Consider the following 72,089-nt stretch of genomic DNA (forward strand, 5'->3'; position numbering starts at 1 on the left):
AAGCTTTACGTTTATCGCTCGAAAAAATCTACAAAAAATCAAGGAAAATTAGGTGAAATTGAAAAAGACGTGGACTTTGAGGTGATGAAAATCAACCGCGTAAAAAGCGAGTTCGGTGTATATGAAGGTCATGTTATCCTTAAAACTGTTTTTATATCACAATAACCAAAAAACAAAGTAATTTGAGTGGTTTCAACAAATAAAATAGTTTATTCCGACTAGATTGGCAAAATACCCCTATGTGCGTCGTGTACGCGGCACACTATAAAACTTGCGACCTCTTTTCGGATCTCCATTGAATATTATCTACGTTTGACGCTTTCCCGACAAATAGCATATCTAGCAGACCGTAGTCTACTACTGTCGTTGCGTGTGCCGTGTTACCCGTTGCGGATTTCAACGCCATGTAGCTCAGCAAGTTTGGATCGTACTCAGACCTCATTCGTCGAACTGCATACTGGTTACGGTTGATCAAGCTTTTACGAGTTCCAAGAGAACAGCGATCTGAAAACTGTTTCTTGAAGTGTGCAGAAATGAAGGCAGCTGAACAGGCTCTAATCCGATGTGTCCAACGAGAAGTTTTTGCAGAAGAATTGAAGGCGCTTGAGAAAGGAGATTCCGTGTCGAGAAAGTCGCCGCTGAGATGGTTTCACCCCTATATCTGTAAAGAAGAAATGATTAGAGTTGGAGGAAGACTCAAATATTCCGAAGAACTGGAAGATACTAAACACCAGCCAGGCATCGATTAACCCGAATGATAATAGAGCAATCCCACAAAACTCTCTTGCACGTTGGCCCACAATTACTCTTGGGAGTAGTTCTGCAACGGGGGTACGGGTACGGGGGTAAATGCAGAGAAAGGATTGTCTTTATTATCCAATCCCTCTCTTCGAAACACTACAGCAAGTTGAATCTATTCGCTCAAGTTTTTGAACTTCGAGCAATTGTTATAAAGCTTGCTATAATCGAGCGTATGATCTTAACCTTCCTAACTAATACCAATCCTAAAAGCTGCAGCGCATTTTAATTATCACTGCAGGCTTCTTGAGAAAGGTTCGGTAAAACTCTTAGATTTCAAGAAGAGGTAACTAAAAGTTGAATAAGAAAGAACTTTGTATTCTTTCGAATGGATTTTAGAAACTCCGCATACTATTTAATTCTCTAATTGTCGCTGCAGAAATGAAACCAGTGAAAATGTCTCAGTAGGCGTGAAACAGACCTACTGAGAGAAAATATGTGTTAAATGTTCCTATGTGTAAACAAATGCTCCTATAAGTTAATTCGTTTCAATTTTTTTAACTAAATTGATAATTAACGACCAATAAGTTGTATTGGGATGTAAAACTGATTTTTTTTGAATCATCCTAGAAGTTATTCTAACAGAAAAGAGATGTTAGATTGTTGTGGTCAGATCGCCGTTTGAAAGCTCGTAGGAATTGTCAGGCCACTGAATTGAAATCTGGCGCAAAGAGTTTAACAAATTTATCCAATATTTAATTTATAATGTATTCTAGGTTCGAGGCAAATCAAAAAATCCTTCAACAATCAGGATCGTGCTTCACATTCTATTTACGGCGAGCGCAACACCTATGGTTTTCTGAACCTATCAAGAATTTTGGGAATCCTACGAGATTTCTATATTTTTGTAACAGGGCTGAGCGTCGATGAACATCATTTGAAATATTTAAGAAATCCATTGATATCTGGTAGACCAACAATATACATCAGTTGAATCGAGCGAAAATGGTAAACTTTCTGTGTTATGAGTGTTAAAATAGAAAAGTTTAAAAAAAAGTTAGCCCCCCCTAGAATTTTTCATTAGTTACGCCAACGATTTCATCCCGCCGAGTGCGCAACATTTTGGAGGCCGCAGTTAAATCAGCCAAAAATCATTTTCTGAGGGTGATAGGAGAAAACGTTGTCTCATCGGAAGATTATTGCACACTGCTAGCACAGGTCGAAGCCTGTCTAAATTCCCGTCCATTGGTTCCAATGTCCGACGATCCTGATGATTTACAGCCTTTAACTCCGGCACATTTCCTGGTGGGCTCGTCGTTACACTCCATTCCAGAAGTTAATCTGCAAAATATTCCGTCGAACCGTTTGAATCAATATCAGCTGATGCAACATTTCTGGAACCGATGGAAACGGTAATACTTGGTCCAGTTGCCATTAGGGGAACTGGGGGTAGGACGCCCACGTTAAGGAAAATGCCATTTTTATCAATGAAAACCACCATTTCAGCCAGTTTTCATCAGCGCATACTGAAGAACAGCATATTTGCGACTGACTACCGATAACAGATATCTAATTGTCCATTTTATTGCACAGAAATTTGATTTTTAAAAAGCACCCGAAAAAAAAATGATTTTGAAACCATGCGGGGTGAGATGTGCCAGTGGATGGGTTAAAACGCGCATGTGCTTATCGTACTGATTTTCATTTTAATTGCCTACATTAAGGCAATTAACCGAATGTTTCAGCTGTTTCGGTCATACGAAATGAGCATGGGCGTAATGCCCCACACCGACCTCAGAAGTTTGAAGGCCCATAAAATCGTTTTAAAACCATTTTTGACGACGATTTCGTGTGGAACATAAAGAACACGAGTAAGCAGCATGGCTCATGGCTCAATTATTAATTTATCAATGTATAACAGCGACAGAAAGACTAAATTCCACAGAGCTAGAATTGCATCAAAACACGCAAAAATCGTTTTTTCGAGTTTTTCATGTATAACTAGAGAAAAATCATGAAATATATGTATCCAATGGCAATATTTTTCATTGCTTTATCGTATAGACTATTGAAAATAATCAAAATGGGGATATTTAACCTTATTCAGGGGTGGCGCGTTTTAACCCCTATGGGCGTGCTACCCCCACTTCCCCTATCCATATAGCGACAAATATGCTTAGTTATAGTCATTGGCGTAACTAATGAAAAATTCTAGGGGGGGCTAACTTTTTTTTAAAACTTTTCTATTTTAACACTCATAAAACAGAAAGTTTACCATTTTCGCTCGATTCATCTGATGTATATTCTCAATCCAGTTGAAAACCGGAATTGGGTGCTAGCGAAGTTGGATTTTTCTCACAATCCGTACGTTAAACCAAACTTCGGAAGTGGTGCGCTGTTTTCATATCGCGAAGAGTTATTCAGCGCACCACTTCCGAAGTTAGGTTTAACGTAAGGATTGTGATAAAAATCCAACTTCGCTAGCCCCCAATACCGGGTTTCAACTGGATTGAGTATATTGTTGGTCTACCAGATATCAATGGACGACTTAAATATTTCAAATGATGTTCATCGAAGCTCAGCCCTGTTACAAAAATCTAGAAATCTCGTAGGATTTCCAAAATCCTTGATAGGTTCAGAAAATCATAGGTGTTGCGCTCGCCGTAAATAGAATGTGAAGCACGATCCTGATTTTTAAAGGATTTTTGATTTGCTTCGAACCTAGAATACATTATAAATTAAATATTAGTTAGTTAAACTCTTTTCGCCAGCTTTCAATTCAGTGGCCTGACGATTCCTACGAGCTTTCAAACAGCGATCTGACCACAACAAACTAACCTTTCTTTTCTGTTAGAATAACTTCAGGGATGATTTAAAAAAATCAGTTTTACATCAAAATACAACTTATTGGTCGTTAATTTTCAATTTAGTTAAAAAAAATTGCAACACATCTTTTCTCTCAGTAGGTCTGTTTCACGCCTACTGAGACATTTTCACTGGTTTCATTGCTGCAGTGACAATAGGAGTTTAGAGAATTAAATAGTAGGGCGGAGTTTCTAAAATCCATTCGAAAGAATACAAAGTTCTTTTTATTCAACTTTTAGTTACCTCTACTTGAAATCTAAGAGTTTTATCGAACCTTTCTCAATAAGCCTACAGTGATAATTAACATGCGCTGCAGTTTTAAGGATTGGTATTAGTTAGGAAGGTTAGGATCATACGCTCGATTTAGATAACAATTACTCACAAAACCCAGGAAAAACTTGAAAATCTCAAGGAATTGTCCATTAGCCATATACTAATAAGTAATATATTTTGACGTAGGACTTACGTCTTTCTTTACTATACTGGGTGTCATTTAGATTTTTGGAAATCGAGAGCGTTACGCTGGAAGGGAAGATTTTGAACGTTACTAGCGTCTTTATCTTTCAATGGATTTTTAAGATTTATATATCAATCGACTCGGACACTCTCCACCATTTTGCCTATTTCAATGAAACTCAAGATTATTACCGATAAACTATTGGTAATTTCAATTCTTCTCAAGTCCAGTAAAAATTTCATATGAAACCAATCCCGTGCATTCTTAACACGGACATCAGAATGCGGTATGTCACGAGCCTTCGGGTCTACCGGAAGATTTTGATTGTGTATAAAAGAAGCATGACCTGCCGTGTGCGAGTCATTACAATTGGAGACAGCAGCGCGTACTGACGTGCTTTTTGCTCGCGCATTTTTCGTTTCGTTCGTTCGTTCGCTGCGTTTACCTACACAGCGACAGCATGCAGTCACCAGCGGTAGAACTGCCGGTGGGTCTGCGATTATGCCTGAAGTGGGCGCATTTTTTTGTCATTCTGTGCTTGATGATGGTCGGATGCAGTGGTGACGGTTGCGATGGATGCAATCGCCCGCATCGCTCGGAGTTCACAGCTAGAGGCCGATGATGACTGAGACAGCGAGGGCAGCAGTGGTGGATGAAGAAAAATAAAATTAGAGAGATTTGGTCTGCTCATCTAGGTGATTGGTTTCATAATCCACATGATCCCGGGATGGGTACAAGTCATGTCATATGACTGACCATATGTTAAGTTGTGCTTGGTACTACAGGGTGTCTGCAAATTATCCGTACAAGACAGGCTTATACTTATTTTTTGGAACAACTTAGAAAACCATTGCATATTATTATTATTGGATTACATGATCCAAGCTGAATTTGATCACTTTAAAATGACACCTATATCCTTAGTTATACGCCTTTAAGCATGTCGGAAAAAAATCACGATGGCCGTTTGTATACAGATACTTTTCAGACATTTTTGACGATTGTGACATGACTGTTGTTTTCAAGATTGACCATACCGAATGATAAATTCAATTCAAATCCGGTGAGTAAGAAGGCAATTCCTTTTTGCCTTTCTCGTATACAAAGTATACGTAAAGGCTATATGTTCGCTCCAAAAACGAACTTTTTATAGGAGTCCCGGAGACCCATAGTGTTATATACCGATCGACTCAGCTCGACGAATTGAAGTGATGTCTGTATGTATGTGTGTGTGTATGTGTGTGTGTATGTGTGTGTATGTGTGTGCGCAAAATAATCTCACTCATTTTTCAGGCACTTATCCTTAACCGATTTGCTCGCAACGAGTTGAATTCGACGCGGAATCTTGTCCCATTGTTTCGTATTGAAATTTGGCCCAATCGGACTATGGTTTTCGGAATTATGGCCAACATATTTTTTTTTTATAAGAAAAATTCTCACTCACTTTTTAGGCACTTACTCGTAGCTGATTTACTCGCAACAAGTTTCATTCGACGCGGAATCTTGTCCCATTGTTTCGTATTGAAAATTGGCCCAATCGGACTATGGGCTTCGGAGTTATGGCCAAAATATATTTTTTTATGAGAAAAATTCTCACTCACTTTTTAGGCACTTACTCGTAGCTGATTTACTCGCAACAAGTTTCATTCGACGTAGAATCTTGCCCAATTGTTTCTTATTGAAAATTGGCCCAATCGAATGGGTTTCGAAGTTATGGCCAAAATTCATTTTTGCCTTTCTCGTATACAAAGTATACATAAAGGCTATATGTTCGCTCCAAAAACGAACTTTTTATAGGAGTTCCGGAGACCCATATACCGATCGACTCAGCTCGACGAATTGAAGTGATGTCTGTGTGTATGTGTGTGTATGTGTGTGTATGTGTGTGTATATGTGTGTGTATGTGTGTGCGCAAAATAATCTCACTTATTTTTCAGGCACTTATCCTTAACCGAATGGCTCGCAACAAGTTGCATTCGACGCGGAATCTTGGCCCATTGTTTCGTATTGAAAATTGGTTCAATCGGACTATGGGCTTCGAAATTATGGCCAAAATATATTTTTTTATAAGAAAAATTCTCACTGACTCTTTAGGCACTTACCCTTAGCTGATTTACTCGCAACAAGTTTCATTCGACGTAGAATCTTGTCCAATTGTTTCGTATTGAAAATTGGACAGGTCGGACTATGGGTTTTGAAGTTAAGGCCAAAATTCATTTTTACATGAGAAACACATACAAAATTCTCACTCATTTTTCAGACACTTATTTTTAACGGATTTGCTCGCAACATGCTGTATTCGACGCGAAATCTTGGCCCATTGTTTCGTATTCAAAACTGGCGGAATCGGACTATGGGATTCGGAGTTATGGCCAAAATACATTTTTTTTACAAATAAAAATCTCACTCATTTTTAAGCACTTACCCTTAGCTCGCAACAAGTTGCATTCGATGCAGAATCCGGTCCCATTGTTTCCTGTTGAAAATTGGCCGAATCGGACTATGGGCTCAGAAGTTATGGCCAAAATACTTTTATTCACCAAAAGTGCGTAGAAATGACTCACTCGAAAAAAAAACGAGAAAGGCACCATCACCTAGGTGGAATAATCTGGGTTTTTTTCAGAAAAACCGGCAAAAGCATTCACAAAGTCTAACTCTTTTTTTAGTACATGAAATGATTTCCATTATTCCCAGAATATACATCTGTTGCAGCCTGCTTAGTTGTTATGCCCAAAAGAAGGTTGTTATGGAAGAAAAAAAGTACCCAGCGTTGAGTTTTTTTAAACTTATTTTTAAGTTTTTTTTTTTTTTTTTTTTTTTTAACTAATTTTATTTGCTAATTATCTAATACATGCATTCATCACTTAGACTAGGTGTTCCGTGTTTTCTTAACACTATCATCCTTATTTGCTATGTTACGCTTTTAGTTATTATTAATACACCCAACCGGTGATTGTTAGATTTTCTAACAATTCTGTATAAGAACCTACCAAAAACTGTATAAAGACTGGGCATATGAGAAATTGTTAGATTCTTACACAGAAAATGTAAGCTCTCATACAAATATTGTTAGAAAAGCTAACAAAATTGTAAGATCTCATACAATATTTGTATAAGAATCTACCAATTTCGCATATGCCCAGTTCTTATACAGATTTTGGTAGGTTTTTATACATAATTGTTAGAAAATCTAACAATCGCCGGTTGGGTGTACATTTCAATTGCCTCTGGCAGTTAGAATTTTTTCCTCTGGTTGAATTGAACCATGTAGGAATTACAATGTTTTCAACTTAAACTAAACTTAACCTATTTAAAACTAAGAATTTTACAGGAGTTAATCGTTGCAATAGAAGATTGCAAACGATTTTTGTCTAAAATTGAAATTATTTTGTTGGACATTTGTTGCAATGTCTCAATATTAGAAATTCTATGAAGTTCATTGGTACTATACCACGGAGGCAACTTCAGAATCATTTTCAAAATTTTATTTTGAATCCTCTGGAGTGCCTTCTTTCTGGTATTGCAGCAACTAGCCCATATTGGCAATAACAGCATACAACATGGCAGGTCTAAAATTTGTTTGTAAATCAAAAGTTTGTTCTTAAGACAAAGTTTTGATTTTCTGTTTATAAGTGGATATAGGCACTTAATATATTTGTTACATTTGGCTTGAAGGCCTTCAATGTGATTTTTAAAAGTTAATTTTTGATCTAGCAGAAGTCCTAAATATTTAGCTTCGCTAGACCAATTAATTGGAACCCCATTCATATGACAATATGTCTGCTAGAAGGTTTCAAATAAGAAGCTCTCGGCTTATGTGGGAAAATTATAAGCTGAGTTTTGGAAGCATTCGGGGAAATTTTCCATTTTTGCAAGTAAGTGGAGAAAATATCCAAACTTTTTGTAATCTACTACAAATGACACGAAGGCTTCGCCCTTTGGCTGACACCCTGGTGGTAAATCAGGTAAGTCAGAAGCAAAAATGTTATACAATATGGGCCCCAGTATGCTGCCTTGGGGACACTAGCTCCTTACAGGTAATCTATCAGATTTAGTATTCTGATAGTTTACCTGCAGCGAGCGATCTGATAAATAATTTTGGATCAGTTTAATGATGTACAGAGGAAAATTAAAATTCATCAATTTTACAATCAAACCTTCATGCCAAACACTATCAAATGCTTTCTCTATATCAAGAAGAGCAACTCCAGTCGAATATCCTTCAGATTTGTTGAGCTGAATTAAGTTCGTAACTCTTAATAACTGATGAGTGGTTGAATGCCCATGGCGAAAACCAAATTGCTCATCAGCAAAAAATAGAATTGTCATTAATGTGAACCTCATTCTATTTAAAATAATCTTTTCAAACAGATTGCTTATTGCAGAAAGCAAACTGATTGGGCGATCACCAAAACCCTCAGCTGGGATTTTGTCCGGCTTCAAAATTGGAACAACTTTGGCGTTTTTCCATATATCTGCACCCAAGGCCAATTGAAAACATTTGTTAAATAAATTAACCAAAAAGGATAAAGAGCTCTCAGGAAGTTTTTTGATAAGTATGTAGAAAATACCATCATCACCCGGGGCTTTCATATTTTTAAATTTTCTAGTAATAGATCTCACTTCATCCAAATTAGTTCCCAACGAAGGGTCAAAAACATTTTCTTGGTTGAGAATGTCTTCGAAGCTTCGTGTAACCTGATCCTCAATTGGACTAGTGAGACCTAGACTAAAATTATGGGCACTCTCGAACGGGTTAGGGACAAAAGGTCGAAAGACAAAAGGTCGAAAGGACAAAACGTCGAAAGACAAAAGGTCGAAGGGACAAATGGTCGAAAAGGACAGAAGGTCGAAAGAGACAAAAGGTCGAAAGGACAAAACGTCGAATGGGACAAAAGGTCGAAAGGGACAAAACGTCGAATGGGACAAAAGGCCGAAAGAAATAAAAGATCAATAAGATCAAAAGGCACAAAAGGTCAAAATAGACAAGAAACTGAAACGGGGAGATTCAATCCCGCACCAGAGTTGCCTTACACAATTTGCAAAACTCTGCTTTTTTATTTTTTTTTAACAATTTTTAATAATTGAATAAAACTCATTCAATGAGTACAGATGGATGTTTGAGTTTTCAAAAAGTCACATCGTTCTCTCACAATGGCGCACGCCGCACATTAAATACACCGGCATGTATTAAGGTTCCTCCAAAGACATGCGATGAGACAATCTTGACGCGATTCTATTGCCTGGCGACTCCGATTCTGTCGCCGTTGGTATGGAAGCGTAAATGGTGCATAGCGAGCATCCACCCAACGATAGAATCGTGGCATCAAGCTATCGCTGTCCCGGCAATAAAATTGCTTAGGCCTGGGGGAGCCTTTACACACCGGTGTATTTTTAATGCGCGCACTTGCGTGGCTGCGGCGTGCACTATTTAGACAGATTGAAGTGACATTTAGAAAATCTAGATCTCCATCTATTATTTGCACTAATTCAATGATCTTATGTGTTGTTGTTAAAAATAGTGGAAAATAAAAAAGCAATTTTTTTGCCAACTGTATAGGACAATTCTGTCTCGTGCATTACAAGTTTTATTCCCCTGTCATAAGACGAGTTTAAACAATCCCATTGAATTCCACCACTTAATTGTATCCTGACAGATACGTATTTCGACCTCAACAGTAAGGCCGTCTTCAGTGTCTCGTACTTGACTCGTCGAGTCAAGTACGAGACACTGAAGACGGCCTTACTGTTGAGGTCGAAATACGTATCTGTCAGGATACAATTAAGTGGTGGAATTCAATGGGATTGTTTAAACTCGTCTTATGACAGGTGAAAACATTCCACTAAAAAGCTCAAAATAATTTTCTTATCAAGTTTTATTCATTTCTCAAATTAGCTATCTTTTTTATCTCTAACAGAACTATCTAGATATTCATAATATTGGTTTATAGTAATTACTCCTTCTTTGAAAATTGCTCATTCTTCAACTTTGATTGATGAGATGAGTGTGTTATTTCTGCTTGAAAATAAATGCATTTAACAAATTCCTTTAGAATACACCCAACTTGTTCTTTATCGACCTTTTGTCCCTTTAGACATTTTGTTCTTTTCGATCTTTTGTCCCTTTCGACCTTTTGTCCCTTTCGACCTTTTGTCCTTTCGACCTTCTGTCCCTTTCGACGTTTTGTCTTTTCGACCTTTTGTCCTTTCGACCTTTTGTCTTTCGACCTTTTGTCCTTTCGACCTTTTGTCTTTCGACCTTTTGTCATAGATTCCTCTCGAACTGCTGAGCAAGTTTTTGAGCCTTTTCGCCATTTGTTAATAAAATTTTATTTCCCTCTTTAAGCGCTGGAATTGGCTTTTGAGGTTTTTTAAGAATTTTCGTTAATTTCCAAAAGGGTTTCGAACTGGGATCCAACTTCGAGACATTATTCTCAAAGTTGGTATTTCTCAGAATAGCGAAACGTTTTTTAATAACTTATTTTTGAGTTATTTTTTCTCTTCTCTTTCATCCATTTTTTCTTCTGTTGTCATAAACAAAAGACCCAAACAATCCAACGACTCCAGTTCAATACGGGAAGCCAATTTTGAGTTTTATTACCTGAGGTCGAACTTGAGTGAATTGAACTTACATTTGGGTAAATAAATTTTCCGTTGGGTACTTTTTTAACATAGGAGAAAAGGCAAACTACTTCGACCCTACTTACTCAATTTTGGCTTCCCGTACGGATGTTTGAGGTTGGGTGAATTAAACTCACTATTGGGTAGTTTACTTCTTCCGTGTAGAGCTACTGATTCACTCCATTATTTTGCTCTGTAGAAACAAGCTGTCAAAATCTGTACGGATAATTTGCAGACACCCTGTAAACGACACGTACATTAAAACATGGTTATACTGTAACAGTTCTGATTCCATAGCAAAAAAAATCAACTACACTGATGAAAATAAAAATTTGATTAAAATAATTACTTTCATTTATTTGCAGAAGGCATTAGCAATAAAAGATGCACAATCAGCAAAAGTGTTATTATTCATTTTAGATTAGAAAATTTCGCTGTATTACATGTAAATGTTTAAAAAAAAGTCCACAAAAAATAATTTCCAGAAGAATATTTAAATAAACTCTTATCTTATTGTTTTTCATTTTCTGAGAAATGGTATTATTAAACTTGACGTAGACTCGGAGTTCAAAACATTAAATAATTTTTCGTTGACGTATTAGCAGTACTTCCTATATTCTAGTAGGGTTACTGCTCCTTGACTTGTTTCTTATTGTTGTGATTTTTTTTCAGCAGTAACCACGCACGTTAGTATAAAGAAGCAACGAAATTGGTGCTGTTTTTCTTTGTTTGGAAAACGGGACAATTCCCCTAAAATAGCACATTTTGCCCAAGTCTGAAAATTTTCTAAATAGAATTTTTAAACTTCTAATACTATCATCAATAAGAAATCTATAAATGCCCTACATTTTCTTGAGTAAATAAGAGCTTAATAGTTAGAAACAAAGCAATTCTAATTATGTATTAGTTTTATTTCCAGAAGTTTTGAATTAACAAATTGCTAATTATTCTACACAGCATGGATGTTGTCGTTTCCAATATCAATACTATAATCAAACTCCATAGATCCAAAAGTTAGAAGTTAAATGTAAATACGTTACGTTTCTACAAGTCCTACGTCTACTCGCAGTTATGTTGAAAATATTACCCATTGTTCTTTTTTTTAATTCACTTGTTGATGAGGTATTCCCTTTGGTGTTTCATAAGTTATAATGTGTTTTGAGGGGTCTAGATTTTGTCGCGAGCTAAGCCTTACAACAATTGCTCGAAGTTCAAAAACTTGAGCGAATAGATTCAACTTGCTGTAGTGTTTCGAAGAGAGGGATTGGATAATGAAGACAAACTTTTCTCTGCATTTACCCCCGTATATAATCAGTGGATTAGATATGTGCAATACTTATACAAAGTAACATTTTTTCTAGGGGGGCTAGCCAGATCCTAGGTGGGGCTATAGCCCCCCCTAGCCCCCTGTAGTTACGCCAATGGTTATAGTTGTCTAATATAGTTATAAGTTATATAGTTATAAGTTTTTCAATATAGTCCACATAATGTTTGACTAAATAAATAAATAAATAAATTCGTATTCCATCTATCACCCGATGAACAATTAAATTTCCTGGGTTGAATCAATTTCTTTTCAATGATACAGCACGCTTTATTGGATTACGCAGAAATTCAATTGTAAAATATAAATATAAAACATCATTTGTATTTTCAACATGCGATTTTATTAACGCCTTTGAACAGTGATATAATAATAGTAAATACCCTTTCTTCGAGTAATCAACACATTCGATGGATGATAAAATCACTTGAACACGAAATTCTTATTTTTATCTTGGTTCGTTTATGCTCGAACGGTTTGCCTTAAGCTCGAATTAACAAAACATAAACTATCGGAACTTTGGTGAGACAGTCACCATTCCGACTCTGATTGATGCGGAATGAAAACAAAACATAAAAACAAAATCATATGCTTATCAAATTGAGTATTGGTCGCGTGCCGCACTCCTTTAATGCACTCCATCGGCACTTAGTACATGTAATCCATCAGACCGTCGCGTAGTCAAGTTAAACGCTTCACCGCCGTCGTGTTGCGGGTGGAAGACTGGCCAGGTAATCAAGTGCCTTTTGAATCTGCGGTGGAATCGGTGGCGGGGTGGGCAAATGGTCACCCTGTGGTTGGAATCCATTCTCGTCGTCGGCGGCGTAGCTCAGCGAGATGACCTGTCCATCCGGGGCTGTGTAGGTGATCGAACCCTGGGCTACGATGACGTCGCTGGTGTCTGGGCTGTTGGCACGTTTGAGCGTTCCCTGCTCTTGTCCGCGAATGCCGTTGGCCGTCTCGTAACTGGAATGCAAGCATGTTGAAACGGGGTCAGTGGGCACCTGGTAACTAATTACTTCAATTTGTTAAGCCGGTTAAGTGTGAATAATTATTTTTCTCAGTAAACAGCTTCTGGCATGGTTCAATTCTAAGACAATAGATAGTTGAGAAGGTTCCCGTGATGAGATGAATAAGTCAGATAGTGTAATTGTTTGCTGTGTGATAAGAGAAGTCATGTAAGTAGTATTTACCAAGTGTGAAATTATAAAAAAACGGTAACAATTATGGTATAGCTATACCATACACAAATGTGTTGAAAATTTACAAAGTGTTAAATACTGGAAGTGGGGAGGTACTGAAACACGAAGCTTGATACTGATTTGCATACTTTTGAAGAGATGTATTGACCCCAACTCGTGACTTCTTCAATTTATGATGAAAGGTGAATATAATTAGCACTCTGTTAGCATCCGTTAATTTGTCTTACCTATACTGATAAGAACCATCTGGATCAATGTTGCTATCTTGGGAGACGATTTCGGCCTCGGCTTCCGTCCGTTGGGGTGCTGCTACCGCAAGAGCCAAACATGTCGTTATCAGTAATACTTCCTAGAAGGGGAGAAACAAAAGTTCAATGTATTCAACAACACAGGTTTTCCTCTACATTTGTTAACCACTCCGTGCATTCTTCATTGGATTATCAACCAAAGGTGTCATTTTTTCTCGTTCAAACATGTTCAAATATAATTAAATGGAATTAATGAAAAGCGGTAACAATTGTACAACAAGAAATCAATTTTATAGATTTTCAGTAAATTATCTTCACTTGTTTGAACAGGACGAGTTTACAATTTCATTAAATTCTACCATTTCATTGTAACTTTATAGTGTAACGCAATAGTAAATACCCACTATATACTAAAAGCATTTTGACACTTTTCGATTATTATTACGAACACTTGTTTTCAAATGGTCGTTTTGGACGTTTTGATTCAAATCATATCAATAATTTCGTAGCAATTTGAAATATTTTATTATCTTGATATTTCCTACTGGAAACCATAGAAAATTTTAGATCCGAGGCATTTGAACGTCACTCATTGATGAGATTTGAATCAGGGCAGCATTCGGGCATTTTCTTTATTTTTTTCTTGCAAAATATTTTGTTTGAGCTTGAGCTTGATTGACTGCCCGTAGTTGCTAATCCATTATGACCAGTGCTGTTCTTGCCCAGAGAACCAACAGATGTTTGCACTCATCTTCAATGTACAAGTACTGGTGATCTCATTTGTTAGGTCATACTGGCGCCTGCCACGTCAGAATGCAAGTCAATGTAGGGGAAGGGGAGGAAATGATGATGTAATCACTCGCCCACTGCAAGCCGAATATACCTCTGCACTTGTCACGAGATCATACGGAATTTATTGGAATTTTTGGGCTAGGTTCGAGAAGCAGAGGTTCGTCTTGGTTAACGAGCTGCCAATGTTATAGATAGAAGAAAGCAGCTGATGGAATTTCTAATTGGATGTAGGAAACGAGCTTTTTAAGCTCATATCCAATTCTAGCAGCTACTGCTAGAATAGTCAAGTTGAAGGTATAGCAATAGACATGGAAACGGTATGGAAGTCCATTTCCAGTTCTAGCGATTGCTAGAACATGAGAAATATAGAGAAAGATACAAAGTAGGAGAAAGGAACATACCTGGGATTGAACCCACGACCTCCTGCGTATGAGGCAGAAGCAGTAGCCATATGACTACCAAGCCCGTTTTTAATGTTTTCTTGCGAAATGTTTTTATCATAAAATCGCATGGAAATGCTATATTAGATTTGTTTTATGCTACGAAATAAATGTCCTAATTTTTAAATATTGAGATCAACACCGGATGGAAGGGAATCAGAAGAATTTCCTTCGCTGGCTTATCTAGGATCCCGCCACTAGCAAAGTATAACGACGTTAAGAGAAAGGCTGGGCCAACCAAGGGCTTCGTCAGTTGTTTTTATCTAAAATTACTGCTTCAAAAATGATTGTAGTTAAAAATAAACTTTTTAAACTATCATCTCCGAAAGTTCCACAAAAATATATTTTTTTGTGCGCTGTTCTTCGGTGGTGTATTAGCTTGCTACTGAAAAATTGAGGTCTAGGTTGCAAGTGCCGTGCTTTCCAATATCATCGCCAGCTTTTCGCTCCGTGCTAGTGGACCCGCGCCACTGGGGGGAGACCGGTACCAGCCACGATACTCAGAATCCGGTCCACCTCATCGAGGAGGGGGATCATGTGCTCTCCTTAGATCATAGCGGCAAAAGAAGCAGCTTGGCAGCAGATGGCTGTGAGGACCTGTGCCGAAAAGGGGTAATGTCAGCGTCGACGCAAGCTGCTGCTGCACGAGTGGAAAGGAAAAGATCAGAGGCTAACTGGACGTAGTTATTGAAAACGAGCGGGCGATAGAACGCGGGTGAGGTCTATCTGTGAGGTGCAAGTTAGCTCCAGCCCATAGAGTAAATGACTGTTGAGCGTCGCTTGGCTTACACTTAACCTTTTTTTCATTCTTTATTAACGAGATGCTAAACCTGGTGTGTCTGTTGTTTGCACGGCACTTTTTTTTACCAATGTCGTCATTTAATTGTTTCGAGAATTGCATGCCACTTTAACGACCCGAAAATGCGGTAAAAAGGTGAACCAATAGTCAACATCCACACCAAGAACGCGGACGATTTTCCGCTTTGGAATAGGATCGAGACCGAGCTTGATAGTTAATGTGAGTTAATGGCGACCATAGCAGACGAATCTCCGGATACTCTTACCAGCATTCATGACAACGGAGGAGGCTCAGCGGTGAATGGAACTGACCGCCGCATGCGCTTTTACTTTGGTTTGTCCAGGAGTAATATTGAAATATTGAAAAAGCACTTCATTTTTAATACTTGATAATGATTTGCATTACATTCCCCACTGGGACATTGCCGCCTCGCAGCTTAGTGTTCATTCAGCACTTCCACAGTTATATTAACTGCGTGCTTTCTAAGCCATAGTACCATTTTTGCATTCATATATCATAAGGCTAACACGATGATACTTTTATGCCAAAATCATGAGGCCAACACGATGATACTTTTATGCCCAGGAAAATCGTGACAATTTTCAATCCAAAAATTGCTTAGACCGGCACCGGGGATTGAACCCAGCCACCCTCAGCATGGTCTTGCTTTGTAGCCGCGCATCAATGTCGTTGGTAATAACAATCGGGCCCCACGTTGGGCGCCAAAAGTTACTACCAACATGTGGAAGTTTGCGCTACCATGGACACAAAAACGTCACATTGTAGCTCAGAAATTGTTAATACAGCAGTTGTAGTTGAGATATCCTAAATTCAAATGAAAAGTGTTTCAAAGCCTTCTTCTATTATTTGTTTCAACTTTTCAATAAAAATGAGTACATGAACATGAGTAATGATAATCACGTTGCTTCGAATACATCAGTTATCACGTATTTTAAGATTTTTATGCAGAATTTGATTGACTGATTGATTGATTGACCTCTTATTTATACGGTACGGTCCATCAGAACTCTTGAATTTAGATCTTTACTTAGGAAAATGTTACTATTTTAACAACATGAAGCTTTTATTTCCCTTTTATAGCAATATCGTGTAGACAAAACCAATAAAAAAAAACCCAGGTTAATCCACCTAGCATTGGTGGTGCCTTTCTCGCATTTAGTTAAGACGCCAACCTTATATGTATGTGGTTTATATGGTCTGATGTACCATTTTCTTCATAGCTTTTAAACGCCGACCGATCATTATAAAATTCAAAAGTGATCAACAAGGCTTTGCCCTTTATCGAATGAAACTTGTTGCAAGAAATTCGGTTAATGATTACTATATGAAAAGTTGTCTAATGTTTTTTATAGCTTTTTTGCACACACATACACACACACATACACACATAGGGCTGCGAAATGGTGAGTGGACATCTGGGAAGGAGCGACCTACACAGCTCTGGTCCTCACAAGTTCCAATCTCACGCTTCCACGGGTCTTCCGATGACAATTGACCGCCAGCTAAGGGTTTCGTACTTAGCTGGTAGTGCAGCCTAGGTTGTCCTTCTGACATCAGCTAGAGTGAGTGGGAGCGACCAACGGGACCATCGTCCCTAACCCCTAATCCCAAGGCGTTAAGCGACCCGTGCCGAGGGGATGCATGGCATGGAGGTGAAATAATGAGCTAGGCCTTTAACGGAGCCTGTGGGGTACCTGGGCACCCTCCACAGTAATTGTCCTTACCGCGTCATGCTGGGCTCTGGCGTGGTGGACCTCTTTTCCCGAGCAACTCGTGGGACCAAAATAGAAAACCAAGTCAATTCTTCAATTAGTGGTAGTAGTGTAGGCGACAACCCCTTCGCAAGAGGTGGGTTGATCAGGTCTCCGCCTAGGAGGCCAGAGGCAATAGTCGGCAGCTCGGTGCGCAGCGCCAGCGTGGGTCACTTAACCATCTCTCATAGTTTGTGAAGGCGATGAACCGCAAACACGATGGGCTTTCGGCCTTCGAGGTGGCGACGGAACAGCTGGACGCCATCGTCGACTTTGCGTCATCGAAGCATAATATCAGTAAGGAACTCAAGAGGAGCTGCTGAAACTTCGAAAGTCGATGCTGGACGCAGCTGGAGAGGGCGGTCGGGACGGCCAAGTGTAAACCCGTGAAATCCGTGAAGTCGAGGTCTACCCAGACTGAGGCCCAAGGATTCGCGGACTCGGGCAAGGTCGAATCGACCGAGGGCGTGATAGCGAAGACGGTGTTGCCAAAGTCTACCCAGACTGAGGCTCAAGTATTTGCGGGTACGTCGGGGGTGACTGCTCCAACGGAACAGACACAAAAACAGGGGAGACAGTCTCCAGGGGATGAGCTCCCTGGGGGCCGCTCCAGAACGCGGAGGGTTACTACCCCGAACAAGGGTAGTGGGGCTGGGAAGCTGAACCCCGGACAGGTATCCGCAAAACCGGGGGAGGAAGGACCTGGAAAGGTCCGTCCACCCAGGAAAGACGGTGGTAAGGAGTTACGGCAATCTGAGAGCTCTCAGCTGCACCAGACCAGGGAACTAGAGGGGGATGTTGCCTCCTGGACCCTGGTCAAGAACAAGAGGAAACCGAAGACGTCAAGGGCCGAAAAGAAGGCCCAGGCCAATGAGGGTAACAAGAAGTCTAGGGTAGGCGCCAATTGCTCCAGGAGCGATGCCCTAGTCATCAAAACGGACGAGGCTAAGTACTCGGACGACTTGAAGGCGATGAGGAGTGACGTCAAGCTCGATGAACTCGGCGCCGACGTACGTCGAATAAGACGTACCCGGATGGGCGAGATGATCCTCGAGCTGAAGCGGGGCGTCTCGCAAAAGGGCGCCGCCTACAAGAAGTTGGCGGAGGAAGTCCTACGCGAGGCGGTCAAGGTGAAGGCACTCACGACGGAGGTGAATCTAAGAGTTAAAGACCTGGACGAGATCACCGAAGTCAAAGAGCTCGTCACGGCACTGCGGTGACAGTTTGAAGTGGAGACGCTCACCGCAGCCGTTCGGCTACGGAAAGGTCCTACAGGGACGCAGGTAGCATTGGTTCGGCTATCTGTAGCGGACGCCTCCAAGGTAGTCAAGTTAGGGAGCGTCAAGGTGGGATGGTCGGTGTGCCCTGTGGGCATATACGAGCAACCCGAATTTTGCTTCAAGTGTCTGGAACCGGGGCACAAGCAATGGGACTGCAAAGGCCCTGACAGAAGCAATCTCTGCCGACGCTGCGAATTGGAGGGACATGAGGCACAATGCTGCACGAACCTTCCCAATTGTTTGATTTGTTCCAGCAAAGCTGTGAACAGCAAGCACCCCATGTGGGATTTGAAGTGCCCGGCGTTTAAGCGTGCTGCAAAATCACAGTGCAGGTAATGCAGCTGGCTTGCTCGGCCTTGCCCGAGTGTTTGGTGCGCAGGTTTATAGAGGAAACGGCGGTACACGTGTTGTTCGTGTGCTCACGTTTCGCGTAATGCGAGACCACATGCTTGCCACATGTGGTCTGGACACTACCCCGGACAACCTAGTTCGGAGGATGTGTAAAGATGAAGTTGGCTGGAATGCCGTTTTATCGGCTATCGCCCAAATCGTTTCGGAGCTACACAGAAAGTGGCGCGTGGGTTCAAGGATGGCTAGTTCAGGCGCAAATAAGAGGTGGTCCAAGGGTTCGGAGTAGGCTTCATGGGTCATACCGGTGCCCTGTGGTCGGACTCGATCCTTTTATCGAATAAGTGGCCGCGCGAAGAACAATATGGTATCGTCGCTTTCGCGGCGTCGGTCAACCGGGCGGGTTCCGAGCCCGAGGACGGAAAGGGGTCCTCGTCAAGGCTGGAGCAGGCGTAGGCACCTCGTCGGCAAGTCCCTCCCTGTGTTGGCGAATAGGCCCTATCGCAGAGAGGTAAATTTGGGATGCACGCGGCATCATCATTCTTGATACCAGCCGTGCAGAGGGAAGCAGGCGCGAAGTCGACCCTTCCCACCTTCCGAGGACATAGGGCGTGGTGAGGCCACCTGGAAAGCCGGCAATGCGCTGGCAGGATACCATGGTGTTCTTCTAAAAAATTGAGTGACGATGTTTGATGCTGCAAGGACACGCAGCTAACCTCGAGGGTGCGTTGTGCACTGGCCTCCCTTTGAAGCATTACTTTCTGGTTGTACCGAAGGGACGATGGGCAATGGAAACGGTTTAGCGGGTCGGGGATGTAGTCCTGCCTCCTTCGTTTTCGTTCGTTTCGAAGTGAAATGATAGCCTAGTACCACACAGATTTTAATAGGGACGAGCTCGGTGGTCTAATGGCTATCGCTTCTGCGTTATAAGCATGAGGTTTTGGTTTCAATTCCAGGCTCGGCCCTTTCATACTTTGTATTTCTAGCTTAGTTCTTTCTTATTATTTTATATCTTTTTGAAAAATGTATATCTTTTTGTTTTACTTACTGAGTTACTTAAATGAGAATCTTCATGTTTGGCTTAGTATCGTTTATTGTTTAACGTTTTGGCTTCTCATAGTACAGGAATTGCACCATTTAAGTAACAAGGAATTTATATACATAAAAATGAATTTCTGTCTGTCTGAACCTTATAGACTCGGAAACTACTGAACCGATCGACGTGAAAATTTGTATGCAGAGGTTTTCGGGGCCGGGGAAGGTTCTTAAGGTGGTTTGAGACCCCTCCCCTCTTTGGAAAGGGGGGCTCCCATACAAATGAAACACCAATTTCTTCATAACTCGAGAATTAATCAAGTAAATGGAACCAAATCTGGCATATGAAGGTTTTGGAAGGAAAGATATGTTTCTGTGGTGGTTCGAAACCCCTCCTCCTTCTGAAAAGCAAATGAAGCATACATTTTTGCATAACTCGAGAACTAATCAGAGGATAAATCAATTTTAGGCGAAACAAAGTTCGTCGGGTCTGCTAGTCACGAATAAAAACTTCGGAATTCAGTGAAGTTTGCATAAAGTTCATTCGAAGTGTCTGTTAAAATAATCAAGAGCTCATCGAGATAAGCAGAAAACGGAAATGGAAGATGCATTAAATTGGGTACTAAATTGCAAAAAAAGTTCGTTGCTATGAAAAACGACAAAAAATCAAATGTCATTTCCTGTTTTTGCTCAGAAATGGACTACTATTTTGAATATATCGACATAGAGGCACCTCTTTTGAGGTTCGATTTTGACGTCGTTTAACGGGTCTTCTATAAAAAAAAGTTTGTTTTCGAAGCGAAAATGTAGCCTTAACGTATACTTAGTACTCGAGAAATGCAATAACGTATATTTAGTATACGAGAAAGGCGAAAAGGAATCACATCTCGCGCATAGGATCATAGTAGCGTAACTGCATTGATCGATTTCTCTTCATCGATGTTTTTTCTAATGAATGCAGCGATTTTCAACAGGTTACCTTAGATTAGATGGTTTTTGATGATAAAGGATAATTGCAGCTTGCACCAGAAACAACAATCATTGTTGTAACTTAGAATTTTGTTGAGTTTTTAATGAAAGAAAAAATCGGCTAAGAGAAATCGATCAATATAGTTACGGCCTCATGATCCTAAGCGCGAGACATCTATCATTGCCTTATGTGTAATGGAAGGAATTTAACCTACAATAGGGCACTACACGGGCTGCTTTGTCTCTTTCTCGCTTCAAAGAAATTAGAAAACAACAAGGCCAGTAAATGTCAAAATTTATGAAGAACGAAAGAGAAAGAGATTTTTCCGTGCAGTGCCCTATTGCCTAATTCTGGCCAAACTCGCCTACTTAACTTAAAAAAAGGTTATTAGGCCGGAACAGTTTTTTTAATCACTTTTATGTGGCTTTCTCAGTTTTTTTAAAGAAAACTGATGAGTTTTAGGATTTTATCAAATAAACCATTTATTTTAAATTTACCACCCCCTTTGTTATCCAAGGACCAACGTGACAAAAGAAGGAATTCTAATATGTTCCGGCCTTTCATGATTCATCCATGACACACATACTTTTTTGGAAAAGACCTATTCCGGATAAACGTCCACTTCTGAAAATAGGATCATGTCCACCATTGGCTAATTTTAGGCCTATATTTTGTGCTGAACAATATCTAATCGAATATTGACAGCTTAGACAGCCCACTGTGAATGTGCCTGGAAGTGAGCTGACAACAAAGAGCGATGGACTTCACAAAATAAAATCAATTATTTCTAACTCTGTTAACGACACATAGAAACTCTCACCTTATCCTGGGAAAACACTTACTTTAAAAAAAAAACGATCACATCCCCCCTTGATGAGATGCATTGCAATAGCAGATGCATCTTATTTTAAGAAGATAACACATTCACGTGCATTCACCATTGCCTTTTGGCAAAAAATAACATTTCAACTTAAATCCTGAACACCGAACACAATTTGCACAGCGTGTTCGGTATTTGCGACAAAGTTTGACTAATGAAATCATTCAGCTTTGATAGTTGTCACCATTGAAATAGTATTATCATGTACTTATTTGAAAGTTCAACTCATTTGCTTACCAATGGAAAAAAAATCTGTTTATATATGGGTCATTCCATATGAAGTGACCGAGAAAAAATGCAAACGTGCAATCGACTTTCTTAGAATTGAATGAAATTTTGACCAATTGTTTATGTATGGGTTATACCCCAAAAACCAAAATTTCGTGGTGATTGGACCTCCCCACGATTAATTAGACCATCCCCCTTTTCGGACAAATGTTTGAAACTCATCATATTGTTTTGTACATATCTCTGGAACTGTGAGGACTATAATGAATCTAAGGTAACCATTCGAAAGAAGATTTTCCAAGGAATTTATAAAAAAATAATTTGTTGATGTGCAGTGTTGCCAAATGAGCAATTTTTAAGTTTTCGTGTGAAAAATGCATTTTTTACCCAATGAGTATATTTTTATTCAGGAAATAACCTCACCAACGTGTTCTTTGACCATTTTTACATTGGAAACGCTTAAAACCCCAAGGTACTATGTTCCGATTTTGAGATACAGGATTTTAAAAATGAAAAGTCCTTTTTTCACTGTGAACATTGTAGTTTTTTTTACTGATTTCCGAACATACACACATATACGCATTGATACATACATAACACACATTCACAGCTCGATTGGTTGCTTCCCCACTTACAGCATCGCGTTTGAAATTTATATGGAGATTGGTATGGAAAAATATATTTTTTGCATTTTTGCTCCTAGCGGCTTTATTTTATCGTTAATTCAATCATCTGACTCAATACTGAGAGATGCTGAAAGAGTTTGCTGAAGAATAAGCATGGCTGGAAATATTAGAACGCTTTGAAGATTGCTTGTTGAAATCATATGCAAGAAATCAATGTTTCTGCCAGCACTATCTGGTCAACTGTCCTTACTATGTCTCGATTACGCCGCTTCGATGGGCTTTGATCCCACTGTCCTTGTTAGACGGAAAAACCATTTCTCTTTCAGGAATTTTCCATTAAAAATTGATCTGAATAACTACAATTTGTTCCTCAGCACTAAAAGATTAAAAATTTTGAAATAACACTCAGTTGTGGGTTTGATAAAGTAGTAGTAAGATAAAAACTTTTCGTGGATAATTCTGCTCTAGTGGACTAGTATTGACATTAAGGTCTTCTCCCTTTTATATAGCTACAAAATACGTTTAAAAATTGCATCCAACGTTTTTCGCCATTTTCAACCCTCTTACCTCCCACCTGTCACAAATCACTAACCCTCTCCTTCTGTACGTACAAATACCATTTACATAATGATTTGCCTTTTCATACATTATTTTTCCACAATAACATAGTGAAAGTCTACTTCCTTATGAGCTAATTTATTTTTACCTTTCTCGTACACTAAGTGTACCGAAATGCTTTATGTTCGCTCCAAAAACAATCTTTTTATAGAAGGCGGGACACCCATAGTGTTGTATACCAATCGACTCAGCTCAACGAATTGAGGTGATGTCTGTGTGTGTATGTGTATGTATGTGTGTGTGAGTAAAAAAGTCTCATCCACTATTTAGGGGTTTGCCCTTAACCGATTTGTTCGCACCATGTTGCATTTTACAGGAAATCCTGGCCCATTGTTTCCTATTAAAATTTTACTGGTTGGGATTATGGGCTCGAAAGTTATGGTCAAAATACTATTTCTATAATGCACGAGAAAGGCACCATTACCGCTAGGTAAATTAATCAGGGTTTTTTGCCTTTCTCGTACAACTAAGTTGTACCGAAAGGCTATCATTTCACTCCGAAAACGAACTTTTTATAGAAGCCTCTGAGACCCATAGTATTATATACCAATCGACTCAGCTCGACGAGCTGAGCACATGTCTGTCTGTCCGTGTGTATGTGTGTGTATGTGTGTGTGAATGTGTGTGTGTATGTGTGTGCACAAAAGCTATAAAAAACATTAGACAACTTTTTCGTATAGTAATCCTTAACCGATTTTCTCGCAACAAGTTTCATTCGACAGGGGACAAAGCCTTGTAGATCACTATTAAATTTTATAACGATCGGTCATTGCGTTCAAAAGTTATGAAGAAAATGGTACATCGGACCATATAAACCCCATATAAGGTTGGTGTCTTAACTAAATGCGAGAAAGGCACCACCAACGCTAGGTGGATTAATCTGGGTTTAGATAACCATATCGTTTCTTTTGTCGTAATTGCCTCTCGTATGTTTTTCCTTTGTTGTTTTTAAGAAAATGTTTGTTTAACGGTGATGAAATTCTTGTTTTATTTCTATGTCCCGTAACAGTAAGGAAACAAGAACTTCATTAATGTTTTCATCATCGTCATAAATTTAGTATTATTCGCTACTGTGATACTGTATTCCCTAATCCAGATTGAAACACGAGTCTTTCGTTTCACTTAATCTAACGTTATTTTGTAAGAATAAAATAGTATAAAGATTTCGGCTCGTAATGCTCAACGGCATAAGAGCCGAGAGCTGAAATTAATAAATGTTCTATAAAATTTAAAAAATCTTCCCATAGCAGGTGAAATAATATAGTATCTATGTGAGTAATAGTTTAATAGTACGCTCTGCAACAATACAGAAAAGCTATTCCTTCCAAAGTGACTACGTTGCCAAGTACATTATTTTCTATTCATAGGCTCAAGTTACATGTTTTACAATTTATTTGAAGAAAACAATATCTTCGAATTCTTGGCAATTCCATAAAAGGTAAAGGTTCAGTATGCATAACAAAATCTTATGTGATTGATAAGTTCCATATGAATCATATAATATTCAGAACTCCATAACTCGAGAACGGCTCATAGTACCTTGGGGTTTCGAGTGTTTCTTAAACAAAAATTTTCTGGAGAACACGATGCTGGTGTTATTTTTAAATAAAAATATACTCATTGGCAGAAAAATACGATTATATACTTAAACCGAAAAAACAACAGAGTTGGCAACACTTCTACTCAAAATCGATCTTTTTCTCAAAAAGTTTGAAGAATTCTCTTCAAAATGCATAAAAGAAGTTATTTGTAGCTTAAAACTGTCCGAGATATGAGTTGTTCAAAAATATGGTTTTACAAATAGTCAAAAACGGGGGTGCTCCCATTTGCCGAGGGGTTGTCCAATCATCAAATAAATTTGGATTTTTACATATAATCGATAGATAAACAAATCCACGAAATTTGATTAAAATCGGTGAAAGTCGATTACAAGTGGTTCGGTCACTTGGTATGGAATGACCCATATTTGGATGCATGTAATTTAAATGGGCCCTCCTTGGCCTAGCGGTAAGATGCGCGGCTATAAAGCAAGATCATGCTGAGGGTGGCTGGGTTCGATTCCCGGTGACGTTCCAGGCAGTTTTCGGTTTGGAAATTGTCTAGACTTTCCTGGGCATGAAAGTATCATCGTGTTAGCCTCATGATATACGAGTGCAAAAATGTAACTTGGCTTAGAAATCTCGCGGTTAATAACTGTGGAAGTGCTGAATGAACACTAAGCTGCGAGGCGGCAATGTCCCAGTGGGGGATGTAATGCCATTAAGAAGAAGAAGAAGAATTTAAATGCCAAACATGTGTTGTACGAAACAGAACGATAATAGGTAACTGCGTGTTTTCTATGAAAGGAACACATTTTTTCTGCATAATTTCGGATAGATGTTTGTTTTCAAATAAATAGTTTCATCCACCGTGCAAATGCCTGCTTCTGAATAATATATTTTGTTGAGCAAAATAAGATGCCGGACGTCCGTTATGTCGAACGATATTCACTTTAAGCGCTGTTCAAAGTTGCGCCAAATATCCGTTCTGTCAACTGACCTAACCCCTTCCATCCGCCTTATCAATGAACTAATACTGCATAATTTTCCACACTTCTAATGACACTGATGCTTCACACATCCTCGTTGAACTTGTTATGGAAATCGAAGTTTTTCCACTTCAGAATTTGGTTTAATTCTGAACGCTACTTACAATTTTCATTTTGTCCTAATACTGTTCCTCCAAATCCACCAGCAAGCTCCACTACTTATCGCCGGATACAACACCTCAGGGCAGCACTCGTCCCAATACTAGATGATAGTGAAATCTACTGTGAGAATAGAACTTTACCTACTGTATTTATAGACATTCGGATGCGCATCTCAGGTGGCAACCCCTTGCCTCATCTTGCCACCATGTAACCGGGAGAAGTGCCACCACGAACCGAGACAACTATCCGCGCCCCGGGTCGCCATCTTCACGCTTCCGATCGTCGAAAGCAGCCACGCGATGCCACGAGAGAGTCGTTCTCGCCACAGACCTCAGACTTTTTCCGAGTTGCACAGTAGTAGCTGCTGCAGCGACGATGAAAACAATTCCCATCCATCAGGTAATATAATACACAAATGTAACCACTGCAAGCCAATTTTCCATACATCATGCCATCTCGCCGCCTGCAACGCAGTTCTGTCTAATGTGGCGCCCCCGTGATGGAAGACACAAGAGCCCTGTTTGCGGATGATTTAGCGGCCAGTTTGTTGCGGTTTAGTGCACCGAGGGGGAAGTGAGGAGTAATCAAGCGAAAGAGCTAGGGGATGATGCAGTTGATTCCAGATCGTTGAATTAATTGTGACTGTTGTTTGGGTTTAGTAGATCGTCATCCTTCTGAGTTTGTGCGCACTGTTTTATGGAACTAGTGACTGAATAAATATTTCTTCGTTGATTAAAATATACACACAACACTGCACACAACAGGTTGCAATCGACGCGGAATGCAGTCTAGTTGTACCCTTTTAAAAATTGGCCCGGTCGCGACCGACCGCGGTCGGCCATTGCATTCTGGAGCGGAAAGGGTCATTTGGCCGAAACCCATTCGGCCGAAAACCATTTGGCCGAATGCCACTAGGCCGAAAGTGTCATTTGGCCGAAAGGGTCGTTTGGCCGAAAGGGTCATTTGGCCGAAAGGGTCATTTGGCCGAAACCCATTCGGTCGAAAGTTATTTGGCCGAATGCCACTAGGCCGAAAGTTGTTTGGCCGAATATACCATTTGGCCGAACAGACCATCAGGTTGAAAGTCATTTGGTCGAATGGGTCATTTGGCCGAAAGGGTCGTTTAGCCGAAAGTTTCGGTAATTCCTTTAATATTTCCCATTTCATTCTTTAATAAATTTCCTGAAAAATTTCCTCAACAAAATTTCCTGAATAACTACTGCAGGAATTTCTGAAAAAATCCGCGTGGCTTTACTAAGAGGATTTCCGAAGTATTTCCTGGAGGAAGTTTCTAAGAAATTTCCGAAGGAATTTACAAAGGCCTTCGAGATAATTTTCAGAAGGAATTCTTGGACGAATGTCAAATGGAATTTCTAGCGTAATTTTCCTAATTATTCATGGAATTAATACCTGAAAGATTTTCTAAAACATATTCTGAAGAAATTTCTTGATCAATTTCCGTACAAATTTCTAAAGAAATTTCCGAAGGAATTGCTAAAGAAATTTCTAAAGAAGACTAAAGAAAGGATTTTTCCTAGGAAAAGTCCAAAGGAATTTTAAAGAAATTCATAAAGAATTTCCAAAGGAATGTCTAAAAGATGTTCTGAAGAAATTCCTAGATTATTGTAAAGGATTTTCCGAGAAATAAAAACAAAATTGCTTGGAATTAATTTTTTTATTTCCAAAAGCATTTCTGGAATATCTCCCACGTTATTTCTGGAGGATTTTCTGGGGAAATCCATAGAAGAAATTCCGAAAGAGTTCTTGAAGAAATGTACAAGGAAATTCTTGGAGAAATTAAAAAATATTGGAAATTTCTAAAGAAGTTCTTTTGGGAAATTCGCTAATAATTCTTGCTGGAAGTTTCGAAGGAATTGTTGGAGAAATTTCCGAAGGAATTCTTGAAATACTTTCCAAAAGAGTACTGGCAGTTTTTTTTTAAATCCCGAAGGAATTTTCCTCAGAATTATCTTCTTCTTCTCTATAGACTGTTCCAGTTATAAGCACACTTGTTTTTTTTTAATATTTCGAACTTTTTTCAAATTTTGAACAAGTTTTTGGCTACGTATAGTTTATTATCTTGTCTACTTTCTTCTAGTGTCGAGCTTTGCAGATTTTATGGAATATAAGTCATGTTTTATGATTTTTTCCTTCACGCGGTTTTTAGGAGATTGCACAACTATACTTATTTACCAAGCATTACAAGCTTAAAAATTAAAGATATTGTAACAGAAAGAGAATCAGAGGTATTTGAAATTCACAGGGTGCTGCGTAAAATAAATGTCGTGTCCTCGTTTTAATCAATTTTTTTTAATCAATGTTGGCTTATGATTAGGATTCTCAATAAACCCTAATGTAAACCAAACGCCAAAGTAATTTAATTTTTATGTCACGCTGTTATCAATTTATTATGTTTTACCTAGGTAAAGTTTTGCACTTTTTCGAGGTTTTCTATCTTTCGCAAGATATTTGCAGCCACTTCTTGACGACAATACTAACATTCCTGTACACTTCCAATGAAAATTAAACTGATCTAATAGCTCTACGATTTTTACTAGGTGATTTTAAAAAAAAGGGCCCTAAAAATGGTCAATTTGTGCAGATCATTTTTTCGGACCTAAAATAGAAGCTTTATTTATTATCAGACTAAGGCCGGAGTGGCCTGTGCTGCACATAAAAGTCTTCTCCATTCAGCTCGATCCATGGCTGCACTTCGCCACTTCGCCTTCGTCTGCGGAGGGTCCGCAAATCGTCCTCCACCTGATCGATCCACCTTGCATGCTGTGCACCTCGCCTTCTTGTGCCCGTCGGATCGTTGTCGAGAACCATTTTCACCGGATTACTGTCCGACATTCTGTCTACGTGCCCGCCCACCGCAGTCTACCGATTTTCGCGGTGTGAACGATGGATGGTTCTCCCAACAGCTGATGCATTTCGTGGTTCATTCGCCTCCTCCACGTACCGTCCGCCATCTGCACCCCATCATAGATGGTACGCAACACTTTCCTTTCAAAAACTCCCAGTGCGCGTTGGTCCTCCACGAGCATCGTCCAGGTCTCGTGTCCGTAGAGAACTACCGGTCTTATAAGCGTTTTGTAGATAGTCAGTTTGGTACGGCGGCGAACTCTATTCGATCGGAGTCCAAAGTACGTACGATTTCCAGCCACTATGCGCCTCCGAATTTCTCTGCTGGTATCGTTATCGGCGGTCACCAGTGAGCCCAAGTACACAAATTCTTCTATCACCTCGATTTCGTCACCACCGATAGAAACTCGTGGTGGGTGGCTTACATTGACCTCTCTTGAGCCTCTTCCTATCATGTACTTCGTCTTCGACGTGTTGATGACTGGTCCAATCCGTTTAGCTTCGCTTTTCTGTCTGATGTAGGCTTCCTCCATCATCTCAAAGTTACGTGCCATGATATCAATGTCGTCGGCGAAACCAAATAACTGGACGGACTTCGTGAAAATCGTACCACTCGTGTCAATCCCTGCCCTTCGTATTACTCCCTCCAAAGCGATGTTGAATAGCAGACACGAGAGACCATCACCTCCTCTACGCGTTTCGAAGGGACTCGAGAATGCCCCTAAAACTCGAACTACGCACATCACCCGATCCATCGTCGCTTTGATCAACCGTGTCAGTTTATCCGGGAATCCGTTTTCGTGCATTAGCTGCCATGGCTGGTTCCGATCGATTGTATCATATGCGGCTTTGAAGTCGATAAATAGATGATATGTGGGCACGTTGTATTCGCGGCATTTGTGCAATACCTGACGTATGACGAACACCTGGTCTGTGGAAGAGCGTTCACCCATAAATCCCGCCTGGTACTGCCCCACGAACTCTCTTGCAATTGGTGTTAGTCGGCGGCATATAATTTGGGAGAGTACCTTGTAGGCGGCGTTCAGCAATGTGATTGCGCGGTAGTTGCTACAATCCAGCTTATCGCCCTTTTTGTAGATGGGACACACGACACCTTCCATCCACTCCTGCGGCAGAACCTCATCCTCCCAAACCTCCCAAACTTCACCCAGTGCAGCGCTCTAGCCAGTGCCTCACCACCGTGTTTAAACAGCTCTCCTGGTAGTTGGTCACCTCCAGGGGCTTTGTTGTTTTTCAGCCGGACGATCTCCTCCTGGATTTCCTGGAGATTCGGAGCCGCAAGTCGTATGTCCTGCGCGCGTGCTCCTAGGTTCATTACCATACAGCCACCGTTGTCTGCCATATCGCCATTCAGGTGCTCTTCGTAGTGCTGCCGCCACCTTTGGATCACCTCACGCTCGTTTGTAAGAAGGTTCCCGTTTATGTCCTTACACATATCGGGCTGTGGCACGTGGCCCTTACGTGAACGGTTCAACTTCTCATAGAACTTTCGTGCGTTATTAGCGCGGTACAGTTCCTCCGTCTCTTCACGGTCTCGATCTTCCTGCTGTCGCTTTTTTCTCCGGAAAATCGAGTTTTGTCTGTTCCGCGCCCGTTTGTATCGTGCCTCGTTCGCCCTTGTGTGGTGTTGCAGCAATCTCGCCCATGCTGCATTTTTCTCCTCAACTAACTGCTCACATTCGCCGTCACCAGTCGTTTCTCTGATCCGGAGCCACCGTGCCTAGTGCAGCGGTTGCGGTGCTTCCAATGGCGGATCGAATATCTCTCCAGCCATCTTCAAGAGATGCTGCGCATAGCTGCTCTTCCGTTGGGAGTGCCACTTCCAGCTGCTGCGCGTAGTCTTGGGCTAGTCTACCGTCTTGTAGCCGCCCAATGTTTAACCGCGGCGGACGACTCTGACGCGTGTTGATCACCGTCGAGAGTTTTGAGCAATATCCTTTATTCGTCGCCTAGGTCGTTGCCGATTGTATCGAGTCGTATTATCTTCTATGTCATTCGTAACAGTTGTTTTTAAAGGCGGCTTATTGGGCCTGCGCAAACCTCCTGTCTCGTCGGAGGGTCGTCGTGTCAGGGCTGTTTAGCGTCCCACCTAACACCAGGACTTGGGCTTGTGCGCTTTGAGCGGCACACGGTCGCTTTGGTGGAGCCTACTTGCGGATTCATGCAGCTTTTTATAGAGGTTTAACAGGGCCCATTGTCAAACTCCACCACATCCTAGGCAAGCGCCACAACTCGCAGATGGCCTGGGAGGGATCGTCAAGCCCTTGGACATAGTCCCTGTTGCCCCCAAATAGAAGCTTAATATTTCATAAATTTGACGCAAAATATTCGGAAAAATTACATCACGTTTATTAAATGGATATGATCTATAAGATGCAACGAAATTTTCAGGGAACATTACATGCATTTCAATTTGCCGACTAATTTTACTGTGCTTATAATTTCTTGAACAGTCTATATGTAATAAAAATGAGTTGGTGCCCCACCATTACCAGAAATCCAGAAAACACGAACTACCTAACTAGTAATTTAAAAGGCTCGATATATTGTGGCGGATAAATGCCAATATTTATTATTTTTTTCTTATGCATAGATCCTTCTGAACAAATTTGCTGGAGATATCATGTGAAAATATAATGACTATCATCAAAAATAGCATATTTTTTTCATGTGCGTGACATTCGTCACATGAACAGTTAGTCTAGGAAAGCTCTGACTAAAATAGACACTAGCGCCACCACCGAGTTAGTTCTAAATCAAACTGCGAATGGTATTAGTTCATAGTAATAGTAATAATCGGAAATGCAACTGATCCATAAATAGATCACTGGTCGCGGGTTTATACAGTTTCTTCTGCTTTTTAAATATTAAATTGCTTAAATCTCTTCTCGCTGATTCCACTAAACAATTTTATAATTTTATGATCGAATACAATCAGAGAACAAATACGGTTTTCATATAGATCTGCATTAACAATTTCAACATATGTCTCAAACATATGAATATTTTGTTGGTTAACCACGAATAACAGGAAATTACAAATTCTGTAAAATAGTACATCCTAACCAATGGTTTTCTGGGGATTGGTACTTTCTGGGGAACGATATTTTCTAACAAGTGGTTTTTTGGCGATAATTGTCATTCTGGTGGTTTGTTTTCTGGCGATTATCATGCAGTACAATTATCGTTACACATTGGTGTAAGTAAAAGTTGACAAGAAACATCTTTAATTAATGAGTAGCGGAAAATATCGTCGCATCCAGCACAGTGCGTTCAACCATTTGTCAATCGAGCAGACAAGTGATGAAAAAATAATAGTCGGTAATGTTTCCTTGGTATACTAGATGATGGCATCACTTGCATCGCATCAACCGCAAGACTCTGTTCGGATGCATCGTTTTGTGGCGAATGCATACCAAGCCCAACAGACGATATTGGCATATAAATGGCAATTAGTTATCTATACCAGTTCAACTAAGAAACTTGAATACAGTCATCCGATTCGAACGATTCAATGTTTAGTACTGATGCTGACTGCCGTTTAAGAATTCGGTAGTTCTATTCAAAAATAACCATTGATTGCAAAAATACTACTTTGTGAAGATTTCCTTCCCAAATCCGGTTCCATGTAGCACCTAACTCGTCGTTCTCCGCAGCGTCCTTGGCCATCACGTTCGCTGTCATCGTCGGTTGTCTTCGTATTCTTCGTATTGCTGATCACTGCTTGATGGACGCTAAAAAGTCGATAGACACATTGCGCGGCGATGCAACTTTCATCAACCACCGATCACAGCGCAGCCAGCGGGTGCATTATATCATAGGTGGATCTCGTGGCAAGAAACCCAGCCGGTGTGGTGCACAGATCATCACGCACATCCAATGAAACCAGACATTCTCGAGAGACCCGATGATCAGTGTGGGGTGTGCAGTCAGTCGCTTTCGATTTCATCCGTTTGTGCATGATACGCCATGGGGACGTGTGAGGCATTTTGGAATGCGTATTGTATGCATGAGGGTAATGCAAAAATGTCAGACGAACTTTTTGAAATGTCAAGCGGTAATAGGGTTAGAACATTAAAATCTATTGAATGCATATTGGTTTCATCTCAATTAGTCATCGATTACGTTTATATGACAAGACGCAGAACTGGTGACATTAAATACCATTGAATTATGTTGCTAAACAACTGTAGTTTGTAGTTTGTAGTTTGAAATTTAATCTTCATTTTCGAATTTCCCGTTTAACGAAGTTCACTGAAAAGTAATATGAAGCTTGCACACTGCACACTGTCTTATGTTGCAATAAATTATAAATTATATTCATCCAATATTTCGATACAAGTATATTTTTAAACTTATTCTAAAATTTCACGAGTAGGGTAAATCCGGGTGAGATGCCACCTACCTGGATGCCACACCTTTTTCAAGTCGATATCGATCCTTATGCAAATTCATTCATTTGTTTAGTTTACATCTGAACAGATAACACTGAATCAACAATTTGACGCCACAATACACGGTTCGAGGCCACATCTGTCCATTCTCGAATGCGCTCCACGCTCGCCAAGTCGTTTTGCACCTGGTCGGATCGGAAGCGAACATCATCTTTGCAGGGTTGCTGTCCGGCATTCATGCAACATGCCCTGCCCATCGTACCCTTCCGCCTTTAGTTACCTTATGGGTACTAGGTTCGCCGTAGAGCTGGGCGAGCTCGTGGTTCATGCTTTGCCGCCACACACCGTCTTCTTGCACACTGCCAAAGATGTAATGTAATCAATAAAAGAATAAATATCTTAGCAGCAGGATTCTCTTCCCAACCTAATGCAATATATTGATTTTCGTGTTTTACTTGATTTTCCCACAATATCTCATTGCAGTGCTGATAGTAGGAAGATGCGATGGATCACTTAATTATTTGCGGAATCTATACTGATTGTAGGGGAGACTGGGTAGACTAGATCCCCTTTTCTGATTTCCGATGTATCACAGCTGTGTGGGTGTGAAAGAGCTGTTACGCTCTAGTGTAGAACGAGCATAATATTTGCTACTCACTACTGCGTGTCGGACACTCACCTCTAGAACCATCATAGCAGTCTCGCACAGGCATCAAGCCAACATGTCATATTCGACTGTCAACCATCGGAGAGGTAAGACGGGTAAGACACGTGGCATCTGCCTAGGTGGTTCCTTTCTGACTTATTTCGGTTTCTCACAATGGCGATCCTACCAGGAGTTGCGAAATTCGCCAGATTTACATTAGTAGCCTAAATGTATCAGAAAGGAACCACCTAATTGCAATGCAAAATATGGAATACCGCGCTCATGAGAAGCGGGTAGCAGTGTCGCGCTAGTTTAAAGCGGTTAAATATATCGCGCATTTGAGTAGCGGACGGAAGGTCGCGCATTTTATTAGCGGACAGAAAGGTCGCGCAATCAAGAAGCGGACAGAGCAGGTCGCGCAGTTGAGAAGCGGACATGTTGGTCGCGCAATTTATAAACTAGTATTAAAGTCGCGCATTTATAAAGCGGACACCAGTGTCGCGCTTTTAAGAAGGGAGCACAAAGGTGCTTAAACAAAAGGCGGACGAAAAAGTCGCGCATAAGAGAGGCTTATTCAAAGGTCACAAATTGTGAATACAAGGATGCGCTTTCTAGAGATATGGTTGGCATCGGATGATCGGACTGTTGGATTTTAAGTACGTGTTATATTAAAACAAAACGACTGGCATCTCAGAATAGGACAACAAAATGGGAAAGACCACTAATCTCATGTCGACCATGCACTGGTTCAATGAACCGACTTTCCCAGGAAGTCTAAGGACGAGTGGCCAGAGGAGTCATCAGATTCGTACGTAGCTGATCAAGAACTAATTCATCATTTTTTGACTGAACCTATAATTGATTTTGAAGGCTTCCCCAGCTGTTGGGGACTTTTACGATACATGATTTTTGTTCAACGATTGATAACTAACATGCGAAGAAAGCTGATTGGATCCTTAAAACTGAATGGCATAACAACGGAAGAGGAACTGCAAACTGCAGAAAGCAATGCTTCCAATGTGCAAAGAAGGCATACTAAGTGGAGGAGTATGAAATTTTACAGCTTTCAGCCTTGCGATAAAAAAAAGAAGTGAGCACTTCCTAGCTAAAAGAAGCAGCTTGTACCTATTATCAGCATTCATTGATAACGGATTTGTATTGTAATACTGTTCACAGAGATTGTCAAAGATGCAAGAAACACAGTGCAGTACCTTTACCACCTGAAAAGGTAGACTTACGGGGGTCAGACTAGCAGTATATTTCCCACCATTCTCACATATCGGCATTGATTAACTTGGCCGCATACAAGAAACTGTTAAAAATATTAGTGAAAAAAAAGATAAAGCGTTATTCTATCGTGCTTACAAGTACCCGCTATTCATGTGGAAATAGCGTATAATCTTAACACCAGTTCCTAGATTATAGCAACTTCATGGCAGGGCGAGTGTATGTGAGTTTATAGTGATGAAGGTACGTACTTTATAAGACGATCATAAGGAACTCAAACATGCATTCAAAGTATTGACCAGAAGAAGCAAGGAGAGGCGTTTGTAGCAAGTTATGTACTATGGTCATTCAATCCTACCTGGTCACCACATATGAGTGAAGACTGAGAGAAGTTTGTAAAGAAAATGTTAGCTCAAATGAAATTTCCACAACATCCTTCGGAAAAGGTACATTTTTGATTGGGTCATCCAGTGGAGCAAACCACTTTTTCCTTTCGATGATCATGCGGTTACACTAAGAAATAACTGGAGAACTTCCGAAAAATATACAAACTATTTTTGAATACAATGGATTCAGGATATGTATCTGATGTTGTATTAACTCATGGAATCGATTCAAGTTGGTGATATCGTAGTAGTGGAAGAGGAAGCATTCCCTCTACACTTTTGGCCCAAAGAACGTGTTATCAACGTGAAAAAAAATGGGAGACATGTTTGCAGAGCAACAGTGCAATGCAAACAGCATCTGCGCTGTATGAAAGATCGACACTTCTAGACATCAAACTGAACAGTTCCAATCAAAATAACACCATTGAATTATCCAATCGGTGGTTGTACAAAATTGGTGCAAGAACATAAAATTGATAATTTGGACTACAAATTCTACTAACCATTTGGAATTCGTCGGTTTTTATTTTATTACTAAACTAAGGCCGGAGTGGCCTGTTCCGAAAATAAAGTATTTCTTCATTCAACTAATCGTCACTAATCACGTAGGGGAACTGTTCTATTTTCCATCTCACTGTACATATATTCATCTCATCGCGAAACAAAGCAATTCCGCACCAATTTCGTCGCTTCTTTTTGCTAACATGCATGCTCACTACTGAAAAAAACCACAAAAATAATAAACAAACAAAATACCTTTTCATTGCTTTGTTTTTCGTGAGACCAATATCGGAGCTATGAGATGAAGTCCAGGAGCAGTAACTGTACTCTACCAAGAGTCCGTAAATCGACTTCCACTTGATAGATACAGTTTGTTTGTTGCGCAGCTGGCCTACTTGTGTCCCTCTATCAAGAATCATTTTCACCGGGTTACCTGTATCGTACTTATGAGCATTTTGTAGATCATCAGTTTGAAACGACGGCGAATTCTATTCGATCAAAATGTCTTGGTGAGTCCAAAATATATATTAGATTTCCTCTGGCCCGATATGTCTCCTAATTCGATACGTATTCTCATTTGAATTTTACTGGCTCAAAAAGAAATGCCATATAAATTTTATTCTGAAATGAAACTATGATTAATGTTCGATCGATACCATTTCATTTATTTCGGAGAGAGAGGTGGATGTGTGGGTGTGAAAGAGCTGTTACGCTCTAGTGTAGATCAAGCATAATATCTGCTACTCACTACTGCGTATCGAACACTCACCTCGAGAACCATCATAGCAGGCTCGCACAGGCATCAAGCCAACATGTCACATTCGACTGTCAACCATCGGAGAGGTAAGACACGAGGCATCTGCCTAGGTGGTTCCTTTCTGACTTATTTCGGTTTCCCACAACAGCCAAAAATAAATAAACATACGCGATTTCCACACAGACTCTCTAAGAAATAAACTATTTAACTTTACTGATGTATGACAGTCCTTAAATTATTGTTGTTGTTAATACACAATCGATTTTTTGGAGTGCTGTCAAAAATCGACTTTTAAAATTTTCGGGGGAAATTGATCCCTCTCCAAGATCCAAGGTATAGACGCCACATCACTCTACTTTTTACCCAAACGGTAAACTGCTTACAAGTATAACCTACAAGTTTTTAAGAGGATTCACATAATGAAATGAACATGTGGATTCGTAAGAACTTACACAAAACCATACAAGAAATCATTAATCAAACAGCGTTTTACGGCCTCCTTGGCATAAATACAAATATTTAACCATCATATTACTTTTTTTGCTGATGAGAATGAGCAGTTACTACTTACTTTTTTGTTCTCGCAACCTGTACATAAAAAAATCTTGCTCGCAACTACAGCCACAATCACACATACATTTGCGCCAATAAATCAAGTCTGTTCTACCAGATCTCTAATAGGCGGTAACTATACCAACGCGGTATCTCACCCGGAATTACCGTATAGAAAGAAAAATATATTAAGCTCTTTTAGTGGAATGTATTCAACCGTCTAAGACGAATTAAGTACTGTCCATTTAATTCCACCAGTTAATTTTCGTTATCTTTGCAGATACGTATTTCGACCACTTCGACTTAGTCGAGTCAAGTACGAGACACTGAAGACGACCACACAGTTGTGGTTGAAATACGTATCTGCAAAGATAACGAAAATTAACTGGTGGAATTAAATGGACAGTCGTATAGAAAGGTTCGCATCATAATCTTGTAGTGTAAAATAAAGCTGATTGGTACACTTAGTGTACGAGAAATTTTTTTTATTTTTTTTGTTTTAGATTTCATCTTACTTTAATTGTACTTAAGGTGGCTCGGGAAATTTTAAATTTTATAAATTCCAACCAAATCGGTCAACGTTTGGGCGGTGCTAAACTCCTTGGAAGTTTATATCGAAAAACAGTAGTTTGGACCCATTTATACAGCACGGCTTCCAATCCGTTGATTTTTCAAAATAATAGCTTTCGATCATCTACTCCCGCATACTGAAGGATAAAGCCGATAAACAAATTAATCGTTAATCAAAATAATTATCTATGGGTCATAAAAACCAAGAAGGGGTCTTCTCATTTTTTTTTAAATTTTCTTCCACAGGAAATTCCGAAGAAATTCCCGCAGGATTTGATATAGTGCCAATTTTGTGAAAATTCCAAAGAATTGCTAGTACAAACTCCGTTCTATCTCACGAGTAATATTTCAAAAATATCACTGGGAGTATATTTTGTAAAATAAACGACATTTCTCGTAGAAATTTCAGAAATTTTTTTGTTGAGATCCCGGAAAATTTGAAGTAGAAATTCGTAAAAATTTAACTTAAAAAAATTGCAAAGAATCCGTGGTCATTTCGAAAAAATGTCCATGGAAATTCCGAAACATTTTCGCGTAATATTCCGAATCTTGAGAAGTCCGTTAGAATCTTAAAAAAAAATCGTGGAAATTCTGAAGCTTTTCCGTTGAAATTTCAGGTAAATTCTCGTGAAAGTACAGAATAATTTCTTGTGAAAACTCGAAATAATTCTACGAAAAAATACAAAAGATATTTTTTGCAGAAAGAGATCATAGCAGGCATCATTTGCGCACGGATGTATTTTTGTCTGCTCTGACAGCAATTTTTGAATTTCCGCGATATCCGTGATTAAATATAGTTCGGCTCGATGCTCTACACGTACATTCTTATTCGAGCTTGTCCTGTTTTCCAATACGCACTACTTACGTATTTTGTGGTTAGGCCTCTTCAGTCTCCTGATCAAGAACAGGCCTCCGAATCAGTAACTGGCAGACAATTACTGCAGCTGATGGATTTTCTGAGACCATTAACATCTGATAGGTGGTCGTCATATGGAGTAAGCTGGAGTTTGTACTTGTCCAACTTCATTTCCAACGGATCGCATCCAAAAGATTGTACAATTGGTATGTATACGGCTGGCAATTATTCACAGAAGTTTCAACAAGGTAAGTTCACACTTACTAAAAAACCTTCAATTATTATCTTCAATTTTTTAGTTTTTAATGCGTAATCACTGTTTTTTTAAATGTCACGTTTTGTAGATATTTCATTTACCAAAACATTCGAATTTTAAAATCGTCATATTCATATTGAATTTATTGAATTTTGAAATATTGTCTTTATTAACTTTAATAAATATGACTTCCATTTTATGTGTGTACAATTCCAACATTCATACTGTGATAAAATTATCCTTTTTCAATTTCAGAAGTTTTATAACACATAGCACTAGACATGTCAAGTAAAAGAGTTTAAGCTGGATAATCGTTTCATTGAAGAATCGGTTGATTATAGTGTTTGTAAGTTTGAGGGCTTACAAGATAATACACTAATTAGGACAAGATTTTCCCTGTTCTTCCTGGACTACCCTTATAGATTCAGAACTGAAACTAACATTTCGTGTAAAAGTTTAATATGTTGAGTGAACATTTGATATACCTAACATGAATGCATGTTCAGGACTCTATTTGGTATACTATTCTCTCCTATTTTATATGTTCATAATACTCATCGTGTTATCAGTTGTGATTCATATATTTCCATCAACATATTTTTCATTCATTCAACAGCATACAACAATCAATGAAATACTACGAATATATAGGGGAACTGTTCCGATCTCCATCTCACTGTACATATATCCATCTCATCACTAAACAAAGAAATACGGCACCAAATTCGTCGCTTCTTTTTGTCAACATGCGTGCTCACTGCTGAAAAAAATCACAAAAATAATAAACAAACCAAATTCCTTTCCATTGCTTTGTTTTTGATGGGATTGAAATAGGAGCTATGAGATGAAGTGGCGAACCGTTCCCCTAATATAAATCATTTATAGATATGATTATTATATAAATTCGAGATGATAGCTCAGAAACGGTTACTTCTACGACTGCTATGTTTAGTGTTAGTCATGTAAGAGTGAAATCTTATGGCATGAGTACGACATGTAGTAGTTACACTAATAGATATTAATCCTTTAAATTTTTAGAGCTACGGAAAACGCCATTATACTGACAAACCCGAATAATTCAGTAAATGGATTATAATTATACGTATACGCAAATTCAATTACAGCTTAATTATTCAACCTGGTATGCATCATAAACGGATGCTACACAACAAACAACAACGGAGTATTTCTGTTAAACATGTTTTGCAGTATTTTTTGTCTTACTTTATCATTAATTCAAATCCTATTTCATATTCACGAGAGGAAGACATACGAATGGGGTTTAACAGGAGCAAGACATTCTTAAGGGATTACGACACCAAAAGGGATGGATGAACGACGACTATAATCTAACAAGCCCTAGTTTTAATGATGATGATTTTTTTTTGCTTAGTTTGAAATTTGAAAAATGGTTTCTTTATTACATAGTCGCCCCTTCACAGTAAGCTTTTCATATCCTCGCGTTGAAGCAATAACGATGGCGTTGACGTTTTAGTCCACATTCAAATGAACAATCGCTCCCTTTGAGTGATTGTTTGTTTATCCTCACGATGGATGAACAATTCAGCACGGAGTGCTTGAAAGATCGTGTTAAAGTGCGCGTCGTTTCGGTTCAAGTTACGCGTTTCTCGGTATGCAAAAGTTACCAAGCTTACATTGTGTGAGATTTTCTCTTAATTGCGGGACAATCCAAATAACCAATGAAAGTTGATACAGTTCTTGAGTATGCGTCGGTTCGGTCGTAGAAACGCGATCCTCAGTATGTAGAAGCCACCAGGCCGGCGTTGTATTAGTTTTTCTTTGTCGCGATACCATGGCGAAAGAGTTTTTGAAATAGTGTTCACTTAAAAAAGTAGAACGGTCTCGAGGCCACAGATTTTTGTTCTGCTTTGTGCGGCAAGTTATTCAAATAATTAAGTGCGCGATCGGACGTGTTTGTTTAAAACAGAACGGTCTCGAGATCACGGATTTTTTGTTCTACTTAGTGCGGTCAATAATTGAACTAATTAGTGCGCGATAGTCAAACTACACGTTATATACAGCATGCCGTTTACCAAGACGAACCCGCTACATGCCCTACCCCGTATTTTCCAACATCCCAGTGATTTCTCGTGGAAGTGCAGATGACTCGTCGGCTTCCATCAAAGCGAGTATCACGTCAACATTTTCCTGCCCATTCCTTAGTTGACCTGCTTTCGGACACGGCCGGCGCTGGTATTGCTTTATATTGGGTCACCAGTTTTTACACATTGAGGATGATGTTAGTCCCAAACATCATCTGTTGGTTCTCTGTGCAATTACAGCTGGCCTGGCAATAACGGAGTAGCAACCGTGGGCGGTCAATCATGCTCATGCTCATGCTCATGCTCGAAAAAATACAAAAGATATTTTTTGCAGAAATTAAAAAGAATTTCGTGTCGAAAAGTTAATGTACATTTGAACAAATACAAATGAATTACCCGTGGAAATTTAGAAGAGTTTTCGTTGCCGAAAATGTTGATCGTAACTTTTTAGAACACTTTAAATACTGTGAGAAAATGTTGGATATTGACACACATAAAGTTACGGTATTATGTATTTTTTCACTCCACACCAGAAAACCAATTCATAACAATTCGACCATTGAACCTAATTTCATTTCCTTTTTAACCGTATTAGAACAGTTTGTATGTCAGTTTAAAGCTTTTTTTTGCGCATGGTTAGTAGGCAACATGGAAAGCGCACAGCTGGAAGTTTATTTTTCGAAATATGTGTTTTCGCATATGGGTTTGGGGTCTGTTCACAAATTACGTAACGCTTTTGGAGGGAGGGGGAGGTCTAACTTGTGTTATATTTTGTTACACTAGAAGGTGGGGGAGGGGGTGGGTACTTCCGAATGTTACGCATAACGCGAATAAAAAAATATTTTAAATGATATGGAAATGCTAATATCATCTTCCAAACTTAGACGTAGGGGAAGTGGGGGTAGCACGCCCATAGCGGTTAAAACGCGCCACCCCTGAATAAGGTTAAATATCCCCATTTTGATTATTTTCAATAGTCTATACGATAAAGCAATGAAAAATATTGCCATTGGATACATATATTTCATGATTTTTCTCTAGTTATACATGAAAAACTCGAAAAAACGATTTTTGCGTGTTTTGATGCAATTCTAGCTCGGTGGAATTTAGTCTTTCTGTCGCTGTTATACATTGATAAATTAATAATTGAGCCATGAGCCATGCTGCTTACTCGTGTTCTTTATGTTCCACACGAAATCGTCGTCAAAAATGGTTTTAAAACGATTTTATGGGCCTTCGGTGCGGGGCATTACGCCCATGCTCATTTCGTATGACCGAAACAGCTGAAACATTCGGTTAATTGCCTTAATGTAGGCAATTAAAATGAAAATCAGTACGATAAGCACATGCGCGTTTTAACCCATCCACTGGCGCATCTCACCCTTAAAAATCAAATTTCTGTGCAATAAAATGGACAATTAGATATCTGTTATCGGTAGTCAGTCGCAGATATGCTGTTCTTCAGTATGCGCTGATGAAAACTGGCTGAAATGGTGGTTTTCATTGATAAAAATGGCATTTTCCTTAACGTGGGCGTCCTACCCCCAGTTCCCCTACATGTTCATGATAGAATTAGAGGCGAAAGTATAGAATTGATAGTTCCGTTAGGATACGGCAGGCATGAAGAATGTTTTCATAGAAGTCGATTTGAAAGCGAGCGGAGGGCAATATTTGCGATTTTTAAACGCGTGTCTCGATTATAAATATAGCTTTAAATTTTTCTCGTTCCAGACATCAGTATTTTTCAAACATCGTCGCATACTTTTCCATAAGGAATTTTGTGTTTTCTCACCCCCGCATGTCTTCTTATGACGTTGACAACGTTTATCTTGAAGGTACTGGGTGTCAAATCAGAATCTAAAATTGGGGATTGTCACGAAATCATGGCACATATCACACGACTTTCCTTCTGCCAAGCTCCCGTATGAAGGGGGAGGGAAGAATATCAGCACAGAGAAACAGACGTCCCACTTAGAACAAAATACAATCAAAATCATCATCACGAAAACATTGTCGCCCAATGCTAAAATCACGATGAGTGGCCAAGCGGCAAGGAGATGGCGGTAGTGCGTAAACGTCAAACACAAGCAAAATCGGTGGCCGATTGACCACCTACAAAAAATTAAATCAACCGTTAAAAAGGTGAACGATGGAACATGTGTTGAGTGAGACGTCTGTTTATCTGTGATATCAGTGTGGAAGCTGATATATCTTCACTGGCAAAAGGAAGGTGGTTTGACTTGCTCATATGCCATCGCGTGCGGAAGGATTTTCTATCGACGGTACTAATATAACATTAGAATTTAGTCGAAAAGGATTTTTATTGCACAGTTCTGTTTTCTCATTGCGTATTTTAAATGTTTTTTTAACACTAATTAAAGTAATGTAAAGTAAAGTAAATGTAAAGTAAATGTCATGATCAAGTCGATAAATACACATCAACCTATCCTCTTCAAAACCATAATAATTATAATTGTCCCATGTTAAGAGCCCCGCACATAGCATACGTTTGCGTTGCGTTTGACAGTTTTCCCATGGGAAATGTGTCAAACTCAACGCAAACGTATCCTATGTGTGGGGCTCTTTAGTCTTTGTAGTTTTTTACCTCTTATCTCAGAGCTGGCTATTCTTAAAGACATCGACTTTTGTTCGAAAAATTGTTGCTACATTTCGAGGATTTTTTGTTTCACGAAGAATATTCACGATTCACAACCTCGACAACGTCGCTTTAATTGGTATTGTGTTCCATGATTAGATCTTCCAAACTAAGCCAAAGTTAACAGAGGAAACCCAGAGAGTTTTCATTCTGAGCAGTTGCAACCACTTAAAACTTGTTAAAAAAATAGCAAAACCCACATGTTTCAGTAAAGGAAAACAAATCTGCCTTTAAAATTTTCACAGTTACGCGTTACATGGGGGAGGGATGTGTTCAGCAGTAAGCTTTGTTCAAAATTATGGAATATTCGAAAATTAAAAACATCTTCGAGAAAAAAATTTTCTTCTTAAAACTGACTCCGACCATTCGAGAGGTTCTTTGTAAATTGGATAAAATTTTTGGATAAATATATAATAATGCGTTTGAATTTCTTACTTTTTTGTAAATCAACAAGATAACAAGATAGTAATGTAATAACATCCATAAATTACTTGGAAGGGGAGCCTCAAGTGAGACGACTCATTAAACATTTCCAGATGCATGTAATTAATAGATCTTCCCTAATGAATGAACTGATGCTTCTGGCGAAAAACCAATTATTATCTAATTAGTAGTAACGGTTCCTTTCTCGACTTCGCTCGGAATTCGCTTTTGCACAATTAAGGTTCCCCCAAACACACGCGACGCGATTTATCGCTTGCGACTGTGATTCTGTTGCCATTGGTATGGAAGCGATAGAATCCCTGCGACTAGTTGTCGCCGTCGCAGCAGTAAAATCGCTTAGGTCTGGGGGAGCCTTTATATCGAGGAGCGCAAGTCATTTGAGCATTTTAAATATAAACTATCTTTAATTTAAAACTCGCCAATAAATTATTTTTTTAAAATAAAAAAAAATGTGTTTGTAATACGGAAGATGAAAAATGGGAAAAACGAGAATGAAAAACGGGACATCTTGAACAGGTTTACGCAAAATCAAAACAAAACATTAAAAAGAGCTTCCAGAAACAAGTTTGTGTGATGGAAGAAAAAAACGAGTCCCGTTAATATAAATGAGAAACGCTGAAATGAACGACAGTTCACTTTATTAGTTTCATGTTGTTTTTTTTTTTCATATACAGTGTGCGCGCTTATTTCAGTCTTTAACAACAGGAAGTTTTTCTAATAATGTATTTTCCAATGATATTTAAATGTATAGACTTTTTTGATTTGATAATGAACCCTCCACATAATGGTATTATTACAATATAATGTTAACATTTTTTTAAGTAAAATTCCAAAGTTAGGTTCTTCCCTAACTTACACTCTAATGATTTGATTACGCATTTGGAGTACTATGAAATGTAAAAATAGAAGTTTTTTTTACAATTTGGTAAACAAAAGAAATCACGAGAGTGTCCATAACAGGAATATTCTGAGTGGTTCATAATAGGGAAGAAAAACATCCCGAAACGCAAAACATGAAAATCAAATGGAGTGTCGACTACACACTTAATTTTTTTCGCCGAGGCCGGCAAAATAAATTGCCGAGAATCCAACAGCTGATATCTCGGTAAAAATCTCGGTGAAAGTTCAAATTACCGATTGGTCGTAAAATGTTCGACACAACCCAGTGTGTATACAAAAGCAATTTCAGAGCAAATTCAGTTTGAATTTCAAAAGATAAAAATGTCGTGTATTTGAGTGTTTTATGTATGTGTCGTGCAGGGAAGCTGCAGTGCTTGTTTTTAGACAACATGCGAAATTCATTTGTTGGAAATTTCCTCGCATTATAGCAGGAAGTACAAAAATCTGATACTAGGGCGACCACTATTGGTCATTTTACCCTAGTCCTTTTGAATAGAATTGGGATATAAGCGGTTTTGTATGGAGCAACACGACAGTACATAACATTCCCGTAGGTTCCACCTCTTTCTAATTTATAGCATCGCGATTTTGGAAATAAACTTCAGGTTTCAAGTAGAGGAATTGATCCGTTCTCCATTTCAAATTAAGTTCCTTTTAATTGCTTTGATTTTCGTAGGATGAACATCAGAGCTATGAGATGAAGTCCAGTAGCATTAACCCTATATCGATGCAATTGCAAATTTATTAACACTTATTGAAGGTGTTAGGACAGGGATTCTTGGTATCATTTCTAGCCAAGTTTAAGAATATTTAATGATGTTTGGCTAAACATGCTACGCCACTGCTATCCACAAAACAAAATTTCATTCAATGAAACATAATTATTATTATTTATTTATTTAGTTTACATCTGAACAGATAACACTGAATAGATAACAATACACATTCGAGGCCACATGTTTCTATCTCGGTTGCGTACCACGCTCGCCAAATCTGTTTGGTCCGCCCACCAACCTCGCTGTGATGCCCGTCTTCTTGTACCTGCCGGGTCGGAAGTGAAACCATCTTTGCAGGGTTAGTCAGGCCCATCGAATTCTTCCAGCTTAAGCTACCTTATGGATACTGGGTGCAGAGTTGGGTGAGCTCGTGGTTCACCGTTCTCTTGGATGCCGGCAAAGATGGTCCTGAACACGAGGCTTTCGAATACTCGAAGTGCTTGCAAGTCCCCCTTGAGCATGGTTCAAGTTTCATGTCCGTAATGGATTACCAGCTCTATAAGTGTTTTGTACATTGTACATTGGATGCAGATGGCACTTGATTGTATGACAACCTTAGATTTTCCTATTGAATCTATTATATACCACGCGCCTCCATATTTATCCACGCACTGTTTATACCAGAAAAACACTGCGCGGTGCGTTATTCCCGGAATCAAGGCTCTCTCAGACCCAAGCGATTCAATCGCCGCGACGACGACAAATAGTCGCCGTGATTCTATCGTTGGGTCGTTGCATTATGGAAATAAAACGAAAACGAGACGAGAAAAATTCCTTCTTTGCCGAAACTGGGACGCTCAATTTTCGCAAAACCGATTTTCAGCAGCTCCGACAATGCTTGTCCCGTATTGACTGGAATGTTTTAGACCGCCTGGACATCGAATCAGCTGTAGACCGCTTCAACTGTCTGCTACGTGACTGCGTTTCAGCCACTTTAAAAGAGTGCGCGCTAGAGCTCTTCGCGTTTATACCTATTGACGGTGTACCTTCACTAAACGGAACTTAAACATTGCCAGCAATGATTATCGGCGGTATAATAAACTTCGTTACAAACATTATGTTCATCTCACGCAACAAAATCTCCAACGACACACTAAGAAGTTTTGGTCTTTCGTGAATTCTAAAAGGAAGGAAACTGGACTGCCATCAAGTGTTTTTCTCGATAACGACATTGTGCTTAATACTCAGGAGAAATGCAGCCTTTTCGCTAAACACTTCTCAAGTGTATTCTCGAGCTATTCGCCTTCTCAGGATGACACTGATAAAGCTGTGAGTGGCGTACCTAGCAATGTAGTGGATGTGGATGTCTTTGATACAGACGTTCAAATGGTTCTATCAGCGATACGTCAGGCCAAATCATCCTTTTCTCCTGGACCTGGCGTTCTTCCATCGGCCGTGCTAAAGAAATTCTGAAATGCTGTCCCACTTTGTCTACTATTCAACCTCTCACTCCAGCAGAGTAAATTTCCTGTGCAGTTGAAATTCTCTATACTAAATTCCCAGTTTTCAAGAAAGGCGACAAACGTGATGTGAGAAACTCCCGTGGCATTACATCACTCGGAGTGGAGTCAAAAGTGTACGAGTCGCTGATGAACGATAGAATGTTCGCTTCCTGCAGAAATTTCATCAGCCCCTATCAGCATGGGTGGAAACGAATCTTACCAGTTTTACTTCGTTTTGCATGGAGAACATGTGTATACAATTCCAAATAGATGCCGTTTCAGGGATTGAATCCTAAAGAGAATGAGAAAGTCTCTCACTTATCATCTCTGTAAACATATACGATATGTAGCATCCCGCGAGAGACTTTTCGCAAGTTGTCATGATAGAGAACTGATTCGGGAGGCTATACCCCATGATAAATTTCTTTTAGAAATCTCCAAATGCGGGAAGCACTAGCTCTTCAACTTGTTCTACACAGCTGTGCAGTTTTTATTTATTATCAGACTAAGGCCGGAGTGGCCTGTGCTGCACATAAAAGTCTTCTCCATTCAGCTCGGTCCATGGCTGCACGTCGCCAACCACGCAGTCTGCGGAGGGTCCGCAAATCGTCCTCCTCCAGATCGATCCACCTTACCCGCTGTGCACCTCGCTTTCTTGTGCCCGTCGGATAGTTGTCAAGACCGAGAGCCAGTTTCAACGGATTACTATCCGACACTCTGGCTACGTGCCCGGCCTATTGAAGTCTTTATATTTTCGCGGTGTGAACGATGGATGGTTCTACGAACAGCTCATGCAACTCGTGGTTCATTCGCCTCCTCCACGTACCGTCCGCCATCTGCACCCCACCATAGATGGTAGGTAACACTTTCCTTTCTAAAACTCCCATTGCGCGTTGGTCCTCTTCGAGCATCGTCCAGGTCTCGTGTACGTAGATAACTACCGGTCTTATAAGCGTTTTGTAGATAGTCAGTTTGGTACGGCGGCGAACTCTATTCGATCGGAGCGTATTACGGAGTCCAAAGAACGTACGATTTCCAGCCACTATGCGCCTCCGAATTTCTCTGCTGGTATCGTTATCGGCGGTCACCAGTGAGCCCAAGTACACAAATTCTTCTACCACTGATTTCGTCACCACCGATGCAAACTCGCGGTAGGTGGCTCACATTGTCTTCTCTTGAACCTCTTCCTATCATGTACTTCGTCTTCGACGTGTTAATGACTAGTCCGATCCGCTTGGCTTCCCTCTTCAGTCTGATGTAGGCTTCCTCCATCTTCTCAAAGTTACGTGCAATAATATCTATGTCGTCGGCGAAGTAGCTAGACGGACTTATTGAAAATTGTACCACTCGTGTTAATCCCTGCTTTTCGCCTTACCCCTTCCAAAGCGATGTTGAATAGCAGACACGAAAGACCATCACCTTGCCGTAACCCTCTGCGGGTTTCGAAGGGACTCGAGAATGCTCCTGAAACTCGAACTACGCACATCACCCGATCCATCGTCGCATTGATCAACAGTGTCAGTTTATCCGGAAATCCGTGTTCGTGCATTAGCTGCCATAGCTGGTCCCGATCGATTGTATCATATGCGTCTTTGAAGTCGATAAATAGATGGTGTGTGGGCACGTTGTATTCGCGGCATTTCTGCAATACCTGACGTATGGCGAACACCTGGTCTGTGGTAAAGCGTTCACCCATAAATCCCGCCTGGTACTGCCCCACGAACTCTCTTGCAATGTAGTCGGCGGAATAAAATTTGGGAGAGTACCTTGTAGGCGGCGTTCAGCAATGTGATTGCGCGGTAGTTGCTACAATCCAGCTTATCGCCCTTTTTGTAGATGGGACACACGACACCTTCCATCCACTCCTGCGGCAGATCCTAATCATCCCAAACCTTGGTAATCACCCAGTGCAGCGCTCTAGCCAGTGCCTCACCACCGTATTTAAACAGCTCTTTGTGGTTGGTCAACTCCCGGGGCTTTGTTGTTTTTCAGCCAGCCGATCTCCTCCTGGATTTCCTGGAGATTCGGAGCCGGAAGTCGCATGTCCTGCGCGCGTGCTCCTAGGGTCATTACCATACCGCCACCGTTGTCTGCCATATCGCCATTCAGGTGCTCTTCGTAGTGCTGCCGCCACCTTTGGATCACCTCACGCTCGTTTGTAAGAAGGTTCTCGTTTATGTCCTTACACATATCGGGTTGCGGCACGTGGCCCTTACGAGAACGGTTCAAATTCTCATAGAACTTTCGTGCGTTATAAGCGCGGTACAGTTGCTCCGTCTCTTCACTATCTTGATCTTCCTGTTAGCGCTTTTCCCTTCGGAAAATCAAGTTTTGTCTGTTCCGCGCCCGTTTGTATCGTCCCTCGTTCGCTTTCGTGTGGTGTTGCAGCAATCTCGCCCATGCTGCTTTCTTTTCCACTACCAACTGCTCATATTCGCCGTCATACCAGTCGTTTCTCTGATCCGGAGCCACCGTGGCTAGTGCAGCGGTTGCGGTGCTTCCAATTGCGGATCGAATATCTCTCCAGCCATCTTCAAGAGATGCTGCGCCTAGCTGCTCTTCCTTTGGGAGTGCCACTTCCAGCTGCTGCGCGTAGTCTTGGGCTAGTCTACCGTCTTGTAGCCGCCCAATGTTTAGCCGCGGCGGACACCTCCGACGCGTGTTGATCACCGTCGAGAGTTTTTAACGCAGACATACTGCAACGAGGTAGTGGTCAGATTCAATATTCGCACTGCGGTAAGTGCGGACGTTCGTGATGTCGGAGAAGAATTTGCCGTCGATTAGAACGTGGTCGATTTGGTTTTCCGTTACTTGATTAGGTGATTTCCATGTGGCCTTGTGGATATTCTTGCGGGGGAAGTGCTTCGGACTACCATTCCGCGGGAGGCTGCAAAGTTTATGCATCGTTGGCCGTTGTCGTTCGATACGGTATGCAGACTATCCGGTCCGATGACCGATCTATACATTTCCTCCCTTCCTACCTGAGCGTTCATGTCACCGATGACGATTTTGACGTCCCGCAGTGGGCATCCATCGTATGTCTGCTCCAGCTGCGCATAGAACGCTTCTTTCTCGTCGTCGGATCTCCCTTCGTGTGGGCAGTGCACGTAGATGATGCTATAGTTGAAGAAACGGCCTTTTATCCTCAGCTTGCACATCCTTGCGTTGATTGGCTGCCACCGAATCACTGCCACCGATTCTGGGTATCCGATTCTGTTTTTTTGCACTTGCATACAAGTTTGATTACTTTGTTATCATGGCTTGCTATGATTCGGAACAGTTTTGCCTCTCTTTTATCGTTGTTCGTTATCTATTGACAGCGATTTCTGCAAACCCTGTGCCGTTTACACCGATCTCAAATCTGCCTTCGACAAAGTTAATCATGACTTGCTGCTGGCAAAACTAGAAAAAATGGGCTGTTCTTTTGCTTTATGCACCTGGCTCAGAACATATCTGGTTGGACGCCAAATGTCGGTCAGTATTGGAAACAATTCGTCCGACTGTTTCTCGAACCTTCCTGGAGTTCCATAAGGCAGCACCCTTGTACCATTGCTATTCTCGCTTTTCATAAACGATATAGCGCTTATTCTGCGACGTGGAGGTATGCTGCTGTTGTTTGCCGATGACCTTAAAATGTATGTAGTTGTTCGAGACCTCACTGACTGCTATGAACTACAGAACCTTCTTGAAATCTTCCATGACTGGTGTACTCGGAATATGATGGTTCTGAGCATTCCGAAGTGCTGTGTCATAAGTTTCCGACGAACGACTAATTTCATCCAGTTTGACTACAGTATTGCTGGTTCTCAACTTTAACGGGTTGATCATGATAAGGACCTAAATCGCTACTAGGCTGTATGGAGTTAGCGATTCGAAGCTGTCCAAAGAAGATTCGTCAGACATGCTTTTCGTCACCTTCCATTGAATCACCCGTTGAACTTGTCTGCTTACGCTGACATCTGTCGTCTACTCGGGTTGGATACTCTGGCCAAGCGGAGGAATGTGGCTCAGTGTCTTTTTATTGCTAAGCTCTTATCATCTGAATACGATGCTCCTGAGTTGCTGTCGAGAATCAGTTTATACGCACCTGTCCGAACGCTTCGAGCGCGAGCGCTGCTACACCAGGAGCCACAAGCTGCTGACTATGCTGCAAACAGTTCCATTGTCGCCATGATTCATCGCTTCAACGAAGTGTCCGATGAATTTGATTTCAACATCTTTACATCCAGATTTCGCTGTCGCTTGCTGGGCCGTCTTTAATGTTTTTATTGTTTGACTACCATTAGATTTAAGAATTTCATGTAAACAACACAGATGAATAAAATACAAATACAAATTAGCCTACCCGCGATTTCAAGCCGCTACCACCAACCTTACTAAGGGAGTAGAATGGCGCAACTTTTAGCCCTACTGCTGTAATCTGAAAAAGTGACGTATGCGCCAAAATACAGAATATGTGTTTTCCAATTTTCTGTTAAAGAACTCGATGCATACTAGAGTAACTGTACCAGTTTTGGTCATGTTCCTAATTTGGCCAGTTTCTCGCATAACCCCAAAAGTAAAGCAATTTTCAAAAGTTTTATTAGCTCTAACATGAGATATATCCCGTGTCTTTCTTCGCTATTGGAACTGATAATTATTTTTTGGAAAATATACATTTTTCAGGGTTGGCTAAATTAGGCACTAAGGTGGCCAGAACCTGTACACTTTTCCTACTTGTTAAAACCATTTTTGGAAAATGGCGTATACGTCACTTTGTCAGATTACGGCAGCCAGTATGCGTCATGCGTTTTGTTACACCGTAATCAAAATCAACAATCGTAAGCCTGCCAGAACCATATTTAAGACCCATATGGACAATTCATTTAGCCGATAGAGGATCTACGCGAACTGGAACGTTACCAGAGGCAAACTATACGAGCAGCCGTCATCGAAGTCGAGTGGATAACTTCCCACGAACTATTTCAGATTCTGACTCTCAGTCTGTGCAGACAAGTGGCATATTTTGCCGGGCCCTTTTTGATGAGGTCAGCTCCGATATCATTCTAACCAGCTGCTTTATTGTTTTTTAGCTGTTGGATGATATCCTTAGCTTTCCTGGGGGAAATAGATGGAGGCATTGGTTGGTTTTCATCCTCCTGATCTGACAAAGTCGCCTCCTCTTCACGTCCGTCAAGATGCTCACATCGTTATTCCTCCATATTCCGGCTTGCGGCACGAAGCCTTTACGGTATGCCTTAAGCTTCTTGTAGAACTTGCGTATTTCTTGATATACAACTGTTTCATTTTCTCGCATTCCGCTTCTTACAGGCGGCGTCTCTTCTTCTGAAAGAGGCTGGTCTGCTGTCACCGTTTCCATATGTAGCGCTCCACATTTTGCCGGGACCCTTACTGCAGCGTAGCCATCTGCGTGGCGTCCTTCTCCTCTAGAATCTGTCTGCACTCTTCGTCGAACCAATAATCGTTCCGTCGACTGCGTCCCACATATCCGACGTTGCACTCCACTGGTTGCTTTAACTTAATGTGACCAGATAAATTTTGTGTGAACGCGGGACAAAAAAAGTTCATAGTTTAATATGTTTTAGTAATTCGCTTAATCAAATTTTTCAATTTTTAATTTTTACCAAGGTTTAGTTTGCTAACGTCAACTCATTTTAAAAGTCAAAGCTTCCTTCAAACGTTGAATATGCATGTAGCTGTCATGGAGTTTCGTATAATTTTGAAGTTTAGCGGTTCCCTGTCCGATAACTGAAAAACCATAGTTGCATCAGTTTTTACAGTTAAAAAGCATTGCAGTTAAATTACTTTCAACTGTTGAACGTCTAGTGTATAGAATTTTGTTAAAATATTAATTTTGTAGCGATAGAAGCAATGATATCGAATATCGAAAATTATTTTCTGAGTAACCTAAACAACTCTTTCTAAAATACCTAACAAAAGTAGATACTGTGATTATGAATAAATTAGAACATATTTTTTTAAAAGTTCTGGTTGAAGTTTCCGCCTTCAGGAATATGGTTGCTCAGAAAATAAAAAATCCCGTCAAATTTCAGATAGCTGGAGAATCCGGCCTAAAATTTTCCAGGAATGTAAACACAATATTCACATTTTTAGCACCAAGTTATTCAACGTAACTGTTGGATCTATTACTATCAATATCCAATATTAACACTGTAAAGGTCGTCTTCCAACTGGTCTAAATTTTCCGCAATATTTTGGTCCGCATCGAATTTAAATGGAGTGGAATTGTTGACGTTTCGTGTCGTCCAATTACGTTCCAATTTAGGTACGCAAAAAATATGTTAGTTACTAGATAAAGATTGTCGCTGTCGTCGCTGTCCGGAACATCTTTCGCTGGCGAGGATAGGGGATCTAAATGTCAATGAAAGAAAAATACATACGATTTGACAGTTAGGTACCAATCATGTTTCGGACAGCAATACAAAGGGAACCGAAGCGACAATCTTTATCTGGTAACTAAAATATCTTTTAGGTACGCAGCAGGAAATGCATGGAAGCAAAATCTGCTTATAAGATTCCCAAAGGCTTGGGTGAAACAAACTATAGAGATAATTTAGTTTGAGTCACAGGAGCACATTTTAAGGCTCCCCCAAACCTAAGCGATTTAATCGCCGCGACGGCGACAGCTAGTCGCCGCGGTTCTATCGTTGGGTCGCTGCAGGCAATACTCTATTTACGCTTCCATACCAACGGCGACAGAATCGCTGTCGCCAAGCGATAGAATCGCTGTCGCCAAGCGATAGAATCGCGTCGCGACTGTCGTGTCGCGTGTGTTTGGGGGAACCTTTAATCTTGATTTCTATAATCCATATCCCGAGCAGCACAAGTCAGACAAAATTGGTTGCAGCTACTTGAGTGTGACTAAATTCAGTCACACATGATTTGCGGTAATCTATGTAGCATGTGTGCTACTAGGGATGATTGCCTTGCAAAACATTTGTCTTAGTCAAAATTATAAATTTTCAAAATCTAATAATTTCTTTTAAAATACTGAGTAATAGCTAAAAAGGTATTCTATTTTTCTGTATTTCGCGGGACATAACCTAAAAATAAGTCGAAATAAGTCGAAATAAGTCGAACGCGGGACGTTTCGCGGGACGCTTTTCAGCGCGGGACAAATAATGAAAATGCGGGACTGTCCCGCGAAACGCGAGACGTCTGGTCACATTACTTTAACTGTAGCAATCTAGCAATCCTCAAGAGGAGCTCGTATGCAGTGGCGACATCAGATTGCTTCAGTCGCGCTAGGTTGTACCGAAGCGATCGAACATTATTGATAACGGTTTGCTTTGGGCGCAGATAGTGGTTAGAATCGATGTTAGTGCCACGATATGTCCTGTCATCGATAATGTCGGGGAAGTGCCGTTCATCAATCGATCAGAACGTGGTCGGTTTGTGATTCTGTCTTGGGTGGGGATCTCCAGGTGTACCGATACTGAAGGGCTGGAAGTGGTTGCTGCCAATGACCATATTTTTGGAGGCGACGAAATAAATAATTCATAGGCCACATTCGTTCATCAGGCGGGGGGCGTTATACTTTCCAATAGTCGGCCAAAACTTCTCTTATTGGCCAACCTGAACGTCCAAATCTCCTATGATGATTTTGTCGTCGTGGCTTGAGCAGCTGCCGTGCCTACGTTCCGGTTTAGTTTGGATTCTAAAAAGGTAGTTTTGTAATCGATAATGAAAGCTTTTGAAACAAGGGGTTGGTCATGGGATGTTTGAGCAGACGATTGATTGCAGTGTTTCGCAAATGTTCCTAATAACAGATGTTTTAATCTCAAACACCATTTGTTTTATTGCTATCCAAGTCGAGAATTACTATATACATTTTTTGACAAATCTATGCAAAACTTTGAATGTCATCTTTCAAAAGGCCAGCATATTAATTCAAGGCATCGAACTATATCGTTATCATGAATGAATATTATGCAAACAAGAGCAGCTTCCATTTCAGTTCTCACGACGATGCGGCACAGCAACAGAAACAGTGGACCTGAGGAAGCTTGGGGCTCATACCACTTGAGTTGAATTATTGCCATTAATTTTCATGATGTTGATATCGTGAATCAATTTTTTTGATTTCAAATCATCTTGTAACCCTTGAAATAGTTTGCAAAAAAATCAGGTTTAGGCATTTATGGCTATTATGAAAGACATTGCTTGTTTTCATTTATATTCAGAATACATTCCGCAAAACATCAAAACTTGTGATAAACATTGAACTAACCATGAAATGTTATAAATTATAACTGTGTTTATCAACATATGGTGAAGGACCATATTCCCACTTGTAAGTTTAATAGCTCGGCCGCTTTCCAACCAACTGGTTTGATTGTTTTGCGACAATAGGCCAAATGGGGTGAACAACTTTTTCAACAATTCAGAATGTCAGTATACTGGAACTAATGTATCTAACGACAGGAAAATTAAAATACAAGAGTCCGTATTAAACGGTTTAGTTTTTCTTCTTCTTCTTCTTCTTCTCATTGGCATTACATCCCCACACTGGGACAGGGCCACCTCGCAGCTTAGTGTTCATGAAGCACTTCCACAGTTGTTAACTGCGAGGTTTCTAAGCCAGGTTACCATTTTTGCATTCGTATATCATGAGGCTAACACGATGATACTTTTATGCCCAGGGAAGTCGAGATAATTTCCAATCCGAAAATTGCCTAGACCGGCACCGGGAATCGAACCCAGCCACCCTCAGCCTGGTCTTGCTTTGTAGCCGCGCGTCTTACCTCACGGCTAACGGTTTAGTTATCTGACCTATATAATGTTCGTGATAACCATGGACCAACCTCACCATTTATGCCCATTGCCACTTCCGTTGACGGTACTAAAAACAAAGTAATTCAATTATAATACACTTGACTGATAAATTTTGCGTGCGGGAATAGAGGGGGCTGTCCAAATGGTCAGTATAACTTTACAGCATTTCAAAAACAGTGTCGAGACCTTTTGAAGAACAATTCATGTTACTTATCATTATGTAATTCATTCAAAAAAAGCATTCAACTTTTCTCATATTAAATCATAACGTAAGACTCAAATCTTGTCTTGTGTTTTTCTGTATGAGGCTAATTTGTTTATTGATTTAAAAATAGAGGATTGCAAATTTTTAAATATTTTTGCGCATTATATAATAATTATATTAATATGAAAAATATAAAAAAATTAACTTTCCAAGAACCATCACATGAAATGAACATTTTTTGCTTACTTTAGTTTCATTTCTGCGATAATTAGCGTGGGAACCAACTTTGCGTAAATCTCATACTATGGATTGTGAGTAACTAGTATTAGCCAATGAATGTGTTTACTACAGTTGCATTGCATTATTTATTTGGATTTATCTCTCATTCTCACTACACTCTTAACAACTCATTCAGGTAACTATTTACATTCTAATGAACACCTCCAGTTTCAGGTCATCATCGAAAATCACTTCCTACAGTAATCCTTGGGATTTCAAAGATGCGAGGATATCAGCTGGGATTGGTGGTGGGGTAGGCAGATGATCACCAGTTGGTTGGAAACCGTTTTCATCAGCGACGTAATCGACTCGGTAGGTGACACCATCATCGGCAACGAACTGATAGTATCCCTTGGCGCGAATGGCTTGGGTTTCGCCCACGTTTTCGAGCTTTCCTTGCTCGGAAAATTCAATGTCGTTATCGGTCAGTACTTTGTAGGAGTACGATCCATCGCCATTCAGCTCTCGGGTATCTTCCTTGACTCCGATGCTCTGACCGCTGCCGGATCCGCTGCCAGATCCACTGCCGGAACCGCCATTTTTGCCACCAGCTCCGAATCCGGAACCAGATCCAGCTCCACCGTTTCCTGCACCGAATCCAGCTCCACCGTTTCCTGCTCCTCCACCGAATCCAGCTCCCCCACCGAATCCAGCTCCTCCGCCAAAACCAGAGCCTGAACCGAATCCAGCAGAAGCGGTTGCGACTGGAGCTGGAGGGGGTGGGGCAGCAAAGCCACCATTACCACCTGCACCGCCGCCAGCACCGAATCGGTTACCTGCACCAGCACCTGCACCAGAACCAGCTCCGGCTCCAGCACCAGCACCACCTCCTGAAAAACATAACTGTTTTCAATATTCTGTTTCTAAAACACTTTTCATCACACAATCGCCTACCAGAGCCGCTTTTTTGTCCATCTGGATGCCACTGTCCGTCATCAAATTTAGAATTGAGGACTTCTGGGTAGTAACGTCCATCGTTAAGATTCTGAGGAAGGGCACAGCACATGGCCACCAGCGATAACTGCAAGTTCACACAAACAAAATTAATTCACACTTTGATCCAAAGGCATGCTCACAACGTTTAATTCTCACCATAATTAGGCACTTCATTTTCTGTTCTGCTATAATTTATTACACTACACACTGAAGACGATTGTCCACTCGCGATCGAGTCAGGTGAAATGATGTGATGATCTAGAAAAGTGCTCCACTTTATATACGCTTCTATGTTAGACTAGAATAGTCTCAGAAAAAATCTTCTAATTTTTTTGGTATCGGTGTGAATTTTGAATGAGTTCATATCTGCGGTGTAGAAGCCCCATCGACCCACCACCTTCGATCCGATTAGGCTAGAAACATTCATCAGAAGGAAAGAGACAGCTGAGATCGGTCTATTTTGCAACAAATCACGAAAACAGGAATCTAGATTATGCACGCAAACGACACGAACGGTCCTAAATGTGTAGCGAATAATCTTCGTCGATTTGCGGGCGTCATGCGTAAATTAATTTGCATCAGCTTTTGAGGTGGTAGGCGTTTTGATTTAGGTTTTCGGAGGGGACCAAAGAATCCGGAAAGCTGTTTTCTGTCATTTGGAAATTGAAGATGATAAAGCACGTCGGCGGGTTGACAGGCTTTACGGTGGGGTCCTTTCAGGGGCAAGATTAACGACGTTCAGTCGTAAGCTGTAAGTCGCATTGGTCGAACCTGTATCTGGTTGAAAACGATTTTTTTTTCAACAGGTTGAAAACGATTTTTTTTTCAACAGGTTCTCTACGCTGGAAAAAAAGATGTTTCACTTGATGTTTCATAATATTTATTTTCAAGGAACTTACTCTGTTATCAGTTTTCTATTGAAGAAAGAGTGAAAAAATTGAAAATGAGAAAAAAAATTCTCATTGCTTTAATTTTTTTTATAGTGATTGCACTTTTTCTGTATAGAATATGTGAGTTTTTTTCTCAGTTGCTACAACTCAAACATCAATTCGCACTCAAAACAATGATTAAGGAATATTTTTATGAATTATTATTGTCATATCAATAATAAGATGACAAAGTGTGGGGAAGTGTTAAATTTTCAGCTCAGTGATATGATATGTGGTTACTTGGTAAAATTTTTCATATTAACGCTAATTAGAATCTCGTTCTTCTCGAGACACCTAAATATTGTAATAGAAAAATTATCTCCCGGCGACTGTAACTACAAATGCTTTTGGAATTGGTATTATCCATTGAACGGCTGTGTTTTTATCGGGAAAAAATGTCAAAAAAAGGAGGAAAAATGTTTCTAAATGATTTAATGTCCCAAACATACGTAAAAAACAAACATCACCACATCAACAAGACAGTTATAGCTACGAAATCACATCGGTGCAGTGCGACATATCACACATAAAGGTTCTCCCAAACCCATGCGACGTGACAATCGCTATCGACTGCGGTTGTCTTTCGGCTTGTATGTTAGCCTCAATGGAATATGCAGACAGCGACGCATCAAAAGGCCCCTCTTAGCCGTGCGGTAAGATACGCGGCTACAAAGCAAGACCATACTCAGGGTGGCTGGGTTCGATTCCCGGTTCGGGTCTAGGCAATTTTCGATTTGGAAATTATTTCGACTTCCCCAAGCATAAAAGTATCATCGTGTTGGCCTCATGATATACGAATGCAGAAATGGTAACTTGGCTTAGAAAACTCAAGGTTAATAACTGTGGAAGTGCTCAATGAACACTCAGCTGCGAGGCGGCAATGTCCCAGTGAGGTATGTAATGCCAATGACAATGACAGGCGCATCGCGTAGGTTTGAAAGAAGCTTAACAGTGCAACAACTAAATAGTGACAAAATCGCAATGAGGGCTTCTTCTTGCTTCGTTATTTTTTCCTACCAATTCTGTTGACGAAAATCGGGTGAATTTGGGATAATCTTTGAAAAGCCAACAATGAAAGTTTATTGCATCGATTACATGGTTCGACATAAAGTGTCATTTTCCATATGTTTTCTGTTCATAAATTATCCTTCCCTCGGTAGGGAAACTGTTCCATGTTTATCTTATGGCAATATTTGTCAGGATGGGTTAGAAAATCGCAATAGCTGCTTTATTGTTTCTTTAAAATATAGAGATATGGTTTTAGGCTTGGTTACACATAAATAAATTTCAAGCAATTCCATCGATGTAAAGTTAGTTACGATTATTTGATCATTCTCATTCAGCAGTGCATTCTCATTCAAGTTGTGCTGGGAGGCTCTTCAGGAATGTTTTCAAATTCGTAGACATTTAAACTTGCATTGCTTTTCCATATGAACGATCAAAACTGCAAAAGAACTCAATTTCGTATGAAAAGAAACGTGCGACTAATGTTAAAGTATAAATTTAAAAACATGTTGTTGAAATACAAGTCAAGTTCGGAATACGAGCCAAATTGTATCATATTCAATTTTTGTTCGAGTGATTGATGTATGTATGATTGTATATATGTATGGAGCATCTGTGATCTCACACTATTGTCGAAGTTGCGTTTCGTGTCGACGGAGAAAGCTTTCTAGTTAGAGTTAATTTGACGAAAACAGTGTGTCAATCAATGATGGTTAGAGTCTTGAGCGTTTGAATCCAGTTTTAGTAGAAAAAAATCGCGTGGTTTTTTTCCTTCCCTGCTTAAAGACTTGTGTACTATATGTGTTGGTTGTTCCAAGATGGTGTGAATGGGCTAGTATTAATAATTGCAACAGAATGTGTAAGAGCAAGAAGAAACAAAAAGAATAACAATAAACTAGAAAAAATAATCGCGTGGTTTCCTGTCACGTGTTATATAGTCAAATTATTTAGTTAGACAGCGATGCAAATGAATGTGTTTGCATTAGGCAAAAAAAAAAAGAATTCAAATTTATTTTGGAAAATTCTCCAACTGTGCTTAAATTAGCCTGAAAGCTGGAGATGAACCAGCCTTGGGTTGAAAATATCCCTAATTAAGATTAAAAAACGCTTAAAGGTTACTCATAAATCATGTCATTTTGGTAACAGGCAATAAAATAAATTTGAAAAAATCTTCAATTCGCCATACAAAAAAGGCTTCACAGCGTGATTTTCAATAATGACTAATACATGCCTGCATTATGATGTCATTTGCTAAGCAAAGCAGATGAGAAAAAAATGCTCCGCTAGTCATCACTGCGATTATCTTTCTGTACTGATAATTACTTCTTTATTTGGTCTTTTAATTTTTGGTTTATTTTCTTAATTGCAACTAAAATTCTGGTGGTTTTTCTTGATAACATCGTTGTTGAATTCGGTATAATGATTTCAAACTAATTGCATTTTATTGTATTAGGAATTCAAACTGACAAAGATTTAAGAATCCAATTACAGCATAACAAAGAAAGCACATGTCGACTTCGGAGATCCGCTATTGATTTATTTTTTTTCAAAATGCTGACCTTGTTCTTTGCTGCGTTGATACAGATCTTCCAACCAATAAAAAAGTCAGGGTCTTCACATTTTTTTATGTGATCCATCCCATCACTCTACCACTGTAGCAGCTGAGGTGTTATCGAAAAAAACAGAGACAGACTGTCGCCACCTCAGCGGGCTTACATGTCATGTGAATGAATATATTCAACCTTGACCAATTCACAATGGGCGTCGCCGAGAAATTTAGAGGAATGAAATCTTTTCACCATGAAGATGATATTTTAGCTACGAAGGGTCTTTGATAGTTTTACCGTATATTTTTCGTTTAATTTCCTGAACGATTTCAGTAAAAAATTGAAGATGTTTTGATCATGGCACATGTGTAGGAACCCTCATATGGTACGACGTAATAATTCCACACCATCGTGAGCTTGTAACGAATTTAATATGTTTTGACGGTCTGCCGGTGTCGAAACTGAGTTGCAATTCGTCTTGTTGAAGTGTTCCAGACTGTCTTCAATGTACTGTTGTTGATCAATACAAAGCTTCCCATTCCACCGATCACGCGATATTCGAAGACCAAGGCATAACTCCGCTACATATATGGAATCGATTATGAAAAAAGTGTACGTTCCTGTTGTGCAATATGCTACAATCAGGAATGGATCCCTGTTTATATTTCAACATCATTGGTGGCAGGAAAATCATCAGGACCAGTAGCTGAACTGAGATACACAAAATTGGAATACTTGCCTGGAATAATGCGCTCCCGACCGCTGCGCCTCAATCCTATTTGCCCTTCAGCTGATTGTTCTGATTGCGGTGGGAGCGCGAGATTAGGCTGTATGTTGGAATCTGAAAGCACATTCTCATTGATGTTACTTTATTTTATTTTTTTGATCCACTTCAATGTCCAGCCAGGAATGTAACTCCATGAACTCAATCGGTTGTGCTTGTACATCAGTTGTCAATTTCAACGGCCGTCCTTCATCAATGAATATCACGTCACGGCTAACGATGACATCATCTGCTGCTGGAATGAATATTTTGAAACCTTTTGAATGTTCACTGTAATCTACGAAAACGACTTCTACAGATTTCGAATCGATCTTTTTTCGCTTCTGTCTTGGCCGATGATCATCACTCTAGATTCGAACATGCGCAAATGTTTCAAATTGGGTTTTCTTCGACTCCAGGCCTCTTTCGGTGTTTTTGATTCCACAGTTCGGCTAAAGCTTCTGTTTATCAGGTACGCTGCTGTTGATATAACTTCTGCTCAAAATTTTTTTTTTTGTAATCCAGCGACGTTAGGCATAGACCTTGCTGTTTCTACCAGTCTACGATTCATTCGTTCTGCTTTTCCGTTCTGTTCAGGAGTATATGGGCAAGTCCTTTGATGAATTACCATATCTTGCTGCATGAGCCTCTTGAATGCTGAATTCATATACTCTGTTCCATTATCTGTACGTAGAATCTTGAGACGTCTTCCAGATTGGCGCTCTACTAATGCTTTGAGCTGCTTATAAACTTCCTTGACTTGCTGCTTTGACTCAATGAAATACAGGAACCAATGGAAGGAACTTCAATCGGACCACAAACGTCGGAATGTACCAAATCCAATAAATCAATTGCATATGATACCGTGGGGGACCGAAGTCCGTACAGCACCGAAATCCGTTCACTTCGTGAGATATCAATAAAATAAAGTGGGTTTAAGGGCATTAATTTATGATTCCTTTATTTTATCATTTATCTTATCTTGATCTTATGCTTGACAGACAGCTTTTTGGTCATTGAAACGGAAAGTAGGCTCTGAAATTAAAATAACATAATTAAAAAACAAATCGGCACCCCGCAAATGCGAAGTTTCGGCTAAAGCTTCTGTTTATCAGGTACGCTGCTGTTGATATAACTTCTGCTCAAATTTTTTTTTTGTAATCCAGCGACGTTAGGCATAGACCTTGCTGTTTCTACCAGTCTACGATTCATTCGTTCTGCTTTTCCGTTCTGTTCAGGAGTATATGGGCAGAGTCCTTTGATGAATTACCATATCTTGCTGCATGAGCCTCTTGAATGCTGAATTCATATACTCTGTTCCATTATCTGTAACGTAGAATCTTGAGACGTCTTCCAGATTGGCGCTCTACTAATGCTTTGAGCTGCTTATAAACTTCCTTGACTTGCTGCTTTGACTCAATGAAATACAGGAACCAATGGAAGGAACTTCAATCGGACCACAAACGTCGGAATGTACCAAATCCAATAAATCAATTGCATATGATACCGTGGGGACCGAAGTCCGTATAGCACTGAAATCCGTTCACTTCGTGAGATATCAATAAAATAAAGTGGGTTTAAGGCATTAATTTATGATTCCTTTATTTTATCATTTATCTTATCTTGATCTTATGCTTGACAGACAGCTTTTTGGTCATTGAAACGGAAAGTAGGCTCTGAAATTAAAATAACATAATTAAAAAACAAATCGGCACCCCGCAAATGCGAAGTTTCAGGTGCCGCATGTTGGACGCAATGGTACCGAAAGTGAGTGTGTTTAAATTGCAAATTGCAATCAATAGAGTAAGATCAGCAGCATAAATAACAAAGGGATCGCTTCTCAAGGTGCGTATTGTGCTGTTCACAATGTTAGTTTGATCAATTGGTCTGCTTTAATTTAAATATTTTGTTAGAAAATAGCTGTACGGATTATGATACTATGAATCGAAGTTCGTCCACGGTGGACGGATTTCGAATCAGAAGGTGTTGATTTTGTTCGTAATTTCATCATATTTTTCGTTGCTTTCAATGCAATACAGTGAAGAACTCAAACAATAGAGGCCCTCGTGCACTTGGATGAATGACGAAAGTTCCATTTGCATTCGATTTGTAGTTTCTAGAGACTTTCCATATACTGAAGTGTTTAAATGTACGGGTTTTGATGCACCACGGTACCCTTGAATGGAAAGAACTTCTTTTGTGTTTACCTTGCGCACAAGCTATGCAATCAGGCATGTCTTCTACTCGCAGTTCCAGTCCATCTACTAGGGTAACAAGTTTTCTGATATAGTCCGTGTTCAAATGTCCAAGTCTTCTATGCCTCAATTCCATGTCTTTCATTATAAATGCTTTCTGAGATCGTTTCGTGAGCAGCCTATACGAATATAAAGCCCAAAATCGAAGATCAAAAGGTCGAAGGTCAAAAGGTCGAAGGACAAAAGGTCGAAGGGTCAAAAGGTCGAATATGTGTCATAACGTCGATGGTCAAAAGGTCGAAGGACAAAAGATCAAAAGAACAAAAAGACAAGAAATGAGATGGGAGTTGTGAGTGAGATGCAAGATGGAAGTAGTGAGCATAGATAAATGAGAAGTAAGAAGTGAAAAGTGAGAAGTAAGAAGTGAAATGTAAATAAGAAGTGAAAAGGAAGAAAGAAGAAAGAAGGAAACATATATAGTAGGAAAGAAAAAGAACAGAAGAGGAAAAAAGAACAAAGAAAGAAAGACGAAGGAAAAAAGAAGGAAGAAGAAAGAAAGAAAGAAGGAAGAAAAAAGGAAAATAGAAGAAAGAGGAAATCAAAACAAAAGAAAGAAGGAGGAAGCAAGTAACAGAAAAAAAAGAAAGATGGAGGAAAAGAGGAACAAAGAAGAGAGAAATAAGGAAGAAAACAGGAAGGAAGTAGAAATAAGGAACAAAAAAAGAGAAATAAGGTAAAAAAGAAGAAAGAAAGAAAGATGGAAGTAAGAAGAAAGGAAGAATAAAAAAAGAAGGGTGGAAGTTGGAAGAAGGAAGAAAAGAAAGGAAGAAAGAAATAAAGACGGAAGAAAGAAAGAAGAGAAACGAAGGAAAGTAAGAAGGAGGAACGAATAAAGAGAGTAGAAAAAAAGAAGAAAGGAAGGAAGAAAAAAGAAAGAAGGGAAAAAGAAAGAAGGAAAAATGAAAATAGGAAAAAAGAAAGAAGAAAAATGAAAGGAATGAAGATAAAATGAAGAAGAAAGGAGGAAAGAAGGATGAAAGAAGGAAGAAAAAAGGAAGAGATAAGCAAAAAAGAAAGAGAAAAGAAGAAGAAAGGAAGAAAGTTAAAAGAAAGCAGGAATCAAAAAGGAAGAAAAAGGAGGGAGAGAAGTAGAAGAAAGAGAGAAGAAATAACAAAGCAAGGAGGAAAAAGAAGAAGAAAAAGAAGAAAGCAAGTGGGAAGAAAGAATGAAAAAAAAAGAAGAAATAAGGAAAAAAAAGGTGGAAAGAAGGAAGAAAGATAAATGAAAGAAGGGAGAAAAAAGGAAGAAAGAAAGAGCTTGAGCTTGAGCTTGAGCTTGATTGACTGCTCGTAGTTGCTACTCCATTATGACCAGATCAGCTGTTCTTGCACAGGGAACCAACAGATGTTTGCTTGGGACTAGCACACATCTTCAATGTACAAGTACTGGTGATCTCATTTGTTAGGTCATACTGGCGCCTGCCACGTCAGAATGCAAGTCAATATAGGGAAGGGGGGGAAATGATGATGCAATCACTCGCCCACTGCAAGCCGAATATACCTCTGCACTTGCCACGAGTTCATGCGGAATTTGTTGGAATTTCTGGGTTAGGTTGGAGAGGCAGAGGTCCGTTTTGGTTAACGAGCTGCCAATGTGATAGATAGGAGAAGGTAACTGATGGAATTTCTAATTGGATGTAGGAAACGAGCTCTATAGTTCATTTTCAATTCTAGCAGATTACTGATAGAATACTCAAGTTGAAGGTATAGGAATAGTAATGGAAACGGTATGGAAGTCCATTTCCAGTTCTAGCGATTGCTAGAACATGAGAAATAAAGAAAAAGATACAAAATAGGAGAATGGAACGGACCTGGGATTGAACCCACGACCTCCTGCGTATGAGGCAGAAGCAGTAGCCATATGACTACCAAGCCCGCTTCAGGAAGAAAAAAGGAAGAAAGAAAGAAGTTAGAAATAAAGAAGATGAAATATGGAAGGAAGAAACAAGTAAGAAAGAAGAAGGAGGAAAAAGAATTGAAGGAAAGAAACATATGAAGTAAGAAGGAAAAATGAAGAAGGTAGAGAATAGAAGGGAAAAGGAAGAAGTAATAAGAAAGAAGGAAGCAAACAGAAAGACCCTTTGGTCCTTTCGATCTTTTGTCGACCCTTTGACGCAGTTTTTTGTTTCGACCTTTTGATCCTTCGACCTTTTCTCCTTTCGACCTTCTTCCTTCGACATTTTGCCCTTCGTCCTTTTGACCTTTGACCTTTTATCCTACAACCGCCTATACATTCCATTCTCTTGAATTCCAGTAACGACTTCTTCACCATTTTCGTCTCGTTCTTCGCAACCATCGGAATTAAATAATACCGTCATATTTTTTTTCACAAATTTTGCTGGAGAAAAAAAGATTTGCTGACAACTCTGGAACCATCAATATATCTTCAACTTGAATTGGTCCTTTCTCTAATTCCAAATTCACTGTTCCTTTTGCAATAGAATTGATGCATTGACCACTTGCTGTATCGATAGGATGTACCCAACCTGTTTGCTTTACGAAACTATCTTCTGACCGCGTCAACAAATCGTCGCCAAAGCTCGCTCACACATGTCTTGATCAACGTTCTGAACATCTATTGGTTTTACCGCTCTCCAAGTTCCTTCACGAATCAAGATCATTTTCATCGCAAAAGACCAGGAAGCAAGCAAAGCAAATTCTGTCGTCACTTTAGTTTCTCCATCGCCGGTAGACTAACTACGTTTCCGAACGTGCGAACCGGAGCTATAGAATGCACACTCACTCTACTAGTAGTTGCACCATCACCTCCACTAGTTCCACTTCCGCTAGTACTCCTACTGCTTTGAATATTCGCGTCATCCCTTGGAAGAACCGTTCTCGGAAATTCTGACAACTAAGCGATATATCTTGTCTTCACAATGGTCAATAACTCTGGGCCCATAATTACTGAGAGTTAAAGAAAACTCGTCCGTATTGGCTGTAGTTTGAAGAACTAATGAAAAGTTTTATTACTTTTTTTATTACTACCTCTAAACATGGTTACTAGGATAAATGGCTACTACCAAATAAGGGACATCGTGGGTTACTACTTTTTCATCTGTTCATAACAGTAACCGTACCCTAAGTGGAGGCAGCACCAATAGTGGATGTAGTGGTGTTTTAATGAGATTTATCATAAATATACCATTTACGATGGTTTCAGTTGATGCGTCATGCTTTAAATATCCTGTTAAATGCAACTTATTCTAAAGTTTTGCTTGAATTCTTTCAAAAACTCCTCCATCTTAAATTATTGCCCTGTATTTCTCCGTTAATTCTCTCCAAAAAATTGTTTGGGGATTTTTTTCTTCAGGAATTCTCCCGGAAATTCCTTGAAAAATTCATCTGCATATCCATCTGGCTATTTCTCCGGATATTATTCCGACAATTTCGTCAAAATTCTTCCGGAATTACCTCCAAAAATTCCCTTGAAATTCCTCTGAATGTTTTTTTAAGAATTCTTCCGGAACATCCTGTTGGAATTTTCAAAACTTCAGCGGAAACTTCCTCTAAAATTTCTGCATAACAGCTCTTCAGAATTTTCCGAGAAATTATTTCAGCAGTTCGCATATCTTAAAACAAGGACCCTGGAATTTTATCTAGAGACTCTCCCACTATTTCTTCCAGGCGTTCTTTCAAACAATCCGTCAGCAGAAAATCCCCGGAAATCACTTCAAGATACCCTCCAGAAATTCCTCCAGAAAACCTCTTATGAAACCCCTTTAAAATTTCTTCAAGAATTCCCCGGTATTCGTTTCGGAATTCCCACAGAATTTTCTCAAGCTATTCTGCGGAAAATTTCTCCAAGAACTGCCCCGGGAAGTTCTTTTCTCAGGAAGAATTTCCAAAGAGAGGGGAAAAAATATTCGTGTTTACTTTTTTTAGTCATAACTTTATTGTTGGCATATTTAATAGCAAAATATTTATAGACAACGTGAATACATTACAATTGATTGTAATACTCATGTCGATGCCTACAAAAATCCTAATATATCGTTGGTTAGACTAGTTTCTAAATATTGCAATGATCTCTGTAGTCTAGTATGGGCACTGGACTCATAAATGGACCATACAGGGTAATCTATTTGGTTCAGGAGAGTTAGAAGGCCATTTTGTTAAAAACCTCTGAAAAATCTATTTGAAGGCTATTTGGTTAAATATCTCTGAAAAAGCCTATAAGAACTCCAGCGTCCCTTCTCAAGTAACCATTGGCACTATATTACGCCAAATCGCCATATACGGCAACTATACGACTATTTAAAAACATATAAGCATTAAAGTTGCCTATTTGGCCTATTTGGCGTAATATAGTGCTTACCCTAGCACCACAATTCAGACCGATTAGGTGCATTAACTCATATATGACTGAATTTGGTCGTATATGTGGTATGTGAGTAGTATGTGATGGAAACTTCTATTCGTTTTGACCAAAGCCCAAAGCCTATATGATATAATTTTTATAATTTTTATCCTCAAGTGAGTTACTTCAAATGACTTTTTTTTTTTTCAAAAAAGGGAGAGTTGAGCAACCGTTACTTATTGTGATATATGGGGAGAAGGAGATTATAGTGCTGTCCAATGAGCAGCTCGAAGTAGCTCTAAATACAAATTTCTGGCGGTTAACTCATGCTGGCTATTTTGCGCATATACCATAGCGCCTGAATGTGACAGCGGCGGGTAGAAAATCAGCCACTGTCAATAATTCATTGTAAATGAAAAAAAATCATTTCAAGCAGCTCTAAATCGTTGAAAACAAAAACTAAGATTCGTATGGGCATTTCGCATGGGTAGCGCAAGACGCGCTTTCTCGCCTGCTATGCAGGACAACGTCTGCCAGGTCAACTAGTTGATTATAAAAGTACCAACACTGGCTTACTTCGATTCACGCTTTTTTGTTGTTAGATTATTGAAAAAAAAATCTGAAGAGTTGTGTACAAGACACGACTCCACGGCATACAAAAAACAAGGCAGGCTCATCACGTATGTAAACATTCAGTTTGAATGTAAACATGTGACGTCACTGCTATCTTCACACAAGCTGGACCGAGACGATGCTCTACGGTCGCAGCATGCTTACTTTTGTACTCCAACATGTGGCGATAAAATATGCGTCACATTCGAAGTGTCATTTACCTAACGAGCCTACCTTGTTTTCTGTATACCGTGACACGACTCCAAGGTAGACGTTGGACAACGTAAGGATATTATTGTAACACAATACGTATTGTAGTTTATTAGCCATGCGAATACATTTTTGGCTTCTCCTTCTGACACGCGCTCGTGGTTTTACTACCGACGGCAACGTTCTGCTGCCGCCAAGCGATTATTATTTGCTCTTTAACAAAATACGTCTTGGCTAAACCTTCGCTTCCACAAAATTGTGATCATGAGAATCGATTTATTTTCAATACCTATCCAATCACAAACTGCAAAAAAAAAACAAATAAAAATCTTGAGAAAATTTCACTTTGCTGCCACTAATGCTAACCATGCGAATAAATATTTGAGAATAAATCAATTTTAGGCAAAATGAAGTTCGTTGGGTCTGCTAGTACCGTCGTCGGGAGTGACAATGGGTCAAATGGGGGTGAGAATAGGTCACTGTTTCAACTTCTTGGAATGCTAATAGAATGGACTGAATGTATCTGAGGACAAGAAGACTAAAATATAAGAGACCTTTTTGAACGATTTTGCTCTACGACCTTCAGGCTGCCGGTGAGAGCGATGACCCATTGTCACCCTCCAGACCCATTGTCACCCCCGATGGTGGTAATCAATAAAGGAGGCCTATTAGTCTCGCCTCTTTGTTGATCGGTATGAGGGCAAATATTGTGTAGCCGTAACACTCACCAAAGGGGCGTGGCTACAGGGTTAACTTTATTGATTACAAGAAAGCAGCTTTTCCGCGCACGCGAGCCATTTCATTCAAGACGTCGCAAAGAGAAGACCGCGGTCCTACTATCGGCAACGGCGGAGCTCCTGCCGGAAATTTTATTCCCGTCAATAGTGTGGATCGTGCGGTCATCGTCATCGGCATCAGCAGCTCTCAGATGGAATTGTCTTGCCTGTTTCGCTACGATGGCGGCTGTGGCAGCAGCGCAGTGGAGCATGTTTCTACTACAACGGGTAAGCTGGAGGGCAAATGATTATAATTAGAATAAATTACTAGTTGGACAGATATTCTTAAGAAAGGAGCAGACCTCTGACATGTGCCACGGCACTGTTAGTTTGGAAGGTTTAACCGTAGAAATCGTTTTGGTAGAACGTGAAACACAGAATGAACTAAGACATACAGAATGGCAGAGGGACGAGCCTGCGATCGAACTCATTGTATCCTGCTTATAGGCAGAAACGATAGCCACTAGATCACCAAGCTTGTCTCCGATTTGAGCAACAGCTTTCGTGTTGAGAAATCGAAAATAGTTCGCACTTGAAAAGTGCTTGTGGCCAATATACTCATAATTTGAGGAAATTTCCTTGATTTCTATGACAAATATTGCTTTTTCTAGTCCTAAAGTCCTGAAGAATGATAGTGGTATGACTTCATATATTCTTACCATAAGCATGGGTAGGACAATGCTTTGACTGTCCCACTCAGGAAAATTCATGCGTAGGGCATGTCCTGCTCATCCCACCCACTCCCGGCGCCACTGTTTCTAATAATTCGCTTTCCCAGTCACAGACAGTAACAAAACCAAATCAGAATCTTGAGAAAATTTCACTTGGCTGTCACTGATACCATCCATACTAATAAATATTTGTAGCATCTCCCTCCGACGATCGTTCGTGATTCTACTACGGATGGCAACTTTATGGCGTCGCAAAGCACTTTGAACAAAATTCTTCACACAACAACCTTCCATTGTATAAATTGGTGGTCCTGAAAAGCAGCAATTCATTGGTCCTGCAATAAAACCAGATCCAGAACCATGCAATAAAATTTCACTGCAGTACCGTTGACGCCGACAATAGCCACTCGATAGTATGCCGTTTAACCGCTACAGATGCAGAATCTACCCCTATCGATGCTAGGACCGCTACCAACACCATCGTTCTGTGCACTCTCCGTGATCACTCACTGTGGATCATCGTACAGAAATGAAGCGCGAGCGCGAATCAGGGTTCTTTCTATACTCGGAGAAAATGAACTGTGGGTCACAATGCCCGTAACTTACATTATTCTGATGTCCGTGTTGGGGATGCATGAACGGGATTGGTTGTTTATAATATTTTACTGGGTAGGACAAGAATTGAAATTATCCAAAACTGATGGTAAATAATGAAATGTTTCAATGAAATTGACAAATTACTGGAGAGTTTGCGGAGTTGATTGATATATAAATCTCGAAAATCCATCAAAAGATAAAGTCTCTATTAACGTTCAAAATCTTACATTATTTCGTGACGATCGATTTATTTTTGGCACTGATTATGAGAGAAGAGGGAAGATGTATGGTATGAATCAGTCTATAGGAAAGCTCTTGTACACCATGTACAACATGTAAGATACAGCCATTACTCCAGGGAGTCATGCATCAAAGAATTCCAGACTGCAAGGACATCAAGGTATGTTGGGCGATTCTCTGTTACAGTCCAAGATACATATTTTTTCCCACGTTTTCATCCCACCGTTTTGTGCTTCTACAAGGTCTAAGGTTAAGGAAAACAGAAACAAAGTTCGAATTGACGACCTTCATCATTCTCCAATCTTGGGAAGTTGCAGAATTTGTCATCATGGTGAAACAAGTTGTGCATCCATTCAACTCTGATGAACATTAATTTTCTCATATATGTTTGCGAAAATTCACACACTAGCTCTAAATCCAATGACTAGTAATGCGGCTAAAATAACTTTGACCTTTTTAATTGCGGGTGGACTCTGCAGAAAAGGTTACCTTAGAGTTTTTAATTATGTAGCAACAATTTCATAAGAACGCGTTGTTCTAAACATGGACACTGCACATTTAGCGTTCTTGTTTGGTGTTCACCGGAAAACACCATGTGTAACAATCAGCGCACGATTTTCACACATTATAGCAGATTTGTTTATTTAACTGATAAAATATATCACGCTGTCTTCAGTATGATTATATTGAAATAAAATAGAAGCATATGTTAAAATAATGAACG

General features: G+C 39.9%; 2 protein-coding genes across 2 annotated transcripts; both read right to left on the reverse strand.

Annotated features, from left to right (window-relative positions):
- Positions 1 to 12,325: 12,325 nt before the first annotated feature.
- Positions 12,326 to 26,078, reverse strand: LOC134212983 (endocuticle structural glycoprotein ABD-4-like). Its single transcript, XM_062691399.1, has 3 exons — positions 25,935 to 26,078; positions 13,435 to 13,556; positions 12,326 to 12,971 (listed from the first exon to the last, which is right to left on the reverse strand). Exons 1-3 carry the CDS (start codon positions 25,941 to 25,943, stop codon positions 12,701 to 12,703), a joined length of 402 nt encoding a protein of 133 aa, XP_062547383.1. The 5' UTR covers positions 25,944 to 26,078; the 3' UTR covers positions 12,326 to 12,700.
- A 30,504-nt stretch (positions 26,079 to 56,582) lies between these two features.
- On the reverse strand, positions 56,583 to 57,776 carry LOC134212985 (pupal cuticle protein 20-like). Its single transcript, XM_062691402.1, has 3 exons — positions 57,617 to 57,776; positions 57,419 to 57,545; positions 56,583 to 57,354 (listed from the first exon to the last, which is right to left on the reverse strand). Exons 1-3 carry the CDS (start codon positions 57,632 to 57,634, stop codon positions 56,720 to 56,722), a joined length of 780 nt encoding a protein of 259 aa, XP_062547386.1. The 5' UTR covers positions 57,635 to 57,776; the 3' UTR covers positions 56,583 to 56,719.
- Positions 57,777 to 72,089: the final 14,313 nt, after the last annotated feature.

This window comes from Armigeres subalbatus, chromosome 2 (genome assembly GCF_024139115.2).
Source record: "Armigeres subalbatus isolate Guangzhou_Male chromosome 2, GZ_Asu_2, whole genome shotgun sequence".
Lineage (NCBI taxonomy): Eukaryota > Metazoa > Arthropoda > Insecta > Diptera > Culicidae > Armigeres > Armigeres subalbatus.

What these genes read in the sequence shown, in the direction of transcription:
- LOC134212985 (XM_062691402.1), bottom strand. An exon ending in TGGACAAAAAAGCGGCTCTG is followed by an intron (nt 57,355 to 57,418) that starts GTAGGCGATTGT and finishes TATGTTTTTCAG; the next exon opens with GAGGTGGTGCTGGTGCTGGA.
- LOC134212983 (XM_062691399.1), bottom strand. An exon ending in GATGGTTCTTATCAGTATAG is followed by an intron (nt 12,972 to 13,434) that starts GTAAGACAAATT and finishes CTTGCATTCCAG; the next exon opens with TTACGAGACGGCCAACGGCA.